This window comes from Lactuca serriola, chromosome 8 (assembly GCF_051521515.1).
Source record: "Lactuca serriola cultivar US96UC23 chromosome 8, Lser_US96UC23_V15, whole genome shotgun sequence".
NCBI classification, from domain to species: domain Eukaryota; kingdom Viridiplantae; phylum Streptophyta; class Magnoliopsida; order Asterales; family Asteraceae; genus Lactuca; species Lactuca serriola.
In genome coordinates, this window is record NC_136415.1 from 8745005 (window position 1) to 8817093 (window position 72089).

The following is a 72089-nucleotide window of genomic DNA, read 5'->3' on the forward strand; positions in this document are numbered from 1 at the left end:
GATATGAATTTTGTCACTAATAAAGTGCAAAATCCAGAAAGTTCAGATGGTGTTATTGAACCAGAAACACAAGAGCTACAGAAAAGAAAAAGAGGAAAATTTCCAAAAAAATTGCTTCCGACTTCCAAATGCACTTGGTGTATGAGGAGAGTCTTCAATACTCTTATTATTACATTATTGAGGATGATCTAAAGACATATTACGAAGCCATGCAGTTTCGAGATGTAATATTTTGAAAGGAAGCAATTGATGATGAAATGTAATCAGTTCTTGAAAATAACACTTGGGTGTTGACTGATTTGCCTCAAGGTTCAAACCACTTGGTTGCAAATGGATTTTCAAAAAGAAAATGAATTTTAATGGGACTATTGACAAGTTGAAATCCGGGTTAGTTACTTAAGGTTTTAGACAAGAAACCCGGTGTTGACTATTTTGATACGTATGCTCCGGTTACGCGTATTGCTACTATTAGATTGTTGATTTCCTTGGAAAGTATCCACAATCCGGTCGTTCATAAAATGTATGTGAAAAAAGCTTTTTTCAATGGTGAACTTATCGAGGAAGTTTACATGAAACAACCAGAAGGTTTCATTATGCCCGGCAAAGAGCATATGGTTTGTACACTTGTCAAATCTTTGTATGGGCTGAAACAAGCACCTAAACAATATCATCAAAAATTGATGTGGTTATTTTTTCCTTTGGGTTCAAGATTAACCAATGTGGAAAATGTGTTTATAGTAGATTTGATGATGCTACTAGTGCTGGAGTGATCATTTTTTTTTATATGTGGATGGCATGTTGATTTTCGGTACCGACCAACATCAAGTTGATGAAACAAAGAAATTGTTATCATTTAAGTTTCCCATGAAAGATTTGGGAGATGCTGATATAATTCTTGGCATAAGATTTAAAAGGATGAACAAAGACCTGGTAATGACTCAAAGTCATTATATTGAGAAAATTCTCAAGCAGTTTAATTTTATCGATTGTTCTCCTGTGAGCACTCTTATGGATCCAAGTGTGAAATTGATGGACAACACAGGAACTGCTATTTCACAATTGGAAATTTGGAATACTCTAAAGCCATTGGTATTTTGATGTATGCAATGACAAGTAACAGGCCTGATATTGCTTTTTTTTGTTGGAAAATTGAGCATGTACACTAAAAATCCTAATGCTCAACATTGGCAAGCAGTGAATAGAGTGTTTAAGTATCTCAAGGGAACCATGGATTATGGATTGAGTTACTTGGGATATGCTTCGGTTCTGGAAGCATATTCAGATGCAAGTTAGATAACCAACCTGGAGAATTATTCCTCAATGACTGGTTGGGTATTCTTGCTTAGGAGAGGTGTCATTTCCTAGGCTTCCAAGAAGCAAACTTGCATTACAAACTCAACAATGGAATCTGATTTTGTTGCATTACATTTTGTTGGTAAAGAAGCTGAATGGTTATGGAACTTAGTCTATGAGATTCCTTTGTGGTCTAAACCGATAGCATCTATTTTTGTCCGTTGTGATAACGTTGCCGCTTTGGGCAAGGCTTACACTCAAGTGTGTAATGACAAGTGTCGACACTAAGGTGTCCGACACAGTATGGTTAAAGAACTAATCATGAATGGTGTAATTTTGATTGAGTTTGTGAATCACAACATAATTTGGCGGATCATTTGACTAAGGGTTTGTCAAGAGACTTAGTACACAAGTCTGTGATTGGGATGGGATTAAAGTCCAGCTAAATTATGTAATGGTGAGACACCCAATTCTCTTCTAATATGACATTAGGAGTTAAATTCAATGTGGAAAGCTCACACTTGTAGATTGGAACACATGAAGTATACATCCCATGTAATGTGTTCGGATCTGTAGTTGAGCAGGTTAAAGTTTAAATTCTTAATAATTCCTTTAATTAAATGTATGCGCAGGTACATGGAAAGGAGTTACTTACATGATTGTGAAATGTAGCCGTATTTCAATAGGTTGTGGACTTGGCCTTGATACGATCATGAGAGGATTAGGACACGCGGCTTAATAACAGTGTCAAGTTGTATTTTGCTAGAAATTTCAATAACTAGTATATATTTTACTTTCTGGTATTCAAATGGGTTGATGAGTTCAATTCTTAGAACACCCTTATTCTCGAATATTTGTAAGAGTATGATACTAAGTGGAAATTCAATTATTGTGACATTTTCATTATGTATTGGTTTGGTTTTGTTTTGATAATGTTATGTTTGTTCAAGGGTTACACTAAAATGGAGGAGGATTGTCGGTGATTTTAGTGTCACCAGGACATTTTGTGTAATTGGAACTATACGTGAGCTAAGGGGCTTATCGTTTGTACTCTATATTATATGTTTGGTGAGTGTGGAGTGTATGCACATATAATATCGAATTATAAGCCGGTACGACAGAAACGCAGGGTTTGGGGGCAGCGCCCCAAAAAAGGTCTTCAGAAATTTGAATTCGTTACATTATGGAAAAAGTTAATTCTAATGTGTTGTTACGGTAAAATTGATAAATTTTATCAGTTTTGGTAACCATTGATTATAACATTAAATTCGTGATTCTCCTAACTAATTTAGAAGATCAGTAATTATGGTAAAATTAATGAATCTCATCAATTTTGTTAATCATTGATTTTCTCATTAATTTCAGATTTGTTTTCTCGTTAATTTGGATTCCCTTAATTTCAGATTTGTTTCCAAAGAAACAGATGACTGCCAACCCTAATATCGAAACCCTACATTTCGTTTACTATATAAACGACTCTTCTATTTGAAGGAGGAGGGGGGGGGGGGGGGGGGGGACTCTTTTAGCTCTCGTTTCTTCATACAAACTCATAATTTTCTAGCAATTTGATTTATGTTTTCTGTGCCTAGATTCGTAAGTGTCATATTGGGATTATCTTAGGCTGAGTTTTTTGTAACCCATACATATGGTAGAAATATCATTTCGAAAAGTGTTTACACGATCCAAGAGATGTCCAGATCTCCACCATAATCCTACCCATTTTCTAACAAATATGATTATTTGAAAACATTGTGTTATTAATTAGTTTGATATGTTGATATTTGCTATTTAGCTGACTTTTTATCAAATGTTATTAATTTCTCAACAGTTTATTAAACAAAAATTAGCAATTTCTTAGCTACTTTATTAAACAAAAATTAGCTTTTCCAACTAGTTTACCGAATATGTCTTAAGCATAAAGTTCAATATTTTATATTATATTTTTTGATACATTTGATTGTTTACAAAATGACAACACTTGCAAAATAGCTTTTTTATTTCTAAAAGAGTTTGCTATCGGACTAAACATGTAAACTACTCCGCATTTAAATGACCACAAAAGAGAAGCATGCATATGCATGTATTAATAGTTTAATACTATATTAAACAAAATAAATTTAAAGGATAAGTATATGCGTATACGCGATTCGTGTGAACTATTTAAAGTGGTGAGGGATAATTTGAATCGACAAAAACAAAATGTGATGGGAAGAAATGCGAAACAAAAAGTTGACAATGTAAGCATTTGCCATGGCTTCTTATATTTGTCTTTGATTCCAAACACATTAATTATAATGTTAAACTTTTTGTGGTTTGTGGTTTTTGTCTACAAACGTCAACCACGACTTGTAGAATTGGGGCCGGATATAGGTCCCCATGATTGCTCGTCCTTGATATTGATTTACGGTCACGAAACATGTGATGGTGTTTTTTTTTCTTTTTTATTTCCAAAAGTAGAACCGCTCTATTAAGAAAGAAAATTGTGGCTCGTATATCATGAAGGAAATATTTGTTGGTGACTATGATTATTAAGAATTTTAAGATTATTTATTTCACCGTTGTAGTAATGTAGTATACGCTTCTATAGCGTTCATGTTAATAGCTTGTAGCCTAAGATGAAATTTTTTTATATGTTCTTTTGTTATTGTGTGATAATAGCAATATTGTTTTAGTATGGATAACATGTAAGTCCAGATATAGATGGCGTATAATTAAACCCATTTTCTATAGCTATTACTTTTCTTTGTAATCTTGTGTTTATATATGCTTAATGAGAGATATCCGTTCATATATGAAATACTTTCTATTATGGTATCAAAGTTTCTTTCTTAAAACCCCACACCTCATTTCCTTCATTTTCTTCCCAATCTAACCCTATGACATCATCAATATGAAAACCTTTATGCTCTCGACACTTGATATTGACCATCTTAACTATAATGTTTGAAAGAAACTTTTTTAAACCCATCACATCATAAGGTTTTTGATTATTATTGATGGTACATCTGGTGCTCAAACCGCAAAGAAGAATGAACCCAAATGAAATTTATTTTATTTTATCGTTAAATTTTGGAATTATCAAAAAATCTCTCGTCATTTACTCGAGGATGATCCTTATTAGAAATGTTGCAACCCGATAAATTTTGATTAATTTAGAAACTAAGTTTTGTGACAACAAGACGCTAAATCCATTCAACTCAATAATGAGTTCAGAAATATCATCATTAGGAACAATTCGATCACCATATCAAAGACATCATAGACCTTTTTGACAAGATTGATTCTCCTATTTCGAAAAAGAATCTTGTAACTTACACAACAATGTCTTAATACCTAAGTCCAACTACACCACAAGTTTGATCCAACATCGATCCCTCATTCTATTTTAAAAGCTCGATCGATAGTTATCGCGAGGTCAACGAATGTCATAAATTCATCAACAATAATCACTCTCTGATAATTTGTCTTCACAAAGAGTTCTTAACAAGAGACCAACTATCAAAATCAAGGATAAATTAAAACAATGGGCAACAGAATGATTAACGACAAAACCGTAACAACCACTACCAGAAACTGCCACACAACGACGACTAGTAGCCACGACAACAATATACAATATCCACCCACACGCTCCATGACAATCGTTTGGTGTGCCTTACTATGAATCAAATAACCTCATGGATGATGCTTCCTTTAGCTACCAACTAAATGCCTTAGTGGGTTGGGCTTCCATCATACACGATCGACATCAGTGGACCCCGACTTCTCCACACCTCTTCAAGAGTTTTCGACAACCCTAAAATTTGTTATACCATGTATGTAGTATTGTGTAGCCCACTGTGGGAGCCTAATTTAGATAAGCCGGTTCTCGGCCCATTGCCCTTCTTTCAATTGTATACATGTAATGTATTTAGCTATTTATGACATAAACAATTATTCAAATAACATGGTATCAAAACAAATATGAGTTGATTTTCTGTCCTCAAAATCCTATGGTTATTTCAACCGAAACTCCCTCTCTCTCATTCTCCCTGTCACCTTAACTTCTCGGCCACGCTTCAGCTTCTTTGACAACCATGGTTGATGCTCCTCCACATATCTTTCTCAACAAGTTTTCAACATCACTAATCAAATCCTACATACATCTTATTAGGGGTAGAAATGGGGCGGGGACGACCATTCATGTCCCTGTCTCCGAGTCCCTAACCTTGTCACCATCCTTATCTTTGACGTATGCGGGGAAGTGAATTCCTTCCACTTTAGATTTTGAGCTTATCCCCGACACATTCCCGATTTGTCAACATAATAAATTCAACTTATGCAAAAACATAATTGAAAGTTTAATAAGCCATCAAAATTATAGGTCATAATCAGATTGTGTTTACATCAATCATGAAGTTTAACAAACATCAAAACGAGAACATAATTACACAAAAGAAGTTTCAAGTCTTAAGTTTTCTTTATTTCTTGTGTTTAATCTGAAATTTTACTCAATACATCATCATATGAAACCGTCTGATCAAAAGCCTTTGGTTCTTCTTGCTTTTTACTTACAAAATATAAAACTTATAGTTATAAAAAATAATATTTATACACATGTATGATATAATAAATGATATATTTATTAAAAGTTTACCTTCAAGTTATTTCCATAACCAACTTTGGATACACATTAATGCCTCGATTATGTCTGATTTGAGTCAGCTATGTTGTTTCGTCACCTTATTCCTGGTCATGCTAAAAGTTGATTCTGACGCAACCATAGAATTTGGAATGACTAATACATTTCTAGCAATCTTCTACAATGTAGGAAACTTAGAACCATTACACTTCCCCCACATCAATATGTTAAAAATTTCCTCATTCAGTAACAACTTCTCAACTAAATAATCATCCAACTCATTTTTCTCAAATCCATCATCCTTAGAAAGCATAGTTTCGAAATCCAACTCCCATGTTGATTTGATAAAAGTACAACTCCATCCCTCTAAGATGTTAGTTGCACATTGTCATTTCCAAGAAGATCGTTGTTTTTCATCATGTTTCTTTTTATACTCTTCAAAAAACACAATAATTATGTTACATATTTGTATAATCTCATTTCTAGTTTCCTCTCTATATAACTTTGAAAAGAAATATTTGATCGACTTTAACTCATATTTGGGATCCAGGATAATTGCTACACTCATAAAATTATGTATTACATTCCAATACTTCTCAGATTTGATTAGCATAGTTGATGACATAGACTAATAACATTTTTATGAAATACTTTTTAACTCAAGAAAGATTGTTTCATCTTATAAATAAGAGGGAAGAAAATGTTTGATGTGTGATACTTGGTACCAGAAAATTTCTCAATCACTTGATAGAACGATTTCAACTTTTCACAAACATATGATGTCATATTCCATTCATTTTCATTAGGCAAGAAAACATAATATTTCTCCTTTTTTCTCAAATGATTAAAAAATTCTATAATCCAAAGCAACACTCAACATTATACAAATTTAATTCTACCTTGTAATCAAGAAGTAACTTCTTTTGGCAGTCAATACCTACTTGTCGAGCAAAAGGTCTAAAATCTTGTGCTCTTTTAGGATAACTTATCCAAAACAAGACACTATTCCTAGCATTCTCAATTGCACTTACAATCACAAAAAATCCATCTTGCACAATAAGATTAATTATATATGCACAAAATCACATATGAAATAACCTCCCCTTCAAAATTAGAGATGAAGTAGTAAGCGTACCTAAAAGCTTGTTGACGATGACATCATTTTTTGAACAATTGTCAAGGTTAATGTTGACAACTTCTTGTCAATGTTCCACTTCAAAAAAATTCCATCATAGCTTCTGACAATGCATCAACACTTTTTTGTACATGCCACATGTATAAAGATGCATTAAACCAAATACAACACATAAAAAAACTTTATCTAAAATTTTATAAATTATAAATAATAACATTAATTAGAGTAAATACTTTGTGATTTGATTTTGTAACTTCTAGTTTCCATCAATATAATGTCTTGTGATTTCTATGTAACCTTTTTTTGGTTACTTGTTGTCCAAATATCAGACGTAAGAGCAGTCTACTATCATTCTCTTCAAAGCAGAAACAATGTAAGCAACTAACGTGAGACTGTAATCAATCTTGATTCTTATGAGCATGATGAACCAAGAATCGAGATGAACATATGATGAATGATAGGTAATAAATCGACGTTGATTGAAAGTCGTCGACACTCGACATTTTGAACAAAACTCATAAGCGAGAGGATGAACCCACATGAAGTAGGTAGTCGATTCAAATCGCCAGTCCCAATCATCAACTTTATGCACGTTAACATGAAAAGAAGTGGTAATGTCGTTTTGCAAACTGAAATTGGGCCAACCTTAATATGGGCCTAATGTAACTTTGTAATGTTTGTGTAATAAACTGATGAAGGGAATTAAATTATAATTGAATGTATTGTGTGGGTATAATATAACTGGGGACATGGTATGTTGGGGAATAGGATACCCGACCTCGACCCTATCCCAAATTTTTGCCACATGGGGATCCCCAACCTCATACCCAGTACTTGGTTTTATGGAGAATACTATTCCCGATCAGGGCGGGTCAAATAGGTTCCTCAAAGGGTTGGGTCAAATTTTTATGCCTAGCTCTTATCCTCAAGAAAGTTGAAGAGTTGCTGAAAGATGTCAAAAAACTAAAGGATGAAATGGTCAAAGTGACCAAAGATCAGGAGGAGAAAACCAAATATCTGATCAATGAGACCCACAACGCTTATGAAGTAGGGTATTCTGAACTCCAATCCATAATCAGAGGTCTACGAAGAGTAGTCACATCAAGGGAAACAGTCGATGCAATCCAAGTAGTCACAAAGGATATTCGATACTACATCAAAAACCCAAATTTGTTGACCACCAATGACTTAATCCTTCAAATGTTGAATAGATTCCACCAGAATTAAAAGCAATACGAAGAAATCAAGGCACTATTTGAGGAAAAGGAGGTGACTTCTTCCTCAAAAAGGGGAAAACCCCATAAGTTGAAGTCAGCTCTGAAACTCCCTCACAACAAGGCCACCAGTCTTCCCTAAAAGAAAAAACTCCACCACAATCTCCTATGAAATCGCCATCAAAAGAAAAGGATCCAAATCCCCCTCAGTCTCCCAAGAATCAAACTCAAACATAGTCTCCAAAGAATACCTCTTCTGTCAAAGAAGTGACTCCAGAGCCTTCTATGTCTTTGGAAAAATCTGATGGCTCTCCCATCACCAAGCAGAAAAAGGATGACTGGAGAGTAGCCAAAATGATTGAATACGTCTATCAAACTCAAGTATTTGATATTCGAATGGATGAAACATTGGTCCAATCATGGGTAAATCCTATGCAAAGATTTCTTGATTCATACTGCATCCCTCATCTGACGTATGTTGAGCCTTCCACTGATGGATTTTGGTGTATTCCTTTATCTCCAAATGCTAAGTACTTCCCATTCTTCAAGCATTTTGATCTTCGCATTCCAGATGAACATACACTTCCCATGGAGTTTGAGAGACTAAATGTTTTTCATCACAAGCATGGAAAGACAATTGAAGAAATCTGGTAAATGATGCTCCTAAAGCCATCAAAACATTCAAGTCTCGATCATTCAAAAACAAAACCTTTATCAGTACTCTCTCTCTCTCTCTATCCCTCCCCCTCTCTTTTTTTTTTCTCTCTCTCTCGCTTCAATAAGGAATACCACCGCACTCAAGCAGACTTCGTCTTCATGAATCCTGAAGAAATCTTTGCTATAGCAAGAGTTTTTAAGAACAATATCGAAAAACATCACAACATGAAACCAACATATTCTAGAGCCTGTGATTTTCTTAAATCCCTAGTATGTGACTTCGTGAAGTTTAATGCAAAATTTATCATGTCCTTATTGAGAAGATGAATTTGCCTCTAATTGAACGTGCCCTATTTATTACCAAAGGAATCCAGGATCTCGGCCTCGGTGCCACAAGATTTCCTGACCAGGGCATCATCTTCAAGCTCTACGAAAACAACAAAAAACACTCCCTTCCTGCCAATGCATTTCATCGTTGCTTGAAGAGTCATCTGGAAGACACCATCACGTATATTGAAAAATCCAAGTTTACCACTATGAAGTAAATTTTGAGATAATCATGAGAAACAAATGAATCTTTCAAGTTGGGAAGTTTTGGTGGATCATCATTAAGTTTGTCGAACTTAATTGATGAAGGTGATAGTTGCGAGGTCACTTAAGGGGAAATTGTTGGTGCATTAAAGTGACCCTTGGCAGCTATGAAGATTATTGGAAGTGAAGAACTGATTGTAGAGTTGCTAAGAGTTCAAAGAGAGAAGTGATAGTGAATAGTTTCTTATTTAAATTCTTGATTGCAGATCTGGATACCAGAGATAAGGAGATGCGATGATTTTAAACCTTTTGTATTTTGTAGATACCGCAATGTTAGTAAAGTAATGATCACCTTTCTGACAATTGCGTGTATAGTTGGTGTTGCCAGTCCAAGCATGGGGGCATGGACATCTTAATCAAATATTACTTTTGCATTATCTTATTTATGTAACATCCTGATTTCCCAGGTATATCATTTTATTTAATTATTTTGGAGTTGAGGAGGAACTCGGCGAGTAGGAGCCAAGACTCGCCGAGTAGGGTCGTAGATGTTCATCCGGGTTCACGTCCGGACTCGGCGAGTCCATTAGTGGAATCGTCGAGTCCATGCTGTTTAATGAAACCCTAATCCCCCGGGTTTGGAGCCTATTTAAGGGCACTTATAGCCTCCTATTGCGGCTACCAGTCCCTTGAGAGAACCCTAAGTGAGCCAAATCGTTGTAAGGGAGAAGAAGTCACTTTTTGATCCTTGAACCTTGGTTTAGTAAGAAGAAGGCGACAAGAGCAAAGAGGAGGTGCGATTCAAGCAGTTCCAGAGTTCAGAGACATCATTTTGAGGTAATGGTTTGAACCTCCTTCAGTTTTGGTGTTGATCATTAGATTAGGGTTTTCTAACCCCTTTGGAGAGTGATTATGTGGAGCAAATGGCCCCTCTTCGAGTTTGTGCCTTGGATCTGGACTCAAAGAGGTCCAGAGACCTTGACTCTTGGAGCTTTATGGACTAGTTTGGGGTTATTGGCCTTAGGTTGCCATTTTTGGGACTAAATCACCTTTTGATGCCTTGTTGTGGTTATACAAGCATCAAGTTTCGAACTTTACGTGACATTCATGCTTGGGGAGGCTAGATCTATGGTTTGGGGAAACAGATCTGACCTCAGGAGGTCAGTAGAGTTTGTGCATGGCATGAACTCGCCGAGTTGTTCTTGAGACTCGGCGAGTAGGGTTAGGGTTTCACGTAAATTGCTCAATGAATAGACTTGCCGAGTTAGGGGATGACTCAGTGAGTCAGGAGGGGGTTAGAGGACTGGAGTTTAAGGCGGTACTCGCCGAGTTGTTCTTGAGACTCGACGAGTTGAGTCGGGGTGGCCCCGCAATTCCTGTCTGGTATGACTCGTCGAGCATAGGGAGGGACTCAACGTACCAAGTGGGACAAAAAGTTAGTGGACATGTGTGTACTCGCCGAGTCATCGGAGTGCACTCGGCGAGTTGGGTCAAAGTTTGACCGTTGACTTTTGTTGACTTTTAGGGTTTGGTCAGCAATGTGGCCTTTGGACCAAGAAGGGGGTAAAACGGTCTTTTACCCTTAAGAGGGTGCCAAGAGAGGATTGAGTCTAGTCTCGAGAGTTATGTTCAAGAGAGCTTTTGCCTTATGTGATAGATGGTGGCGAGTTCGAGATGCAAGCGTGAGGATATCTGGTTCCTGCTTGCCAGGTGAGTCTTCTCACTATACTTTACCTTGAGTAGGTAACTAGAGTTATGTGACAGAGTATTTGTATGCTATGTATGTTATGTGTTGTACTGCATTATTTCTATGTGATTTATGCTGTGCATGTTTACAGACTTAGAACCGGAAGGTTCCCAGAGTTAGAACCGGAGGGTTCACAGAGTTAGAATCGGAAGGTTCACAGAGTAGGGTCCACGGACCCACAGAGTTATAGCCTCGAGTGGCTAATATGTGTTATGTGTGGTATTTTGGGTAACTCACTAAGCTTCGTGCTTACAGTGTTTTGTGTTATGTGTTTCAGGTTTCTCTCAGGATCACGGGACGGCACCGGCTCGATTGTACACACCAGAGAAAGAGTCATGTTTTCAGGATCCTGGTTTATTATGCAAGTGAAAATGGAGTTGTGTTTTGTAATTCGATTATGAATGAGATTTTAAGCAAAGTGCTTTTAAGAATTAAACGATTATTTTTAAACGAAAAATTGTTTTGAAATTTTCGGTGTTACAATTTAGAAGCCTGTACTATTTCTTCCTATAAATATACAGTCTTGTGAAACTTAGAAAGTGACATGTGCATATTTAGTCATATATTTCATGCATTATCTTAATATCTTTTTTTTTACATTTGTGTTGATTTTTAGAACGAAAGTTGCTTAATTTATTTAAAATTTGTTTTGTAGCAACGAAGACATGCTCGAGATTAAAAGGAAGCTATTGCGAAGCTGGAAGCGGGAAAATTGGACCGAGTTAAGTGAAGTCAAAGAAGCTTAGAAACGGGAGTACCACAACGTGGTGATCACCAACCACGCTTTGGTAAATGGAAACTTCCCAATCATTGAGTTACTTGGCAGATACGCAATTTTAATGATAGCCACACCATGGTGCCTATTTGCCATGGCGTGGTAAGCAAATTCCGAATTTTATAAATAGATTGATTCATCTCTCAACCCTAACTTATGATGGAAGCTATTATCCACTTTTAAAGACCAGAGACATCCCTTGGATGATTTGGAGTGCATAATTCAATTGAGTGCTTGATTTTGAAGAGATCTAAAGGCAACATTACTCTTAATCACTTAATTACTTTGTTTTGATCATGCTTAGAAAAGTGGACTTTATTTTTATATGTTGGTTTATAGTAGTTATGGGCTAAAAACCCTAACTTTCGTTTAGAGTTGATGATGTTGCATACTATGTGTTGATTAAGTGGATTTGGATTCTTACTAGTTGCTTATTTATTATGCTTGCTTGTTAAAGAACCTTTTTATGTTAATGACAACGTCTTTCCTGTTTATTGTTGAGTTTAATTGAGATTGTATGATCTATCTATATTAATTGGCTTGAATCTTATCATATTGTGAGTAACTTTTTTATATGACTAGTGTTTTGACCAAAAACCTAGAATCAAATAGAAAAATTGGTAAGTTAATATAGGAGTTAATATATGAAGAACAATCATGTATTGAATTGATGTTTATAACTATTTATGTCAATAAATATTACAAGTTTTTCATAATTTGAATTGAATACTTGTTTGCTTATTTAATTTTCGAATTGATCATTGAATGATTGAACTTGTTTAGCTAAAGGATTAGTCTATTGATCACAATTCTAATCAATCTAGGAATTAGTAAGCAACAAAATAATAATCCATTACACGTTCCACGAAATCAACCACACGAGCAATTGAATCAAATCTAAGCGAAAGTGTAACATCAGGATTTACCAGGTATTAATATTGATTATCTTATTGAGTAATGTTTTTTTTGGGCCAGTACTGTTGGGCTTCAAGAATTGGGCTGAGAAGGACATTAAGCAGGGCGTACCATGCCGGGTATGCTCAACGTACTTAAGAAATTTGGGTGTGGAGTCCATGCACGTACCCTCAACATACCAAAGGGTACGCACAACGTACGCGCGCAGATCCTAAACCCTAAAATTTAGGGTTTGATCCTTATTTAAAGGACCTTATGTCCTTAGACCAGCCTCCCTATCACCCTTAAGCAGCCACCTCGAAAACCCTAACCCACTCTTGTGTATTTTTGCCATTTGAGAGCTTCTTTGTGTGATTTTTGTGTTTTAGAAGAAAAGGAGGTTGAAAAAGAGGCAAGGATTCAAAAGGAGCTTGTAGATCCAGGAGATTGGCACCATTTTTGACTCATTTGAGGTATCAAGCTTCAAACTTGATCATTTCATGCTTAGACTTTGGTCTTTAGGTGTTTTAGGTCACTTTTGGACTCCATTGCTGAGGCTTCTTGCATCTTCATAGTTTCAGACCATAATAGTTGTCTATTTAGGCTCTTAGAGGCATTTGGAGTCATAAAAATCAGACCTTGGTGGTTTAGCCTCAACCATGTAAGTGTTTGATGCCCATGGAGTTGCTTTAAGGACCCAAAATCATGTTTTGGCCCCAATCATGCATGCAAGCTCATAAAGTTCGTGAATTTATGAACTAGGATGGCCTAGAGGACCTGGATCTACATTTTGGACATGGGGACTTAATGGATTAAGTCACAAATGGAACCCTTAGGAAGTTGGTCAGTACGTTAGGTGTACACCCTGGTACGCTGTACGTACTAGGTCAACTTCCCGTTTTCGGTCAAGGCCAGCGTACGTTGGGCGTATGTGCTAGGTACGCCGCATGTACGCATGCAGAATGGCTACATTGGGCTTTTTGGGCCTTAGAGGACTGGGCCTGGACAATTGGGCCCCATTGCCCACTATGGTGTATAGTTCTAGGCTTGGGAATTTGGAATTAGCCTATTGTGCCATGTTGGGCCTTTTGAAATTATTATTTGGGCTAAGGACTTTTGGAATTGTAATGAGCTCATTTAAGGAATACGACCCAATTTAGAAAATTAGGCCATTAGTGGGCCCTTAGGGAGCCTTTGATGGGCCATATGTGGAGTGGGTATAATAAGTTAGAATTGGGCCTTAGGGATGGTTTAAATTAGGTCAAAGGGGGTAAGATGGTCATTTTACCCTAATCAATATTATAGATTTTGATTGAGTGTTGTTATGATCATGATAGCCAGGAGTCAACGGAGCAGTTGTTAGAGATTTCTTTCCGTGAGATTCGACACTCAGCTTTACGAGGTGAGTTACCTTCCAGTAGAAGTGGGTCTAAGGCCACAATGCCGACCCACTAGTAGGAGTATGTAGTAGATGATTGTTTGTGTGATAATTGTATGGTGTGCCACTATCTGTTATGTTTGATGTGTTAGTATGCTATGTGATTATGTGATAGTGGTAGATAGACCGACGGGTAAGTCAAGCACCCGAGAACAACTTGACCTGGGTAAGTCAAGCACCCCAGAACAACTTGACCTGGGTATACTGCCTATCGCGTATTAGTTAGTCTAGATTAGTTGATTTATTACTTAATACATAAAATACATACCAGAAAGCGTGTCTGATCTTCATCTTCCTTGTAATTAGTTCAAGTGAAATATGAATCTCCTTATATCATATATCTTTATGTTCTTCGTTGTTCATACTTTGTTGTTCACCACATAATATCTTGTGTTTGAATGCAAACTAAGTTATGATTCAACAAGTATCGTTCTTAATTGCTTATATTTAGTGATGTGTTTTGTGACTATATTTCCTTCTTAATTTATGCTACTTTTTATTGTTGAGTTTCACAAGATCCTAGAGATTAACTTACATTTCACACCATAATCTCATTTTCATTTAAGTTCTTCTCTGAAAATCCTTCCCATCGAGCAACACCGCTATTCAAACTCTTCTTCATCTCCATCATATCACTCCTTATTATAATTGGCCACCATTAAGCTAACTCACATCCTCTCATCTTTTGAAACTAGAATAAACACCCAGAATAAAATTTTTCATTTTTAAAAATAGAATAAACACCCACTTTATTAAAGTTACATTCAATTCAAACTAATTAGGGATATATACAGTAAAGTCCCAATATTTTCATCGATTTGACAAGAAAGTCCTAAACTTTATTTTTTTGACAGTAAAGTCCAAATTACCGGCAGTTTTTGACACTTTTACCATTTTTTCCCGGTTAGCCGGTAATTAGGACTTTTTTGTCAACAAAATAAAAAGTTTAGGACTTTCTTGTCAAATCGTCAATTAGGACTTTACTGTCAAAAAAATAAAGTTTAGGACTTTTTTGTCAAATCGTTGAAAATATTGGGACTTTAGTGTATATATAATTTTTTTGGTTAGAAATTTAATGGTATGATACTCTTTAAGCATAAGAGTTATTGAAACCTTCTCTAATCAGCTAGATCCTATTGAAATCATTTACGTTTGCTTCTTGATAAATCGTTTTTTTAATCTCAACAAACAAACATTGAAAAAAATTGAGATAATCAAGAAAGAAAGAAAGAACCAGGGTTGTGTTGGCTTTTTGCAGTCTCAAAAATGGAGAAATTAGAAACCTAAAAAAACGAAATTGCCCTGGCTTTATACAAACACAAACAACACATGTCTAGTCAAAAGGGTGTGAATGTGGAGAAAGGAAAGAACGACAATTTCGTTTTTTTTTTGTTTCTTATTTCTCCATTTTTGGAGTTGCAAAAAGTCAACACTACCCTGGTTCTTTCTTTCTTTCTTTCTTGATTATCTCAATTTTTTTCAATGTCGGTTTCTTGAGATTAAAAAAACGATTTAACAAGAAGCAAAACGTTAAGGATTTCAATACGATCTAGCAGATTAGTGAAGGTTTCAATAACTCTTATGCTTAAAGAGTATCATACCATTAAATTTCTAACCAAAAAAAGTTATATATACACTAAAGTCCCAATATTTTCAACGATTTGACAAAAAAGTCCTAAACTTTATTTTTTTGACAGTAAAGTCCTAATTTACGATTTGACAAGAAAGTCCTAAACTTTATTTTTTTGACAAAAAAATCGTAATTACCGGATAACCGAGAAAAAAGGTAAAAGTGTCAAAAACTGCCGGTAATTTGGACTTTACTGTCAAAAAAATAAAGTTTAGGACTTTCTTGTCAAATCGATGAAAATATTGGGACTTTACTGTATATATCCCAACTAATTATTCATAAACCATTATTCAAAAATCGAAGTTATAAGGAAGACAATGTAGAATCTCAAATCAATTGTTGATGTGTATGTGCAATCCCGCCTTCGCAAACCGATAAGTACCTGAAAAACATTTAATTCATTATTGTAAGCACAAAGCTTAATTAGTTCCCCAAAGTATCACATACAACACAACAAAATAATCAGCTAAGGGTTATCAGCAACCCTAGGGACTATTAACGGTCTCAATGGGCTAACAGCACGCCATGTGGGTTATCAGCAACCCTGGGGACTATCAGCAGTCCCAATAGGCTAGCAACACGTCGTGGAGCTATCAACAACTCAATAACAAATAACACCACTCAACAAATAAGACTCAGCTGGTTTGCATGCACACATTATGGAATAGGTAATAAAGTGACAAGACTCACCTGAATCAAGAGCTGAAATCCACTACTCAAAGTCCCAAAAAATCAGTTACACGAACTTCCTAAACCATACACAAGCTAAACCTCAGACAATAGCTTAACACCCCTCAAAGTTTGACCGAAAGTTAAACTGGTCAAAGTCAACGGTCATCGGCTAAAGTCAACCCCTATACGACTCCCACGTTGTGACCACTCGTTCGTCACATCGTGGCAACTTCACAACAAAACATTCGTGATGACACTAACTGCCACATCTTGGCAAGCAGACTGCCACGTCATGAAGGCTGAACTCTCACAGCTTAATGGCTTTAACTCTTAATCCTTCAAGCCACCCATTCATACTTTAAAGAAGTATTTCTTATTTCTATTCCAACATAAAAATTGTAGCTTTACAAACATTTATGCCTAATGTAAGTCTATAACCCAAACTAGGTCAAAATGGAGAAACAAGACCGAAATCTCATGCATGGAGCTCAATAAATAATCAAACTTCGGATCCACAAGATATAGAGACCAAGCAACCAAGATAAGCTATAAAGTTGCAAAATTTATCTCATTTAACCAAACCAAACTTGAAAATGGTCCAAGAAATGCAATAACTCCTAGATCTATGAGGAAATAACCAAAAAGGTGGACGCTATTACTCACCATGGTTTAGAAATGAAGTCCTTTTGCTAGATCTACACTTGATCTCTTCACCAAAACACTCTGCAAGAAACATGGTCTTCAAGCACCACACCAAAATATGAGAAATAAGTCTTCAATGGCCAAGAAAACCAATAACACTTAAAGGGGATAAGGTTTTCGAAATAGGGAGGTTGGAGGCTTAAATATGGGAAAACCCTAAAAATCATGGGCTTGGGCTGTAGATGTTGTTACGTCGTGACCTTCCATTCATTACGTCGTGACAACCAACCATGATACACGTTCTTCATTTGGGATGCCACGTCGTGACACCCTTCATGTCACGTCTGAAAGGCTTTAGGCAAAACAAATAAATTAAAAACCCTTAAGTTCACATGCAACCGAAGGATCTGTGTTTTCACTATTGAACCTATAAATATGAACATTAAATAAGACATCCTAGAAACCCTATGTATATTTCAAAAATCATAAAAGGATTTAGGATTACATACCTTGTTGTTATTATATTAAATAATAATAGTCTTTAACTTTTAGAACCTTTGGAAGGAAGCACCACAATTATCGTGTCTCTAATAGATCACACCCAAACTAGCAAGAAGGAAAACTATAGAGAGAGGAGAGAAGAGGCAAGATTTCATCCAACCCTTATTGGGAATCAAGTGGCCGAAATATAAAGGCCCCAAGCTCCTGTTATAGTGGTACAAGGAAACCCTGGATAACCCTAATTAGAATATAATAATAATATTTCAAATTGGTAATTATCCAGTTCTTTGTTTATCCACATGGGATATTCTAGAAACCCTAAAATATCCCTTAAAAAACCATCCACCGTATACCTGAAAGGTTCTGGAGCCTTTTGTTCAACTATTAAACAATTACACTTTAGACCCTACACTTTTAATTAATTCTATTAATCCCAAAATTAATTCTAATTAATTTAGGATTAACTACTAATTAAATAATATATTTTCTAATTAATATATTATTCTTATAATATATGAATAAACTATTTATGAAAAATGATTTTTGGGGGTGGGTGCCCTCCTATTTTCATATCGAAGTTAGATTTTGATTTTATTTAATCAAAGCGAATTTCACGCCACCGCCAATATTTGATTCCCATATGCCGCAACAACGATGCCCTAAGATCACACAACTTATCAACGTCTTCCCAAACCCTACCTTCTACTTGATCCCTACTCGTTTCTGTAACCTCAAATCTCCCGTCGGCAGCTCGATCTCAAGCTCTTTAATCCTTTCAAATCCATAAAGGATCATTGCCAAAGAGTTTGCGATTGATGTTGATTGCTACTGCTTTGCAGCGTATGATCTTGAGGAGGAGAAATTAGATCGTGGATTGACTTAACAATGGATTTGATAGAGTCGACGATGAAGGAGGCACCGACGTCGTCTAAAAAGTCAACTAAGGTCAATGGTGGGGGTAGGATACCATAACAGATGAAGGTGAGGGTGGTTGAGATGGAGTTGTGTTGTAACACCCAAAGTTTTGAAGACCAAGAAAGGAAAGAAAACCCTAAGTTTAGGGGTCGACTCGGCGAGTCCGAGCGGGATCCGGGTCGGGGAGTAAGTGACCGACTCGGCGAGTCGGCCAAGGAGACTCGGCGAGTCTGGTCTGTGCGAGGAAAACCCTAATTCTGGGAGTTGTATCCTATATAAAGGGTGTTATGTCCCTCCCTCAGCCTCCATATCATCATAGAGAACCTGTAAACCCTTGATTTCGTGGGAGCCTCCATCATTTGAGAGAAATAGCTTTGGAGGAAGGAAATCTTGGAAGGAACTTGAAGATCAAGAAGGTTGCTTCAAAGGAGAGGTGTAGATCCTAGATCTACTTCAGTTTGTGTTCTTCTTGGAGGTATTAAGCTGCCATTTTCCCTTCTTTGCATCTAGATCTATTTTGTTATGAGATTTGGGGGTTTTATGGTTGATTGAGACCCATTTCGAGTTAGAAGCTCAGATCTGAAGTTGCTACTTCAGATCTAAGTGTATCTTGGCCTAGAGAATCATAAAACATCAGTTTTTGGGTTGATTGTTAAGCCCCTTTGTCTTAAACCCTAGTTTATAGTGTTTTGAGCCTAGACCTCCTTAGCCACACGTAAAGTTTGCCACTTTACGTAAGGAATAGACTTTAGAAGAGTGGATCTACAGTTTGGAGTCCATGCATGACTCAAAAGTCCTCTGCATGTATGTAGATCTGAATGGACTCGGTGAGTCCTTCGAGTGGACTCGGCGAGTAGCATGAAGATGAGGAGGAACTCGACGAGTGGGATGAACAACTCGTCGAGTCGGATGAAGTTGGGCATGAACTCGGCGAGTTGGAAGAACAACTCGACGAGTTGGTTGAAGATTGCCTAGGGCTCGGCGAGTCTATTCGTGGACTCGGCGAGTCAGGTCGCGAAACCCCAAACCCTTCGAGTTGAGACTCGAATCAGTGAGTCGGGTGGAGACTTAGCGAGTTGGTCAGGACAGGACTCGGTAATCGTTGGACTCGGTGAGTCATGGACTGGCTCGGTGAGTCGAGTCGCGAATAGAAGGACCCTGAGCATATGAACTCGGCGAGTCAGAAGGTGGACTCGGCGAGTAGGGTTGACCTGGAAGGTTGACTTTGACCAGGATTTTGACCTTGACCAGAGTTGACTTAGTTGACTTTCAGAGGACTGTCAGACTAAGTGTCATATTGATATTGATAGCTCGGAGAGCTAGAGGAGCAGCGGCTCAGGGGATTGTCGAGTAGCAGCCAGAGGATTATCGGCAGAGCTCAGCAGTTCAGGTGAGTTTCCTTCCAGTAGGAACGGGTCTACGGCCACAATGCCGACCCGAGTAGCTAGCAATAGTTTCCGGACTTCGGTCTAATGCAGTAGTCAGTATGTTTGATGCCTTCGTGGCTCAGACAGGATTTATGTGTTACGTGTTCCGGGCTACGGCCCGATGCAGTATGCAGTATATGTGTGTTCATGCTAGTTGATACGTTTATGTTATGCTTTATTCAGTCAGTTTCCGGACTTCGGTCCGATGCAGGGTGCAAGGCCCCAGTTAGTCCGGACTTCGGTCCGATGTAGGGGGCAAGGCCCCAATTAGTCCGGACTTCGGTCCGATGCAGGGGGCAAGGCCCCAGTTAGTCCGGACTTCGGTCCGATGCAGGGGGCAAGGCCCCAGTTAGTCCGGACTTCGGTCCGATGCAAGGGGCAAGGCCCCAGTTAGTCCGGACTTCGGTCTGATGCAGGGGACAAGGTCCCAGTCAGTTTCTGGACTTCGGTCTGATACAGGGGGCAAGGCCCCAGTTAGTCCGGATTTCGGTCCGATGCAGGGGACAAGGTCCCAGTCAGTTTCCGAACTTCGGTCCGATGCAGTGGGCAAGGCCCAGTATGTGCTTATTATGTTATTGTTTGGTATGTGGTAGATTGGGGGAGCTCACTAAGCTTCGTGCTTACGGTTTTTAGTTTTGGTTTCAGGTACTCAGTTTCCAAAAGAGGAGCTCGGAAAGATTGCAGTGCACACACCATAGTCAGTTAGCCTGGGAATGTTTGACTCTGATAATTATATTATGTTTTGAATTAATACTCGAAAATTATGTTATGACTTATGATACAATTTTTATAAATATGATTTTAGTAATGTTTTTAAATAAAGTTTTAATTGTGATTTTTGGGTCGTTACATGTGTGGTGGTGGTGGTGGTGAAATTAGGATGGTAAACCAAAGGGAAGGGGATAGAAGGAAGAGAACCTGACATGAATTTGGAGATTTGGGTGTTTATGTATGAAAAAAATGATCGTTATGGATATATGTTTGTATATATGTCTGTGTGTGTGTGTGAGAGAGAGAGAGAGAGACCATTTTTTTTATTTTTAAATTAACAAAGTGTTAATAAAAACAAAAAAAACAAAAAAGAAATTAAAATGACAAAAATGTAATTTCAAATTTTCTAAAAAACAAAATAATAGAAAATTCCTGATTTTAGACCTTTCACACAAATCATAAACTCTTTGAATTATATCCATATTTTTTTTTTGAAAACCATAATAATCAAATTTGCATTCTAGTTTTCATAATACTACTCTAGTTATATTTAGGCTTATATCTAGATATTTTTTTGACTAATTAATCTTTTTTATTATAGACACTAATATTATGTATTGAACTCATAATGGTTATACAATATTTTATTTTTTAATTTATTCTATGACTAGATACATATAGTAATTCTACCAATTTAAGCCCTTTATTTTCACCATTTTCCATCTACGAGAACCACAATCCCTCTGTCTTGTAATGCAATTAATTTATTAAATATTATATCAAGTAATAGTAACTTTTAAAAATATGATAAATGCTTAAAAAGTAACAAATTAGATGAGTTGTCTTTATAAAATATTTTTCAAAGATGAAGATAAAATAGTTACATTTTTAAATGAAAATTTGAAATCGGCCGATGGTTCGGAAACGTTTATCATAATAGCTTTCTACTAAAAGAAATAGATGAGTAGATTTTATAAAATAGTTAGGATATGACATTTGAATTTTTAAGAAAAGTAAATCCCAAAGTGGTCATGTATCGAAGCCCATCTGCTTGTGTTTATGCCCGTAAGCCCGTAATGTTAATGGTTCAGTATGAGTATCATTTTTTTTTTTTTTTTTTGGGGGGGGGGGGGGGGGGGGGGGGGGGTTATTCGTCAAAGACCAAACCCAAACCCAAGCCCAAGCGGGAGTACTTTACAAAAACGGTTGTACACTTATTCCTAAAAAAAAAATTAATTTCGAGTAACAATATTTACTAATTTACAAACAAAAAAAAATCATACTTTATGTATATCAAAAAAATATATTTAAGATATTACAATTTACAAGTATACAACAACCATATAAACAATCATACAGTTAAATTAAAAGTTAGGTGAATTAGTTAAAATTAATTGAGAAATTTAATATCCTACTATTTATTTTTCATACAGTTTAATATCCTCCTACTTATTTTTCATACATATCCTCCCATCATTTTTAGATGATTGAAAAATGTAATAAAGATTTATTAAATATGACAAGTGCACAAAGTTAAGTATGTAAGAAGATAGTAAAAGAAAAAAAGTAGAAAATATTTTATATGGTCATATGAACAACAATCTTCTTAAACAATAGAAGTAATTATCCGCAATAACTATGTAACAAACGAAAAAAAACAATATATATATATATATATATATATATATATATATATATATATATATATATATATATATATATATATATTTGTGATAATTGTGTAATTATTTGTTTAATTTTAGTAAATCTTTTATTTTAAAATTAATAATATAAAAATTAAAAATAAAAGATTTTTCTTGAAAATAAAGATCAAGCTATGTTAGAGTTATATATGTTTTGGACTGTCTTATTGTTTTATAAAAAGAATCTGTTAAATCTTACTTCTAAACCACATCTTTATATGACCTGCACATCATAATGACAGTATGAAATCCTTTGGAAAATGACGTGGCTCGTGCATTCTTCTTACTTACATACTAAGGTTGTGTTTGACGCACTAGCTGAAAAGCTAATTGATGGTTAAAAATCTAGTTGATGGTTAAAAAGCTAGCCAATAAAAAATAGTGTTTGGTAAAAAGTAGCTGATAACATAGCTGAAAGATATAAAAATAAATAAAAGTGCATATTCCAAAATAAGTTTTCTATAAGTAATTAATGATATATTTTGAAAGTTTGTAAAAAACTGATGGAAAGCTACTCCAAGTAGCTTTTAAAAGCTAGCTTAAAAGCTAACTTATAAGCTACCTTTTTGGCTTACCAAACACGACAACCCAAAAAAACTCAAAAAATAAGCTAACTTTTCAGCTAGTTGTAGCACGCCAAATGCAACCTAAAGAACTTTGTAACTTGATCTTAGGACATCTAAAACATCCCAAAATACGACCCGAAAATTTTTGTTTAATAATTACTAAAAACATCATGTCAATACCATAAAATAAACCCATACGTCATTATCTCAAAATCATAGCAAAGTATCACGAGAAAACTGTATCAAGACTGTTTCAAATCACATTTATGAAAAGCTAAAACAACTCCCAGGACAAACTGAAGTTGTGGTGTGTGCGATGCCATCAACCCGAGCTCTTCCCTTTACTTGTGGAAGTACCTGAAACCAAAACTGAAACTGTAAGCATAAAGCTTAGTGAGCTCCCCCAAACTACCACATACCATACAATAACATAATAAGCACATACTGGGCCTTGCCCACTGCATCGGACCGAGGTCCGAACTAACTGGGGCCATGCCCCCTGCATCGGACCGAAGTCCGGAAACTGAGTGGGACCTTGTCCCCTGCATCGGACCGAAGCCCGGACTAACTAATTGGGACCTTGTCCCCTGCATCAGACCGAATCCCGGACTAACTGGGGCCTTGCCCCCTGCATCTGACCGAAGTCCGGAACTAACTGAACAAATCATATCATAAACATATCAACTACACGAACACACATATACTACATACTGTATCGAGCCGTGGCCCGGAACACATAGCACATAAATCCTGTCTGAGCCACGAAGGCATCAAACATACTAACTACTGCATTGGACCGAAGTCCAGAAACTACTGCTAGCTAAATGGGCCGGCATTGTGGTCTTAGACCCGTTCCTACTGGAAGGAAACTCACCTCGTGATGCTGACTGCTGAACTCCTAAATGAGAAATCCCTGACTGCTGCTCCGGCTACTTCCCAACTATTATGGGAAATAAAATACTAAATCAGAATAGGGATTCCTCTATGGGTAAAATGACCATTTTACCCCTACTACGGTGTGGGTCACAAACATGACCCAAATCCTTAATTCCTTCTAAGTCCATCTATGGCCCCACTATAGGCCCATTAATGGCCCAATTTTCTATTTTGGGCCTAGAACCCTTTTATTGGGCCTTACTCAAGACTAATACTAAATCCTTGGTCCTTAGCAACTGATGTCTGATGGGTCATAAAGGCCCAAGGACCCTAAGCTTGAAACCCGGCCCACACCAAGGCCCAACACTCGAAGCCCAAGCTAGCAGCGTACGCGGGGCGTACACCAAGGTACACTGAGCGTACCGGCTGCTGGCTTGTACGCAACGCGTACATTCTTGTACGCGCAGCGTACAACTCTGTTAAGCCAACATCTCATTAAGTGCTTAATAATCCGATCCAGAAGCTACAAATCCAGATCCTAAGCTTATTCCATGACTTAAGTCATAAAGTTGCTTACTTGATGGCTTACAAGTCTCATAAAGGCTCAAACTTCCACAAATAACATTCTACTTCCATAAAACTAACTAGATCTCATGCATGGTTCCATATAAGCCACAATGATGGAAACTTTACTGCTATGGGGACTCTTGAGCTTCAAGGATAGCAATCCCATGCTCCAAAAACGAAGTTGCAACATAAAGGTCCTTCCTTTGGACCTAAAAGGTCCAAACTTCCAAAAACTCCTAGATCTAAACTTACAAGAGGAAAGTTGGAAGCTTTATACCTATTTTGAATGCCAAATGAAGGAATGATCCCAGATCTATGAGTTCAAGGTGCTCAAGTTCTTCTTCTTCCACTTCTCTTCTTCTTCTTCTTCATAAAAATAAGCTCAAAGATCAAACACACACAAACAAGGAGCAACAGGGACGAACTAGGGTTTCTCTGGAGTGAATGATAAATGAGGAGGCCAAATGGGAGGCTATAATGGGGTTTAAATACGCCTCAACCCATAAAATTAGGTTTTGCCACCTGGTCGCGTACACTGCGCATACGATCAGCCTCCCCGCGCTTCATTTAATCAGTACGCCCAGCGTACAAGGGGGGGGGGGGGGTTACGCCCCGCATACGGCTTATGGGTTGCTTACACTTCGGCCCAAAAAGAGGTCTACTCATAATAACAATTCAATTGTAGCCCACTAAATAAACTGAAGAATTAAATGAATTTATACCTCGGAAACGATCGTTACAAATCTCCCCCACTTGAATTAGACTTCGTCCTCGAAGTCTGCTGCTACTGAATCTGAAAATAGCTCCGGGTAATGCTCCTGCATCTCCTCCTCTGATTCCCATGTCCACTCTGAACCCTTTTGATGTTGCCACTGCACCTTCACTAGTTGAATTACCTTGTTCCTCAAGGTCTTTGTTTTCCGGTCCAGAATCGCGACCGACCTCTCAATATAATTCAGGCTGCTATCAACCTGAAAGTCCTTTAAGGGAACAACTGCTAACTCATCCACCAAACACTTCCTCAACTGAGAAACATGGAAAGTGTTGTGGATCTGGCTAAGTTCTGTCGGAAGATCCAACCGATAAGCAACCTGACCCACCAGGGCCAAGACCCTAAAAGGACCAATGAACCTGGGGCCCAGCTTGCCCCTCTTCCGAAACCGGATAACAGCCTTCCAGGGTGATACCTTCAGGAGGACCATGTCGCCTTCCTGAAACTCCAAGTTTGATCGCCTCCTGTCGGCATAACTTTTCTGCCAACTCTGCGCAGTCTGCAGCCTACTGCGTACCTGCTGGATCAACTCTGTCGTCTTGAGCACCACTTTGGTGCTCCCAATGACACGCTGACCGACCTCCCCCTAACAAATCGGGGTCCTACACTTCCTCCCATAGAGCATCTCGAAGGGAGGGTGGTCAATACTCGCGTGGTAACTGTTGTAATACAAAAATCCCGCTAACGGAAGATACGTATCCCAACTGCCACCGAAATCTAGGACACATGCCCGGAGCATGTCCTTAAGAGTCTGAATCGTCCTCTCGCTCTGTCCGTCCGTCTGAGGGTGGAAAACGATGCTGAAATGGAGACGAGTACCCATCTCGTCATGAAACCGCTTCCAAAACCTGGAAGTAAAACGGACATCTCGGTCTGGCACCACTGAAACAGGAACCCCATGTCGTGCCACCACCTCTCGTACATAAATGTCGGCTAGCTTCTCAGCCGATATGCTCTCCTGGATCGGTATAAAATGAGCACTCTTTTTCAACCGATCCACTATAACCCAAATCGTGTCCACTCCTCGTGCGGTCCTGGGAAGCTTAGTGATGAAATCCATGGTGATATCCTCCCATTTCCATACAGGAATGTCTAACGGTTGCATCTTGCCGTGAGGTCTCTGGTGCTCCGCCTTAAACTTCCTGCAGGTCAGGCATCTTTCCACATACCAGGCTACATCCCGCTTCATGTAGGGCCACCAATAATCGGGTCTAAGATCTCTATACATCTTTGTTGCCCTTGGATGGATGAAGAATCGAGACTTACGAGCCTCGTCCATCAGCACTTGTCGTGCCCCGCCCCGGTATGGCACCCAGACCCTCCCATAAAGGGTCAACAATCCTCGACTATCATAGTCGAAGGAAGCTACTCGGCCCACGATCCTCTCACACTTCTGCCTCTCCTCCTTGAGGCCCTCGGCCTGCGCCTCTTAAATTTGCTCCAGCAATGGATTAATCACAGTCATCCTCAAAAAAATGTCTCTGATCGGGGCTGCTGCTGCCTTGCGACTCAGGGCATCGACCACTACGTTGGCCTTCCCTGGGTGATAAAGGATCTCACAGTCGTAATCCTTTAGCACATCTAACCATCGCCTCTGCCTCATGTTCAGATTCGGTTGGTCCATGAGGTACCTCAAGCTCTTGTGATCCGTATAAATGGTATAACGGATCCCGTAGAGGTAATGTCTACAAATCTTGAGGGCAAACACCACTGCCCCCAACTCTAAATCATGTGTAGGATAATTAGCCTCGTGAGGCTTCAACTGCCTCGAGGCGTAAGCTATCATATCAACACTGCTCCCATACCTGCAATCGAAGCATCACAGTAGACTATAAAATCCTCTACTCCCTCTGGCAGGGTAAGAATTGGTGCCTCACACAATTTCCGCCTGAGGGTCTCGAATGCTGCCTGCTGCTCGGGCCCCCAGCGAAACACCACCGACTTCTTAGTCAGTCGGGTGAGCGGTACAGCTATCTTGGAGAAATCCTGGATGAATCTCCTGTAGTACCCTACTAAACCTAGGAAGCTCCTAATCTCAGATGGAGATCTCGGGACTTCCCACTGCATCACGACCTCTATCTTGGCCGAATCTACCAAAATACCCTTCTGGTTGACGAGATGTCCAAGGAACTGCACCTCGCGCAACCAGAACTCGCACTTGGAGAACTTTGCGAAAAGTCTCTCCCTCCTCAAAATCTCTAGCACCTCTCTCAGGTGCTCCTCATGCTGCTCCTGAGTCTTAGAATACACCAAGATATCATCTATGAATACTATCACAGACCAATCCAGCATCGGCCTGCACACGCGGTTCATGAGATCCATGAACGCGGCTGGAGCGTTGGTGAGCCCTAACGGCATCACCACAAACTCATAATGACCATACCGGGTCCTGAAAGCAGTTTTTTGCACATCCTCGCCTCTGACTCGCATATGATGATACCCGGAGTGTAAATCGATCTTGGAAAACCAAGATGCTCCCTGCAGTTGATCAAACAAATCATCTATCCTCGGAAGTGGGTAACGGTTCTTCACCTTTACCCTATTCAGCTCCCGGTAATCTATACACATACGGTGCGACCCATCCTTTTTCTTCACAAACAAAATCGGTGCACCCTAAGGCGAACTGCTCAGCCTGATAAAACCCTTATCTAGCAGCTCTTGCATCTGCGTAGATAACTCCTGCATCTCTGGGGGAGCCAACCGATATGGTGCTTTGGCTATCGGAGCCGCACCAGGGATCAAGTCAATCCTAAACTCGACCTGCCTCTCGGGAGGTATTCCAGGAAATTCCTCTAGAAATACATCCGGGTAGTCTCGCACTACCGGAACATCATCAACCGTCGCCTTGCCCTTCTCCCGTGCATCTAAAACATAGGCAACATAACCGATGCAACCCTGCTGAAAATAGCGCCTGGCTCTCACCGCTGAACACAGAACTGGTCCGCGTTGTGGCCTCTCGCCCTGAATCACTAACTCTCCCCCACTGGGAGAGCGAACCCTCACTAACTGTAGCTCACAATCTATCACCGCCACATTGGGGCTCAGCCAATCCATGCCTACTATAACCTTATTCCCTCGCAGGGGAATAGGGACCAAGTCCACCGGAAAGTGCTCATCGAATAACTGTAGAGAACATCCTCTGTGTACCCTTGCAACCCTAACGGTCCTATCAACTGCTATCTCAACCTCAAGTGGACAATCTAGCTCCCCTGGAGCTCTGCTAAACCTCTTGCTAAGCGCAAGAGAGACGAATGATCGGGTAGCCCCTGAATCAAACAACACTAAAGCTGATATGCCGTTCACTGAGAACGACCCTATACAAAACATATAACCATAAGAAATAATCAATAAAAAATGCAGAGGTATGGAGAAAAATACATACCCGTCACCACGTCAAAAGTCGCTCGCGCCTCCTCTGCTGTAAGCTGAAAAGCCCTACTCTTTGCCACTGGCGTCTTAGCTTAGCCCTGACGGCCATCTGCAATCCTCAAAGTAGCAGGAGCAGGTGCTGACACCTTCCCTGCAGCAGCTAAACTCGGACACTGGGACTTTTTATGTCCCCTCTGATTGCAATGGAAGCAATGTTGGATTAGTGTCTAAGTCCATAACTATTTTGGTATGTACTTGACCCGATGGTGCATGATCCTTTTGGGTTGCCTTCACCAAAGCAACTTGATTGGAGAAATATATAGAGAGAGGATAATATGATTTATTAATATGTTATAAGAATGATATATTAAAGGAGAAATCATATTTGTTTAATTAATATTGGTCGATAATTGATTAAGAATTAGTTTTGTGATCAAGTGTAATTAATTAAACTAGAGGGGCTGATTTGTAATTATGTGATAGTTACAAAATAAGGTAAGGATTATCTTATATATATGGTGAACGAATTTGAGGTGTAAATCCCTTAGAATTCGAGTATGATAAGGATTCAAGGATTATCTTATTGGTTGCTTAATGGATAATCAACTAGATAAGGATAATGACTGAAACCCTATCTCTACACCTATATAAACAACCCCAAGGTCATGAATTCGTGTATCCCTTCCCAAGAAGTCTTAGAGACGAATTCTAACCTCCCTCCTCTCTCTTTATACCTTCTCCACTTGCTTATGGTGTTTGTAAGCCATTAGAGGAGTGACACTTGTGACTCTCTGCTTTCCAAGGTCAATTCAAGGAGGAATTGGATTGTTATTGCTACATAACAATCAAGGTATGTTCTTAAACCTATTTACATGTGAATTCTGATTTCCATATGCTAGAATTAGGGTTCAAAGTCTTGGATTCAAAGTATGTACAATAGAGAAACCTAGATCCAAGCATTAGGGTTTGTATGAGCACATAGGATGTCTTATGACCAAAACCCATCAAGCAAATCAGATCTGATACCGCAACGGCGGTAGTAGTGGCTGTACAATCTCTGCTCATATGCCCAGTTCGACCGCACTTGTAGAACCCGACACTCCCTTCCTTGCACGCCCCATTGTGCAATCTCCCACACTTGCCACACCGATCGTGGCTCTGCTGACTCCTAGCTCTGTGATCTGAACCCTTGGGATTTTTGCCCGCACTCCCTGTACCTGGAGCTGCCTCCGACTTCCTCTTTCTCTCCATTTCAAGGTAAATCTCTTTCTCTCTCTCTCACGCCCTAGAAATCATGTCATCCAGCGTTTTATTGCTGGACCGGCTCACAAACTAGCGGATATCACTCCGCAACATCTCATGATAACGATCCTTCTTCATTCCCTCATCAGCCGCGTACTAAGGAACAAGAAGAGCCCTTTCCCTGAATTTGGCGGTAATCTCTGCCACTGTCTCTGTGGTCTGGGTAAGATCCTGAAACTCTCTAGCTAACTGTTGCACCTCAATGACCGGTGTGAACTCAGCTCTGAACCTGGTAGTAAAATCAGTCCAGGTCATAGCATCCAAATCTGCTTCATCTCCAATGGCATGACCAACCTCCTCCCACCAATCCCGTGCCCTGTCCTTCAGAAGACAGGACGCCAATCTGACCTTGTCCCCCTCGGGACATCTGCTAGTGCGAAAAGCGTTGGCCACATCTGCCAACCATCTAGAACTCGCTATGGGGTCCCGCGCCCCATGATAATCCGGAGCTCCACATGCCCGAAACTCCCTAAAAGTAAGCGTGCGCGACCTTATCATGGCCGCCACCTCAGCACGGAAGGTGCTCAACCTCTCGTCCATCAACTCTAAGATACCCTTCTTGATCGATCCGAAGATCACATGAGTCTGCTCAAGTATGGTGCGAGTAATCTCTGAAGAGAGAAACTCCCTAGTCTGCTCGTCCAATTGCCCGGCCTCCGGGCCTGGTCCTGATCCCCTCCGACACCTGAACTGTCGACTGCTGGTCTAGGGCGTAGTACCACCATTCTGAAACACATAATAAACTTCAGGAACACTGATATATCTCGAGGAATCACTACTACCACAAGTTCCTGGTCTCATCTTAGCTTTCCTCGATTCGAGTATGGATCCTCTGCTTTTAGTAGTACGGGCCCATACTACCTTCCACATCTATCCGTACTTTCCTCAAGTACTGCCTCGACTCCACCAAGTCACTTCTACTACTCTCATCCTAGGCTTGCCCTAGGGAAATCTCTGACTCCACCAACTCACTCCCCGCCATCAGCTGCATAAAAAGTTCCTGCTTTCTTCCCCTAACTAGCTCGTGAATACTATTACATATTACTCAGACTAGATAATTCTTCGAATGAGAGACCCTACCCTACAACGGTTGGACTCAGACAAGAGCTGCGAAATAGGGCTAGACCTAACCTTCTGAAATTATTTAGTCCTTGCAATATGTAACTTATCATATTCGTTTACTAGTTAGTGAAAGACAACTAAAACTCCTAGGAGCACAAAGCAAGCAGCATTCGGGAGTTGAGTACACATACTAAAGCATATACTACTCTGGCTATCATATTGGCTACTCTGTACTAGCATGCATCTCTCAATAAGCTAGTACACATATAACAGGCACATAAGGCATCCTTCCTAGATCCTTAGCCCTAACTAGCATGCGATTCTCATAAAGATGATACACATATAATAGGCACATAAAGCATCCTTCCTAGATCCGTAGTCCTATTCTAGCATGTTGTTCTACTGAAACTGAAACAGATATTCATAACATAAACTTGTATGGGTAATTTGGGAGTATTTACTTGAACTTGGTTGATCGCATGCACCACACCTTTTTCCCTTTGTAAAAAAAACTCTTCTTCTTTCTAAGTTCTTTTTCGGAAATCTTTTTCAAAAACATTTTTCTTTTGAAAATCTTTACCGTTTCCTTAGTTTAAGCTCAGACACACCCGGAAGTGTATCCGAATCCCTCAAACCAAGGCTCTGATACCAACTTGAAACATCCCAAAATACGACCCGAAAATTTTTGTTTAATAATTACTAAAAACATCATGTCAATATCATAAAATAAACCCATACGTCATTATCTCAAAATCATAGCAAAGTATCACGAGAAAACTGTATCAAGACTGTGTCAAATCACATCTATGAAAAGCTAAAACAACTCCCAGGACAAACTGAAGCTGTGGTGTGTGCGATACCATCAACCCGAGCTCTTCCCTTTACTTGCGGAAGTACCTAAAACCAAAACTGAAACTGTAAGCATAACGCTTAGTGATCTCCCCCAAACTACCACATACCATACAATAACATAATAAGCACATACTGGGCCTTGCCCACTGCATCGGACCGAGGTCCGAACTAACTGGGGCCTTGCCCCTTACATCGGACCGAAGTCCGGAAACTGAGTGGGACCTTGTCCCCTGCATCGGACCGAAGCCCGGACTAACTAACTGGGACCTTGTCCCCTGCATCAGACCGAATCCCGGACTAACTAGGGCCTTGCCCCCTGCATCAGACCGAAGTCCAGAACTAACTGAACAAATCATATCATAAACATATCAACTACACGAACACACATATACTACATACTGTATCGGGCCGTGGCCCGGAACACATAGCACATAAATCCTGTCTGAGCCACGAAGGCATCAAACATACTAACTATTGCATCGGACCGAAGTCCGGAAACTACTGCTAGCTAAATGGGTTGACATTGTGGTCTTAGACCCGTTCCTACTGTAAGGAAACTCACCTCGTGATGCTGACTGCTGAACTCCTGAATGAGAAATCCCTGACTGCTGCTCCGGCTGCTTCCCAGCTATTATGGGAAATAAAATACTAAATCAGAATAGGGATTCCTCTATGGGTAAAATAACCATTTTACCCCTACTATGGTGTGGGTCACAAACATGGCCCAAATCCTTAATTCCTTCTAAGTCCATCTATGGCCCCACTATAGGCCCATTAATGGCCCAATTTGCTATTTTGGGCCTAGAACCCTTTTATTGGGCCTTACTCAAGACCACTACTAAATCCTTGGTCCTTAGCAACTGATGTCTGATGGGCCATAAAGGCCCAAGGACCCTAAGCCTGAAACCCGGCCCACACCAAGGCCCAACACTCGAAGCCCAAACTAGCAGCGTACGCGGGGCGTACACCAAGGTACACTGAGCGTACCGGCTGCTGGCTTGTATGCAACGCGTACATTCTTGTACGCGCAGCGTACAACTCTGTTAAGCCAACATCTCATTAAGTGCTTAATAATCCGATCCAGAAGCTACAAATCCAGATCCTAAGCTTATTCCATGACTTAAGTCATAAAGTTGCTTACTTGATGGCTTACAAGTCTCATAAAGGCTCAAACTTCCACAAATAACATTCTACTTCCATAAAACTAACTAGATCTCATGCATGTTTCCATATAAGCCACAAAGATTGAAACTTTACTGCTATGGGGACTCTTGAGCTTCAAGGATAGCAATCCCATGCTCCAAAAACGAAGTTGCAACATAAAGGTCCTTCCTTTGGACCTAAAAGGTCCAAACTTCCAAAAACTCCTAGATCTAAACTTACAAGAGGAAAGTTGGAAGCTTTATACCTATTTTGAATGCCAAATGAAGGAATGATCCCAGATCTATGAGTTCAAGGTGCTCAAGTTCTTCTTCTTCCACTTCTCTTCTTCTTCTTCTTCATAAAAATAAGCTCAAAGATCAAACACACACAAACAAGGAGCAAAGGGGACGAACTAGGGTTTCTCTAGAGTGAATGATAAGTGAGGAGGCCAAATGGGAGGCTATAATGGGGTTTAAATACGCCTCAACCCCTAAAATTAGGGTTTGCCACCTGGTCGCGTACGCTGCGCGTACGATCAGCCTCTCCGCCCTTCATTTAATCAGTACGCCCAACGTACAAGGGGGGGGGGGGGGGTTTACGCCCCGCGTACGGCTTATGGGTTGCTTACACTTCGGCCCAAAAAGAGGTCTACTCACAATAACAATTCAATTGTAGCCCACTAAATAAACTGAAGAATTAAATGAATTTATACCTCGGAAACGATCGTTATAACATCGGGATTCGGAAAGGTATCCGATCACATTCATTGTTGCCTTAGGGATAAGAAATACATGTTTATGTTTGAATTAAGTTAAATAAGTTGAAATTACATTTAGAATTATATTAGTGATTATAACTAAAAGGTGATTTTTGACTCTCCAATAATTATTAGAAGTGAAGTTGAGTAAATATCAATAGTAAATGTCTTTATTACTAGTTTTTTGGTAAATATTTTGGCATAATTCAATATTATAGTATTCTTGATTGCTATGTGACTTTATATGTTATTGTTGCATACGTGAAACATACTTTAAAGTGTTTATTTGAGGAACGGTATATTGTATTTTAAAACATGTTTACATATTTTATATATACATATCACTTAGGACATGTTGACTTGAGTGTTTCTCGTACACTTTTGAGTTTAACTCCATTTTCATTTTTCATGAACGGTTAAACTATAACTCTTAGTGATGAACTTTTGTAATCAATGTTTTAAAACTCGGGTTTTTAGTTGACCCGGTGTGATGACCGGTTCAACCGGGTCAACAGGAAAATTCGTTGTTTTGCAGGGAAAAGAAGAAACATGAAAACTCACCTGGAGAAGAGAAGAGTCGAGTTTCTTTCTTCAGCTCGCTGCTGATGTCGCTGCTTGCGTTCTTCTTCAGCTCATTGCTTTCGTTGCTTTCGTTTCCTAGAGAAGAGAAGAGCCGACTTTGTTTTGCCTGGAGCGATCTCACTTAATTATCCAAGCCCTAATAAATGGGCCAATCCAGGTTTTACCGGTTCGAAATACCCGGTTCAACTGCGGTTTAAGTTAAACCCGGCCGGTTCGATCCGGTCGGTAATTTTACAAAAAAGCGTTCTAATTTGACCCGCTTTCTATCCCGGGTCACGGTCCAACCGGTTGAACTGGCCGGGTCGACCCGAGTTTTAAAACATTGTTTGTAATCCATTTCTTGGTTATACATGTCTCCAATATGTTGGTATTCATTGTTAGGCCTTTAAAAAAGCTTTGGATGTGATGCTACTAACTTGTTTTGAGTGTAGAAACTTGGTTTGAGAATTTGAAAATGTTACTTGGGTTTGATTTTGAATTGGTAATTAGTTATTACCATTTCTTCTTATCCTAATATACCTAGTAAATATAAAATGTATTTGAAAATATTTTGAGAGTTTGTCTTTGTCATTATCGAATTGCATTCAGAAGTCAAACTTCGAGTTTACTTATTAGACTCCCCAAGTCTATCGGTACTATTTTGAAATGGTTGAAGGATTAATGAACATTAGTGAAAGGTTAACATTTGAATATTTAGAGGACCTTGTAATTTTATTATTAATATTATGTAAATCATTTATTTAGGTATAGCTTTTGATTCATTTGTTGCATCATCATATGACTTGACCAACTTTCAAACATCATGATTTTGACCATTTATGATCAAATTCCCAACTTGATTTTCTTATAAAGAGTATTGTTTTTTCTGAAACAAATGAGATATTCATCATTTAATGACAAATTCTACTAGCCATACTCATTTGTTAGGATAAAGTTGGAGGGAGTGATGTCACTGAAACTACACTCTCTCCTATGCCACGTAGATGCCAACTCATATTTTTTTCTCATTTTATCAATTTGAAATGACAAGGTAGGAGTGGGAAAACGGTTAGAAGAGAGAAAAGAAAAAAAAAGATGATTGGTTGAGAGAGGAGAGAGAGCAAGTAAAAGAGGAAAGAGAGAAAGGGAAGTGCACCCTGGAAGGCCGCAGTTCGGCGTAGACCGCACCCAGGGGCGGTGTGCGTGATGATGTGGCGGGTAGTGCGGCCTAGACCGCACCCACTCCCTTTAGTCTAATATGTAACTGTATAGTTGTACTTGCCGTGAAATACGGCAAATAGTTGTAATTGCTTGAGAATGGGTCTGGTCACGTGGTTCAAATATCACACACACAAATGATGGCTTGGAAGCCGAGTAGTTGTCAAGATTAATATGGATTCCGGTCACGGTTTGGATTCCACGGCAGGGTCCACCATTATTTTAAAAAACATTGAGAGGTTGGGATACGCTTTATAATTGTGGATGGATAACGAAACACAACGTGGTAATTTGAGTTCATATCAACAATGATGCAAAGTTAGGGACTTAATTTCTTTCTTAACGTTCTTTCAAAAACACGAGTAGCGTGAGTAGTACCAAAACCTATGAGACCAATCCTCAATACTAATAACATTTTGAGATGATAAAAACAAATAATTCAAGAACAAAATTCACCTAAAAATATATGATAGGATCAACCAAAAACCAAAGCAATCAAGTAGGTACAATGAATTAAGTGATGCTCAATCATTGAATAGAATGGAAACATACAACTACTAATAATATCGTAACATTATTACACCAAATTTACAACTCATCAACATTCGTAATCTACTATTCCTTTCGCACACAACTCTTTCACTCTTGACATCCAACATCATCGAAACTTGGAAGCCCAAGTTCCTCCATTGTCTTATCAGCGAATCCTCCATCTATTTCATGGCAATGGAACTTGGCTTTCAACGTCTTTGGTGCAGTTTTCCTCTGTGGATGTGGGTTCCACAGAACCCTCGACATCGGAAGTCACAAATTTAAGGTAATGTTCAATATCTTTCTCAGTGCTGCCGGTCCTCCGGTGGAACCATTTCCGAACAGTTTTTGGCTTCCGATCACTGATGGCAATGGCGATGTCATTCGGGAAGAGATCTCTCATCACAAAAGCATGCAGAATTGTGGTTATCAGTAGGCCGAAGACTGTTAGGGTTGCAATTACTGTGAGAGTAGTCGATAAAGATTTAGTGACTATGTTTGAGACTTCGTTTGTGTATGTAATCGTTGCAATTGCAGCTCCGGTCATCGGAAAAGTATATGCCCACCATGCCAACGAGAACTTGAATCCTCTGAAAAAGTTCACTCGAACTGCCTGTAAATTATATAAAAAAAAAGTTGTTTAATTTTCACTCAAAAATCAAATTAATCAACTTGCAGATTTAATTTCAAATCTTTAACGAACCAGTGAGAAATAAAGAAACATGGCGATGAAGTAAGCGAGACGAGACCCATAATCGAAGGATCCATTGATTTTCGCCCACGCCATTGAAGCAACACTTGGAGCAGCAACAAACAGAAAGAAAACAGGATGAAGCTCTTTTGGTAAAGTTTCATTGGTCGGAAGTCTCTGATACAGAGTCACAAACAACACCGTGTAGTGAGCCAATCCGACGGCGAAGAAGAAGATCGGACCTTCTTTTAAACCCATCGACGCACCCAACAACGCCCCGACGAAGTTTCCGACCACCGATAAATGATTAGACGGATTCGCCACCTTGGATAGCCTCCGCTGCCCTCCGGACATCCATTGCCCATAAATCTTGAGCTCCAGGATGAAAATGGGTGTCATAAGAATATACCATAGAAAATGTGGTAGATTTGTGGTCACCGAAGGTGGAACTCCGGAGGCCAAAAACAGTAATGCGATCCATGGAGCGAAGAAGAAATTGACTCGAATGGGATGGTAGTATTCCCGACGAACAGCTTCGAAGTAAAGAACCATTTTCAGAAGGTAAGTCGAAGCCACAACCACGAAAAGAACGACTGATATGCACCATAGAATTAAGTTCACATGCGGGCTTATATGAAGGAAATGTGTGGAAGGCGTTGACGCCAAATTCTTCCACATGATCGCTTGACTGCTGACACCGAGGCATATACCGAATGATGAGATCGGATACCGGAGAAGAAACGGCCATTGTTTGTCGTCGGGAAGAATTATTTCCTCCGATGGCTGTTAAAGAAGACAGCACAAACTGTTAAAAACTGAAATAATTTGATAAACTTTCAACCGGAGGAGGGGAGAATCAAACATATTACGTACCCTGAGAGTATCCAACTCTGGTCCTTCCAATGCATCGAAATACCGATCAACGGGCAAATTTTCGCGGGGGGTGTTCACCGGCGGCTGATCAGTCGGTGGTTTTCCTCGTAAAGTGGAGAGATTTCTCTCGAGTTTACCTGACCAAGTTTTGAACGAGTTGTATCTTTCGTCTTTTAGTTTTTCGATTCTGGGGTTTCTCACAGGCAGGTTGGGGGATTTTCCGGCGGCTACAGCTGCTTCAAAACCGACGCCGGTGGGTATGGGTTGAGAATGGAATCTGGTGGCGTGATTAGTGGTTGGTAGCTGACTCTTTCTGTCGAGTTCAACGTCGGGACTGAATGCAACTCTTTTGGGGGTTTGCAGGTGGGTTTTCATCGGAGATGGTGGCATGCTGATTGAAATCGACGGTGTTATATGGTGGTTCAAGTGAAGATTCGAGCATTCCCCTTCGTTATTATTTCCCCCAGAATCCTAACAAAATCAAACAACAAATTCAGTAAATTTTCAAGAACATTAATGAACACATCTCTCAAACGATTCAAATAAAAAACAAACATACCATAAGTGCAAAATCAAATCCAGCAATTTCGTTAGCATCAATGGATCTGATTAGCGATGGGATTGCTTCCTCTTTCTTCATTCCAATATCTTGAGCGACTTCCATGGCAGAAAAATCTCCTGCTACAAAACAAAACTTCATTCGTCATGATTCATCAAGAATCAACTCGAAACTAAAAGTTAAATTAAAGATTTCTTATTTTATTAACCGGTACAGGACTCCGATTTCATGTTCCTGTTTCTTTACTCATAAAACACGATAACTTTGACAGATCAGTGTTCTGATGCAATCTATGGAGCTAGATTTGAAACTTAATTAGGATTGTACATTTGTGACAAAATGTGTATAAGAGTTGTACCTTTAGCTTTCACCAAGAACAATTAGATGGGGTTGATTTCAAAATCAAAATCAAATTGTCTAATATGGTTGCAGGTCAAAGAGACAAGAAGGTCAAAGAAATTGGGAGAAGGAAAGAAGAAGAAGAAGCACACATCTCATGTGGTTGTATGTGAAGCTTTATATATACTACGCTCACTCCCTTCTTTCTCATAAACTTCCAAAATGCAATATATATATATATATATATATATATATATATATATATATATATATATATATATATATATATATATATATATATATATATATATATATATATATATTTTTAATATAATTTGGAACAATGAATAAACAAAGTGAGAAGTGGGACCATTCCAAGTAACTATTTTCCCCAAACACTCGAAATGATATCTTTAGGCCATCTTGGATGTTGTTTCTTTTTCCTCCACCAGCAGTAGTGTCATTTATTTCAAAAACAACCGTAAATTTGGAATAAAAAATAAAAATAGATAAACAAATTTGTAGAAAACAAATAACCTCCATAATTTATGGTTAAATGAGGTAAAATGTTTAGTTGACTTAGAAGGAATTAAATCCAATCATATTGGCTATTGCGATGCCAATCAATATACTCTAGATTTGAAGTTTGCTACCCATTGAAACCAATGTTATCAAAATCTTGATCTTACATAAGAGCGTTTTCATTTTGCAACATAAAACATAATGTTTGTTTGAATGGCTATTAAAGCTAGCTAGGTGTTAGCTACACTGGAACAAAAACATTACATCATAGGGTTATACATTACAAATGATGCGCTCATATCATTTTCCCTTTATGTAGTACAATTATTTTTTGGGAATTTGACTTTTTAAGGTAATTATAATTTCAAATGTTAACATATGGGTAATATTGTTTTTTTTTGTACTTATTTACCCAATTAACTTTTTTCATCCGTTCAAAAATAACCAACATTACCGGCTATTACCTGTTTTAGCCGGTAACATTGATTTAGTTGGGTTGAAAACATTATGTGGAATCTTACGTGGCCATTACACCCCTTTCTCATTTAATTAGGGTTCGTCATTGTCAGCTAACACACCTCGATTACCTTCTTCTTTGAGAAATTAATCGATACATCAAATCGACGATTATGGCTTGGAATTGAAGTTGGAATTGAATTCGACTGCTAGCATGGCATCCTCATCTACATGTATGTATGTATCTATAGATTTTCATTACAATGGATTCTTTTCGCCAAACTCATTGGTGTACTTAGACCCTGTAAAAACAAATGTACATGATGTGGATTTTGGGGGATTTACGTATAAAGAGTTTCTTTAGTGGCCTACGAAATTAACCAATGGAGCCTGTGATAATGTCTACTACTGTATGAGAAAGGAAAGCTTGTGTGAGGGTATTAGAAGAATCGACAGTGATGCTGATTATTGGGAGTTTGTGGAAACTGTTTATAGTCTGGAGAGTGATAGTCTTGATTGAGAGTGAGTTAGATGTGTACATTGACCACCGAAATGAACCAATTCTTGATTGGGCTGATAACGAGTTCTTAGCAGATGGTAAAGGGTATGAGTCAGATTATATGGATGAAGAGGATGACAAGGATTCTGAAGTTTCAATGACAATGGAATATGAACATGAATGGGATGATGAAGAGGAACATACTTTTGATAAAACTGTTGGAGACCCATTCTTGGACAAACTTTCAGGGCATATTAGTGATGATGATGAAGAGGAATCAAACAATGGGAAGCTTAAGGATGTTGTGTTCCCTGTCCATAATGAGAATCAAGAATGGGAGCAAATGGTGCTAGTTTTGGGTATAAAGTTTTCTAATCCATTGGAATTGAAGTTGTGTATCACCAACTATGCAGTCAAAAATGGATATGATTTATGGTATGAGAAAAGTGATCATGAAAGGTTATTGGTAAAATGTTGTAAAGGTAAGACAAATAAACAGGGTAAAGGTTGTCCCTTTAGGTTGTGGGCAACCTGGATGAGCAGTGAAAAATCATTCCAGATTAAATCTCTAAATGATATGCATAATTGTGCAAGAGTGTTCAAATTTGGGTCCATTGTTACCTATAAATGGATAGCAAAGCATTTCATGAATCATATACTTCAGAAACCAAAGATGAGTATAAGGAAGTTGAAAGCTAAAGTCAGCAAGAAATTTAATTTGATTGCAAGTGTTGGTCAATACAGAAATGCAAGGAAGTATGCATTTCAGGAGATAGAGGGTACTTTGAAAGAGCATTATGCAAAAACATGGAGCTATGGAGAAGAGATAAGAAGGACTGACCCTGGATCAACAGTGAAGATGGATGTAGATGTCATGCCTGATGGAACCACATATTTCTCAAAGTTTTATGTATGTTTCAAGGGATTGAAGGATGGATGGATTGAAGGTTATAGGAGGGTAATTGGACTAGATGGTTGCTTCCTAAAGGGCATATGCAGAGGTCAGTTTCTCTCTGCTATAGGTAGAGATGCAAATAACCATATATATCCCATTGCTTGGGCTGTTGTATCAGTGGAAAGTAAAGAAACATGGAAGTGGTTTATTGACCTTCTAATTGAGGACCTTGGAATGGGAGTTGGGCATGGACTAACCTTGATATCAGACCAACACAAAGTAATCAATTTCTATTATTTCCATCTTTATTTTAGCTTATGTTATGTTTTTGTTGTTTAAGTTTTGTGTCTATTGCTAACAGGGATTACTTGAGGCTGTGAAGGAAAGGGTCCCAGCAGCAGAGCATAGGCAATGTGCTAGGCACATATGTGCTAACTTCATGAAAAGGTTTAAGGGCCAAATGTTTAGAAAGCTTTTCTGGTATGCTGCTGCAGCTACTACCCCTGCAAAATTTGAACAACACATGAATGAAATCAAGAAATTAGAGCCACTAGCTTATGACCATTTGATGGAAAGGGACCCTAAAACTTGGAGTAAAGCATTTTTTCAGACTGATAGGGCTTGTGATGCATATGAAAATGGTATATCTGAGAGTTTCAACTTTGTGATTGAAGTTGCCACGAAGAGACCACTAATCACCATGTCAGAAGAAATTCGAATTTATGTGATGGAGAGGCTTTATAGACAAAAGATTAAGGGGCAATCTTGGGATTTAACCATATGTCCTACCATTAGGCTGAAGTTGTCCAAGCTTAAGGATCTTCAAAGGTAAGTGCTTAAAAATGTTTGTCCTTATATATGTTTCTCTTTTAACATGTTTGTCCTTATATATGTTTGTTTTTTAACATGTGCATATGGACAGATTTTGGAAAGTAATACCATCTGGTTATCAACAATATGAAGTCAGACTTGGGTATGATGCATATATTGTGGATATTGGTAGTAGGACATGTGCCTGCAGAACTTGGCAGTTAACATGTGACAACCCAAATTATCCCGTTACATTTCCCCGTTACTGTTAACGGAATATTTCACTGTATAAAAGTTCCGTTAATTAGAGGGCGTCAATTTAATAAACATTCCATTGGCTTACATTAACATGCCGTTAAGTCGTGATAAAAAGGAAATAAAAACACATCACACATTTCCATTTATTTGGAAAGTGTTAAGTTTTATTATTACGACCCCTAAATCGGGTGCGACCAAAAGCCCCGTTTAACGGTAGTATCGGGTAAAATTCCACTGAGCCCCGACTCGGAACCCTATATAAAGGTGAGTGGAGTCCATTGGAGACTTTTTACACTCCCTAAACACTCTCTCTCTATACTCTCTCTCTAGACTCGTTTTCGCCCCGAATCCGCAACCAAACGCTTCCAAATTGTAAGTCCGCTTATCCTAACTTATTCTAAACATATTGATTCATGTTTATAGCCCAAAAATCAGACTTAGAAGAAATGGAAAAGGAGTTCACGGCCTAAGATCCTCCTTAGGCCGTAAACACCCTATTTAAGGCCAAAATGACCCAAACTTGTCCCTAATGGACATTTAAAACAATCATTTTGGGGCATAAAAGAGAGTTTACGGCCCAAGCACTTGCTTAGGCCGTAAACACCTCTAAACCATGTCAAAAGCCCCAAACACACTCCTAAAAACACCCTTAGGCTTCATACACAAATTAGGGACTTAGTATTAGGGGTTTGGATCAATTAAACACATCAAAATGAAGGATAAAAAGGAGTTTACGGCCCAGGTTTATACCAAGGCCGTAAACACCCCAAATCATACCCAAAGTGTGGTTTTTGTTCCCCAAATGGCCTTAGACATTTACCATAAAATACTAGGATTGAAACAAGGGCTTAAACACAAGAAATGGAGGGATAAAAAGGAGTTTACGGCCCAAGCAAGTGTCTAGGCCGTAAACTCCCCAAAACACATCCAAATGATAGTTTTAATCCCCCAAAATAGCATCACACTTCATTAGAAATTGCTAGCAAGGTATTAGGGGCTTTAAACTTCACAAAACTCTAAGGATGAGAGTTTACGGCCATAAACTCCCTTAGGAGTTGTCCCTTGGCCGTAAACTCCAATACAATGCCCTTAGAAGCCTTAAACCCACTCATGCCTTTTTGGAAAAGTACTTAGAATAATTCCATGAGCAAGTAGAAGCCTTAAACCACCCTAGAACCCATCACCATGAGTTTACGGTCGTAAACTCATGGTGAGTAGTCCCTGGGCCGTAAACTATGTGATAAGGGTTTACTCTTGGAGAGTAAACTCCATTCCTTAGCCATACACACCCTTAAACGCTACCCGAGACACCCAAACACTTAACCAAAGTGTTTTCCGCTCCTGTGAGCGCGTATATATGTTTAATTAGTATTAAATATGCTAATTGTATGTGAACATATGTTATCATATGTTAAATAGGTCATTGTGTGTGTTCAAGTCCTTGCGTGACACCGAACCCCCAAACGACACCTTCGTCGGACCTACTTACACCAGGTGAGTTCATACCCTTGAATGAACCTTTTAAATATTTTTACATGTTTTATAGGGGGGAATACAAGTTAAACATGCCAGTTATCATATCAATCACATGTGATTGATAACCCGCATGCACCAGATTTTACGACACTGTACACTGTTTTACCGAGTAGGACACTATAAATGGCTTTCTAAAAGGTTTTCACTTGTTCAAGTTCTTACTTTTACTGCTTTATCAAAGTTCCATTTTCAAACTGATTTATGAAAGGTTCCAAAGATTTCTAAAGGTTTTCACACTTATTTTACCAAAGAATACAAAATGCGATTTTCCTGAGTATAAAGGTTTTTCCAAGGTTTTCATATATACTTTTACTTGTTAGTTACTGTTGCTTCACTTTTACTTATTTTAAACTCCTACTCGATAACGCTTTCACTTCGCGATACGCTTATACCGGATTTTGTCTCTATATCGCTTATACTTGTAGCCTCTTATACTTGATAGACACTCTTACTTCACTTATTGTCGTCTCTACTTCGTGATACACTTATACTTGGTACACTTATACTTCACGATTCGATTATCCCACTGTACGCTTATACTTCACGACTCGGATATTTCACTGTACGCTTATACTTCACGACTCTGATATTTCACTGTACACTTATACTTCACAAGTCGGTTATTCCACACTGTACACTTATACTTCACTGTATGATTCCACTTGATACACACTCAAGCGTAGTTAGATGTATGTATGTGCTTGTATAGATGCATATAAATAATGATTGAAGGACTTAGGAAGGTTTGTCCGCCCTATTTCCTTTTCTTCGTTGAGATGTGGTCTGGTGGGATCGGATGTCCATCCGAAGGTCGTTTGATTCATTAGTTATATATTATGTACACAAGCATAGACATATGGGTTACTTCAGTCAGTTCAGTTATGAGTCTCTACCTCTAGTTCAACACTTACATTAGAAACCCACTAGTTGGAAGTCTCTACCCACTATTTGGGATGCATCTTTAGGACACGGCCTTCTCCATCGTCTAGTTGGTAACCAGAGTCTCCTGTAGGGAGAGCGGACATTGTGTGTATAGATCTATACGGGATTGACAACCCCGCACCCAGACTGCTAGCTACAGTCCTGGCCTACCAAGCCAATGGGTGGAAAATGTCACATTTTAGACGCTTGTAGGGTGTCTAGTACTCTAGTAAGTATGGTTACGAGTATCCCGGGTTACCTTATAATTCATGGCTTTAAGGTAACGGTATCTCGCCAACAATTTGCACTGTCTGCTAGTAATTCATTTGCAGAGTCACACTGTTTTGACCTTACAAGACGTATCTTTCATTTGATACTGTCTGGGGTCTGTCTCCTCTGTTTTGACCTTACAAGACGTATCTTTCATTTGATGCTGTCTGGGGTCTGTATCCACTGTAATAACAGAATCCACTGTATTCACTGTGTTCATTGTTTTAGACCTTGCTAGACGTACCTTTCATTTGATATTGTCTGCGGTCTGTATTCACTGTTTTAGACCTTACTAGTTGTACCGTTCATTTGGTACCTTCTGGGGTCTGTGTCTCTACTTGTTAGACTGAACCAGGTGTGTCGTTCGTTTGATACTTTCCTGGAGTCTATGGTTCCTTGCCTTAGTCAACAGTCCTCACTGCTGAGGCATATGATATTCCCTGATGTCTTTTGCTTTCCTCAATAATCAAATTCAGTATTTTGATAATGATAGCAACTTAGGGAAAACTACTTTTTACCACACATCACTGACCAGTCTTGGTAGAAGGCTGCTTTTATTAAAGAAAACATAGGATTTTCTGGAAAGAACTCTAATACACTGTAAACACTTAAACTATTACTTTATAAAGTTATTTGAATGAAATGCCACTAAATACTTATGAACTCACCAGCATTGTAAAAATGTTGATACTCGCTTTTCAAATAACTTGTATTCTCAGGTTAGCATTAGACAGGTACACCTCGGAGCTGTTAATGAAGATAGCTTAGTGTCAGGCCGTACTTACTTATATTTACTTGTATTACTTTGATACCTTGTAATGTAACCATGTAAAATTATTACTATTAATGCAATGTTTTGTTGTACTTTGATTACTATAATGCATGTGTTGTGATACTTTCAAAAGTGACTTAATTTTACTCCTCCTCATTACCTACCTCATTTGCTTCCCAACTCTAACTCTTTTCATTTTGCTTTCTAAAGTTATAACTACCTCCGTCCCATATTTATTGTCCAATTTTGACTTTCAAAGTCTTTATTCTCCAAATTTGACCTTAAATATTTTTGTTTTTGATATATAACACTCAAGGTTGTAAAAATCGTTTGACGGTAGCCCGACAGTCGACTGGTGTTAAGGGATTAATCGATCTTGGCGGGGATTAATCAAGGATTAATCAGGGATCATAGATTATTAATAAAATATTAAAATTAATTAAATATTAATATATCTTAAGAAAAACAAGTACTTCAAAATTAGAAAATAAGAAAAATTGTAATTAGGAAATACGAAAATATGAACATTTTGGTATAATATTTGAAAATTTGAAAACTTGAAAATTTTGGAGTAAAAAAGAATTTGGTTTTTTGAATTTTCTAAAATTTTTTTGACCTTTTTTTGACTTTTTTTTTACTTTTTTCAATTTTTTTGACTTTCGTTGACCGATTAATCCCGCCAAACCCGATTAATCCTAAATTTCCAATTAATGCCCTAATCCTCGACGGTTGGAGAACGTCACGCGATTAATCAATGATTAATCGCCGATTAATCCCGATTTCTGCAACCATGATAACACTAAATGCAAAATGTATGAATAGATTGTGTTTTAAATATCTTTTCATTGTTATGAGTTTTATCAATTAATTTATTACACAAATAAAAATGTTTAAGGACAAAGTTGAAAAATAAAAACTTTAAAAGTCAAAAATAGATAATAAATATGAGATGGAGAGAGTATACTTTTTTTTGCTTTCCACCTCCCAACTTTCATTATTTCATTTTTTTTCCTCCATGACTCTTACTTTTTTTTTAACCTTTAAAATATTTCAACCCGACATGACACAACATATTTATAAGGTTTAAAGCATAACCCGAAACCCAACACGAAATCGACACAAAAATAAATGGGTTGACACGACACGACACGATAATTAAATGGGTCGGATTAGGGTCAAGCACTCTCAACCCGTTTAATGTCTTGACACGACACGAACCCGACACAACACGACACGTTTGCCAGGTCTACTTTTGTGCATGGGTATGCTTGCATTGCAAGCCTCAACAGGGATGTAGAGGAGTATGTGTCACCATGGTTTACCACATCAATGTACCTAAACTGTTACAGGTATACCATTAACCCACTAAATGGTAGTGACATGTGGCCTCATGTAGACTACATCAGCCCATTGCCCCCCAAAAGGAGAAGGCTACCAGGAAGACCATCAACAAAAAGGAAAAGGGATCAGATTGAAAGGGAAAACCAAGGAAAAAAGCATTCAATCACAACAAGAGGAAGTGTGATGAAATGCAGCATATGTAGGGAAAGTGGGCATAATAGAACAACCTATCCTCAGAAACCAATTGGGGAATCATCAAATGCAAGTTCAAAGAAAAAGAAATCCAAGAAAGCTGGTATGTTTGATATATTTATTTATATATAACTTGTATAACTTAATATATTTGGCATAACTTAACTTTTCAAGTAATGCAAAACAGGTAAAGTGAAGGTTGCATTGGCACATGAAGTTGATATTGATAGTGACAGTGAAGTTGAAATAGAACCTGAAAGTGATGTTGACTCTTTTGATTTTGAATTTGAAGATGAGGTTGTGATATTGACAGTGACAGTGAAGTTGAAATAGAACCTGAAAGTGATGTTGACTCTTTTGATCTTGAATTTGAAGATGATGTGCAACCTGAAGTTGAAGATGGAGTAGAACCTGAAGTCCAAGATGGAGTGCAACATGAAGTTCAAGATGAAGTGCAAGCTGAAGTTGAACCTGAAATTCATCCTGAAGTTAATGATGCTAACCAAGTTGAAGTTCACCCTGCAGTTCAAGCTGAAGTTGAACCTGAAATTCATCCTGAAGTTCATGATGCTAACCAAGTTGAAGTTCACCCTGCAGTTCAAGCTGAAGTTGAACCTGAAGTGCAAGTTCAAGTTGAAGATGCTAACCAAATTGTAGTTCAAGATCAAGTGGAAATACCAGCTTTTCAAGTTGTAGTGGGAAAGAGGGCAAGGAAACCTTCAGAAATAATTACAAAACTAAAGATAAGAAAGATGTGGGAGGGAAAACAGGGAAGCAATGATGACAATCCGTATGAGTTGGGTTAACTTTTGGCTTATTGCATTGTTGTTAATGTTTTTGGCATCTTTGACTGACATCTTTTAACTTTGGAATCTTTTGGCACATCTTTTGAAAACTAGTTGGAATAGCTTAAATGCATGTTTAAGTGTGTAGTGTTTAACTTTTTGCACATCTTTTGGGTGTAATGAATGTTTAACTATGTTATGTAAAACTTTTAACACATCTTTTGAAGTCAATGTTCCCTGGAATGTTTATAATGTATTACCATCTTTTGCACATGTTTCTAATACCATTTGTATTGTTTATAATTTATTACCATCTTTTAGAATATCCATTGTAATCACAATTCCATTACAGTGCAATCACAATAACATTACAAGTTTTGTACACTACCATTCCAATGATTCAACTCCATTAACATGTTTATTACTATCTTTTATACTACCAAGTTTAATAATAATTCCATTACAATGTACAATTCCATTACAATATGCAATTCCATTCCAATGATGGAATATAACCTTTTTCATTGAAAACATCACAAAAACATACATAATTTAGTCATACTACATCATAATACATAATTTAGTCATACTACATCATAATACATAATTTAAAACAACATTTTGACATACAAGAGAAACAAGAAAATTAATGCAAGTCTATGGGTAAACAATTTCCAATTGATTTTGTCAAGTTCTTGTTTATTCTTGTTCTTCTCTTCTTCAATCTTCATCATGCATATGCTGATTTTATTCTCCAAGGTACAAATTTTCAAGATAAGATTGCAGCTTTCTTCTGCTTTCATCCTGTAGTGCCCTCTTCCATCTTTCCTCCCTTCATCCTCATCCAACCATTGCCAAAATTTACAGCTTGGACTTTTTCCATTCTTCAAGAAATTTATAAAAACATGTTAAATTGAAGGATGAAGAAGAAGTAAAAAATATGAATTACCAGTGAGTTTTGACAAACTCTGAATTTCCTTTCAGGATTGTCTGGGGTTCTTGATGTCTTCACACGAGATGGCAAGTCGCAATCACATGGATGATCCGGTTGCAATTCGTCTTGTCGTTTGGAAGAAAAGGATGAGGAAGAAGATGTCATCGATCAATCGATCTAGGGTTTTAATTAATAAGCAGTCGTATCTCACCTTTCTTATAATGTAAACACTTCTCAATGTCACGTAGGTGATGAGTATTGCAGCGTACAAGCCACGTAGATGCCACATCACCCAAAACCTACAATAGCCGGTAAAGTTGGTTATTTGTGAACGAGTGAAACAAGTTAGTTGGGTAAATGAGTACAAAAAAACAATATTACCATATGTGAACATTTGAAATACTTAAGTACCTTAATAAGTCAAATTCCTTTATTTTTTCTCATAAAACTTTTTTATCAAGTGCAACGAAATCAAAATGTGATACATAAAAAATGTATATTTGTAAACAATCATAAAATCATAGAATAAATAAATAACTCGCGAAGTTATGAGGCTCTAACTGGCTTTATGTGATATGTAATGTCCAATTTTCGACTTTGAGGACAAAATTTAAGGCTTAATTTTGAGTCAAAAGGACAATATTTATGGCTAAATGTTGGTTTATTGATATAATATGTGAAATTAATTTTCTAGTGTTAGTGAAGACTTTTCGACTTTACATTTTTATACACTAAAAAAAACACACATACACAAAAAGTGGGATCGGGTCATTATACAATCTTACAATCATAGAATTTTGTTATTCATTTTAGTGTCACTGATCATTTAGTGTAATTGGAATAAACATGAGTGTCAATGGGAATATAAATTGTTGTTAAATACAAGTTAGATGGTGAAGCATGCACTTGAATATAAGACAAGTTTAATATCAGACACAACAAAATATGAGGTTAAGGAGACTGACTCCTTATGGGAGGTCAATGTGAAGCGCCTATTGTGTTATCCAAGGTGTGGAGGTCCTTGTTGTGGCCCCTTGAACCCACAAGGGAGCGCAACCCCCTGGGTTTGAGTTAATGCCCCATAATCACTATATAATTTTAGACTTAAGATGTAGTGGAAAAAAACATGATCAAAATGAAGGATCATTAAAGAAACATGTATAATTTAGGTCAGCTCAGAGGAATTTTAAGTTGCTTAACAACCGAAACTATTGACATTCAATATGGTAGTCGAAGTTATATTTAGATCATTTTTTACTTTTAGGATGTACAATCCAACAACCAAGATTTCGCTCTTAATAACAATGGTTGAAATATGTATATTTTAAAAAATATACTACATTAATCTTTGTAGAGTAATAGATTGTATGAATTAAAAGATAAAGTTATATGAAAGATAAAAAGACCTATTTTTCTAGTTTTCTCTATTAAATGGTTGGAATGCATTAAATAAAGAAAATATTACATATAACTTATAATAAATTTAATCATATCACCGTTGGATCATTATATTGAAAGTAAACAACACTTGCTTTAGCACTTACGTTGGGGTTCAATAGAAATGCTCCTCTCTCAAATTAGACACTTTTCTTATATTGGAAACACTGATTTAACGTTGAATGTCATCATGACACACAAAAGTATAAGTGTCAATTTCGTTTAAATATATGATTAATTAGATGTAATGTCAGGTTTCTTTCCAATATTCTAAGGAATTTTCAATCTTATTGTCAAATTATTATTTGCCCAGCCCAGCGATATAAAAAAGTTTCATTGTTGGTATTGTATTTTAGTCGTTCCATTCTTACCTCCCGAGTAGTCCATACCTTATGATAAAATAATGTTTATGACAACTACCCTAGTCTTTTTAATCTTATCAATTTTCTTAAAACAATATTTTTTTAGTAAGTTTGATTTGACATAGATATTTTAATTATTAATCACGTATTTCAATACTATTTAACAAAGAAAATAATAATTAAACCTTAATAAACTAAAATCAATCTTACTTTATATTATGATTAAATATTTATCAAAGAAAAAAATAATTAAACCTTAACAAACCAAAATCAATCTTACTTTATATTATGATTAACTTATCTCTAAATTTAATTTTTATATTATGATTATCTTATCTCTAAATTTAATTTTATAAGGTAGAAAATAATTCTAAATTAATCTAACAAATAGCAATCGGTTTGGTGATAAAGTAATAATAAAACTAAATCATTGAAAAAAAAACCATTAATGCATATAAATGCATATAAATATATACAAGTCATTGACAAGAGTTACGGCTCTTGGAATTTAAATGCAAGAAAGCCACAGCTGCTTTATGTGAAAATGACTCCCAATTGTCCCATTAGACGTCAGCTAATTAGATAGATCACTTATGTTGCATTTTTTTTACTTCGTTTTAAAAAGAGTGGAATCACTTCTTTTATTTTTTATTTTATTTGTTTATTTATTTATTTTTTTGCATCAACTTAATAAAAAATATGAAATATAATTATATCAACTTACTTTGCAAACCTAAAAAAAATATATTGATTTATAACTTATTTATATTGGATCTCAAATATGTGAAATATAAGTATAATGGAAAACTAAAAATAATATATGTAAAGAAAGAATATGTTATATAACTTTTTCTATATGAACCTTTTTCTTATTTATATTTATATTTTGTAGTTCAAAAAATAGCATTAACATAGATAGAGAATTTTGAGACCTAAAATATAGGTCTGTTGAAAAAACCCGAAACTCGTTGTACCCATCCGACCTGTTCCGAATTCGGGTAGAATGGGTCGGGTAGAACGGGTAACGGGTATAAACATTCGGGTAATAGATTAACCCGATAATAATATAGACCGGATTTTAGGTATGAATATTTATTTTCGGGTATACCGAATACCCGAATTCTTTTTTTAAATAATACCAAATATACAATGCAGTCACGTACGCACACTTCAAATAAAACTAAACCCTTCATTTCCTTTTTATGAACGACGGCTCAACAGTCGACGCAAACTTGCAAAGGGAATACGACGCTGAAGCTGAAGTTCTGAACCGTCATCACAATTCTCAGTTTCTCACTATCGCACGGAATGGAATTAAAAAAGTACATAACATATTATAATGATTTGTATTGTTATTATATATGTACTTGTTAATTGTATGAAGTATTTTCCTACCAAATTCTTTATTAAACCAACCAACATGTAAAAATAAAAAAAATAAAAAATTATCAATAAGTGTCATTTAAGAAATTTTCGGGTATACCCGATAATTACCGGACCCGACCTCAAACCCGAATACCCAAAAACCGAAAACCCGAATTACAATATAGGTCAGGTATCGGGTATTATTTTCTTAAGGAAATACCCGTTCTACCCGAAACCTGAAAATTTTACCCGTTCGACACCCCTACTAAAATATGTTACAAGGGGTGGACGGAGTGGTTATTAAAGAATAGTGTTCCCTTTTCAACATCTTCCTCCCAAAATGTGTTCCTCTTTTTATAATTTGCTTGAAGCAGCAATGGTAAAAAAACATATTAAACTGACAACATCAACATATCTTTTATTACGAACAACAAGATCCAGTTGGTTTTCAGATACTTACAACAGAAACCTCATCTACAAGAAATCACTCTCACTCAAACAAAAAATAGAAACAAAAATAAGTACAGAACTATGAACAAGATTCACAGAACAAATAGAGAAACCCTAATCTGGACTGAAACTCTAAAAATGGAGAAGACGAGACAGGTGAGACTAAAGAGTGTGTGAGTGTAAGTTGATCTAAATAACGAGCTCTCAAGACTTGAATCAAACAATATATACATTGGGTCAAGAACCATGGATCAAAGTCGGACTTTACCCGACTCAAACCCATCTAGACAGATCCACGTGCTTTCTACATTTAACGAAAACGAGTCCCATTCCCTGCAAAATAACAATAATACAAAACACGCCCAATACAACAAAAATCTTACACTATACTCAGAAATTAGCTTTTCCACATTTATAGATTATACCCAAGATTCAGAATTACTCTCAAGGTCAATCTTGCAATAAATATTTTATATTTTTAACACCCCCTCTCAAGATGAACATTGAGAGAGGAAACAAACTTACTTAACCTTAAATGGATCATATAAACCCAATTCAGAACATAAGAAATCATGTTGCTTTGAAGTTAAAGATTTTGTAAAAATATATGCCCTTTGCTTTTCTGATGCAATTTTAACAATCCTCAAAATTCCTTTTGAAACTCTATCTCTCACAAAATGAACATCCACTTCAAAGTGTTTGGTTTTCTCGTGAAAAACATGATTAAGTGCAAGCTTAACTGCATAATCATAGGAAATAGACCTTTAAAACCCAAATCAAAGTAAAGTTTAAGAATCCACGTGATCTCACATGTAACAGTACCCAATGCACTGTATTCAGACTCAGTAGATGATCTGGATACATTGTCTTGTTTTTTAATTTTCCAAGAGATTAATGAGTTACCAAAATAAACACAATAGTCTGTAACATACCTCCTAGAGGAAACACATTTCTCCCGATCAACATCCACATAAGCACATAACAAAGGAATTTGAATTTTAGAAATACTAATAGCTTTACCAGGATTTTATTTTAAATACCTCAAACCCCGCATAACACTATTCAAATGAGACTTTCTTGGAGAATGCATAAATTGACTAAGTGTTTGAACAGTAACGGAAATATCAGGTCTAGTTATAATTAAGTAACAAAATTCAAATACAAAGGAGTTTTTACAGGTTTGCATCCTAAGTTCCCGAACTCATGAATCAATTCCAAACAATACTTGCATTGAGTTAAAAAAATTCCATTATATTTATCAATAACCTCGACTCCTAAAAAGAATTTTAACTTCCCCAAATCTTTAATCAAATATTTATATTTTAGAAAATCCTTTACTTTATTTACTTCAATTTCACAATTACTAGTTATAACTATATCATCAACATAAAAAAGTAAAAAAAAAAAAAAAAAAAAAAAAAAAAACAACAGCAACAACAATACCATTCGTATTCCTAATTTTAAATGTGACTTGAGCATTTGGAGCATTCTTATTGAGCATTTGGAGTACTTGGGACTTAATGGAGAACTTGGGGTTCATGGAGCATGTAGCACATGGGTCTTGGTACGTATTTCTTTCTAAGTATTGTGCATTTTTGGCCTTGCATTCGGCGAGTTGAAGGACCCACTCGTCGAGTAGAAGCAGGACGGGACACGGGATTTAAGTTATGGACTCGACGAGTCGGGTCCCGGACTTGACGAGTAGACTTTGTCTAGACAAAAACCCTAATAATGTTATGTCGAGCACAACGTCCCTTATGCTCCCAAGACACCTCTCATTGAAACCCTAGCCGTTATTGAAGCAATCTAAGCCTTGTTGGTGAATTTTAGTGCTTGTGGTCTTAAGAAGGAAGGAAAAAAGCTTGAGGAAGCAAGTAAAGACCAAGGGAACCCGAGTTTGTGCACCTTCTACAGTTCATTGAAGGTAAAAAGTTGTAACCTTTCTCTTTCATTTGTTAGATCCTTTTTTTGGGAGATTTAGGGCTTTTATAAGCCATTTTTGATGGCCAACCATGATTGCAAACATGGTTGGGGGTTAGAGCTTCTGAATCACGTCATTAAGGGAGTCACAAGGCAGTTGGGGACTGCTTTTGCACCCATGAAAGGTCCCATGCGTCATAAGAGCTTGTTTTATGCCTTTTTGAGCTCAAAGTCCCATGCAAGCACGTAAAGTTTGTAACTTTACGTGCTAGATCGATTGTAGCAGCTTGGATCTATCTTTTGATCAAAGGTTATACATTAGAAATCGAGGATTTAGAGTGTGGACGTGATCGACTCGACGGGTCCGTTCCTGGGACTCGACGAGTCCAAGGTTTTGAGTCCCATATCTATTGAAGGTCAAAAGAACTCAGTTGAGTGTTAGAAGGGTTGTAACCGGACAGAAAGAGTGACCCAACGCATTGGACGTAATTTTAGACCTGGAGTTCATGGGACTCGACGAGTACTAGAACAAACTCGGCGAGTCCAAGGCAATCTTCTTAAGATTGAAGATGAACTCGACAAGTTGTTCATGCAACTCGACGAGTCGATGACAGGACTTGTTCATTAGATGAAGGTGGACTCGATGAGTGTTCATATAACTCGGCGAGTCAGATGAGTTTCATGCGATGTTCATACAAGAAAGGAAATCGTTGAGTCAATGCCAAACTCGAAGAGTCGAGACGTGGATAAGGACGAGTAAAGGGTTAGGGACTCGACGAGTTGACGGCCCTGATGGGTTTTGGTCATAAGACATCTTATGTGCTCATACAAACCCTAATGCTTAGATCTAGGTTTCTCTATTGTACATGCTTTGAATCCAAGACTATAAACCCTAATTCTAGCATATGGAAATCAATATTAACATATAATTAGGTTTATGATATTACCTTGATCGTTATGTAGCAATAACAATCCCAATTCCTCCTTGAATTGACTTTGGAAGGCTTAGAGTCACAAGTGTCACTCCTCTAATGGTTCACAAACACCATAAGCAAGAGGATGAAGAGGAGAGAGGATGAAGGCTGCCCAAAACGTGTTCTAACCCTAGCAAGAAGCTTGTCCACGTTTTTGGTCCTTAAGGGATCTATATATAGTGAGGCAATTAGGGTTATCTAACAAGGAAACCCTAATTTGGATGCTTAAGCCCTAAGCAACCCATGGAGCCCTTTCCACAAGGCCTTGGACGATCTCATATGGGCTTCCCCCATATAATTCGTCCACCTTATAATAAAAGGCAATCCATGGCCCAAATTGCAATTATCTTATAATTACAATTTCAGTCCCATAAGTTTAATTAATCTCTTTTAGTCACAAAACTAATTACCAATTAATTATTGACTAATATTAATTAAACAATATGATTTCTCCTTTAATATATTATTCCCATAATATATTAATAAATCATATTTAATCCTTTCTCCCCATAATTCTAATGGGTTTTATGCATAAGAAACAATCCTATGTGCTCATACAAACCCTAATGCTTGGATCTAGGTTTCTCTATTGTACATGCTTTGAATCCAAGACTAATAAACTTAGATCTAACATATTATGAACTGAATTAGGGTTTAGAGAATTACCTTTGATTGTTATATAGCAATAAGAATCAATTCCTTACTTGGATTGGCCTTAGAAAGTTTCGTGCCTCAAGTGTTGCACCTCTAATGGAGTCACAAACACCATATACAACTTGGATGAAGAGGAGAAGAAAGGAGGCTGCCCAAAAAACGACTAGAAACCCTAGAGAATCAGTTGTCCACGTTTTTGGAGCCTAAGGGGTCCTTTATATACTTGTGTAGGCTGCTAGGGTTTCAGTAAAAACCCTAATGGACAGCTTAAACTCTAAGCAACCCATGGAACCTTCTGGATAAGGCCATGGACGAAAATATGATGGACTTCCATCATAATTTCGTTCACCCCTTGATCCTTTAGCATTCCTTAGCCCAATAACTCAATTATCAAATAATTGTAGTCCAATCCCCTAAATTTAATTAATCTCTTTTAGCCACAAAATTAATTATCAATTAATTCTTGACTAATATTAATTAAACAATATGATTTCTCCTTTAATATATTATTCTCATAATATATTAATAAATCATATTTAAACCTTTTTCTCCTTAAATCATCCTACATATTGCTATGGTGAAGGCAACCCAAAAGGACCATGCTCATAATCGGGTCAAGTACATACCAAAATAGTTATGGACTTAGACACTAATCCAATAGTCTCCCACTTGGATAAGTCTAATAACTATTTTCTGTATGACTTCAGAACCTGATCAGCAATCGTAGCTTTCAAAAGCCACTGTCAACTCTGATCTTATCAGATAGCGTGTCCTCTAGATAAGGGATTATATATTCCTCCATTCTCAAGATATCTTATAGACATAAGACATGAATTTCAATCATTCTCTCTATACTGTTTTCCGACTTCCGATTTATGATGACTGACAACAGACTACAATTGAACACATCAACTTAGTCCCGGCTTGGCCAAGCGCTTAGGTGTCATCACTAAATCATCGAGAGGCCCACAAATATCGCTTTTATCCCACTTTGGATAAAAGGAATGGATAAACTTCGACTCAAATGCTCGCTTGCATTTACTAATCGAATCACACACAACAATAAGTTTTATAACACCAAGTTACTGGTGCGTTTACTTATTATCAATGTGCAACCGACCAACAAATAACAACTCACACGTCTCGGTTTCAAGAATATACAATATTATCGTCTCACTAATCACTCGTGATAAAACCATGAAGTGATCCAAGTGAGCATGGGTTTAGTCCAATACTCTAATCTTATCAAAGCACTCATGAACTCTGCAGCAAACTTGTTCTATGTCTAAACCTTTTAGACAATCTACAGACTCTTCATGACAGTCTTCCTTCATACTTACTTCCAACGTATGACCGACTGTGGATGTTTGAATAACCTAGTTATTCTGGAAGTCAAAACATGCAAATTGAAACATAATAATAATACTTAATCCTATATGGCCTCAAACTTGTGAGAGTAAATAAAAAACTTCTATTTAACCACCATATTGATTACTCATTATTATCGTTTACTGTTTTAGAAAATCAACTTATTACTCAAATTACAACAATAGCTGTCCCATGCATAAAGCATGCACACTATGTTTCCTATGGTCCTTACTTTGTGAAATAGATCAATTGAAAAACCTTTTCAATGATGCTCATTTCACAATTCTCAATCCTTATCGTTAGTGTAAGAACACAAGGTTCTTTGCTACTATTAGAATATGCTAGATTCTAACATCTTATGCAACGATCCTTTCGTAAAGTCATAGCACAAAAGTCACCAAGACTTGGCTAATGAAATTATGAAGTACTATATCGGACATTGTTACAAGACAATTCCATAGACGAGAAGTTTCACATTCAAAGTACATTCCTTTGAACATCCTTCTTGCATAAAAGTTTCTAATCTAGACATAGATTCTTAATATCCAACTCCCAATATGGAAACATTTCCACATTTTCCATATGACAACTCATTCGTAATAGAATCTTATCTATTCATAATAATGTCGATATGGTCCATCCAATACCATACTTCCAACTTCTTACAAGCGATCAATCCTCAGCGAACTTTGGATCGTCCTTTGATGGTTGTTTAAATATTTTAGCCAAAACCAATTCTAGTCCTTTTTCCCTCTTAATGCGCTAGACATTTGAAAAAATTTTAGAATGGTAAAATATTATAGCATTTGTAATCGATCCTATACCCGAAGCGTATGGGACACGATGCATAATGTCTTACATAAAGATATGATACTTTACCAATCTTTTGCCATAATATTTTATGTGTCATGTTCTCACAATTCAAACTATGAAAAGGGATGCCGTAATCATAATCGAATTTTAAGAACACACAATGTATCCTTTGACTGAAAATGTTAAAATTTCTCAATCTAAGCTTTAGATTTTGAAATGAAGTATAATATTCTCTCCCTTAATTATATTAAAACAACTTTTCAACCCATGCAACTTTGCAAATTGAATCTTTGTTTTTCTATAATTAATATTGCTAACTTGCAATACTCGCCATAATAATCATACAAGCATAACACTTATGCTCCCACTATCATGATGATTATTATCATATAAGCATAACACTTATGCTCCCACTAGCTTTGACATGTATTCAGAAAACAAATGAACTTTCAGAAAACAATACCTATTGAATTTCTGAAATTCATATTTCTAATACCAGATGCTTCGATAAGCCTTTATCTAGGCTTCTTAACCTTATACACCTTTGTCTTAGATAGCTCATATGTGTGTTTAAACAATTCAGAACTTATGTTACTAAGTTCCAAATATTGAAACTAATTGCCAAATCCCATAATTCGAACTATGGAAAGGGATGCCGTAACCATAATCGAATTTTGAGAATACAATTTTCACAATCGCTATCTTCTTAAAATCTCTTTTAGTGAAAGCATTTCCTCACAGTCATTTCATGAAGGAGAAAATCTTATGACACTTAGATTTTATGGTGTATGAGTTCCTATCCATGTGAATTTGCCAAAACCAAGTTTTGCGACAAATCCAAACTCATATGGACTGAACTTTCTTAATCTTGATTTCTTGCCTTATGGTAACACGAGTGCCCACCATGTCTTCCAAGTAGTTTAGTAACTTGTCCTTACATATCAATGTACTGTCCATCGACTAAGGCTCTAGTATGCATTCAAATGAGAACTCATAGAACTCACATACACAATTAACTCAATTGGAATGGCACAAAAACAAAATAATGTCAGCACGATAGGTTGCAAACCTCAAGTCGTGTGCTAGTGATGATTTATAAGGTTTATTCTTGATTTGTTCTTGAAACCCTTCAAGACCATTAAGACTCCCACTGACTCCTTGATATATAAGATTCTCTTGTCAAGAAACATTTCTTGACAAATCAAATATTCAATAGTTAGTGTAGTTCTTATCAAGACAAAACACTTCACATAATTGGTCCTAGTTGGTCTTTGTTTTATCCAAGACAGCACAACTTACCAATTTCAAATGTGCAAGAATAAGAAAACTTTTCCAAGTTCCACATTTGATGAGTGTTATAAACCTGCTTAAGACTTTTCACTCAATGTCACAATCTTGACTCTAAGACTTGATATTGGAACGAAGTATGATTGACTTATTGATTTAACCATTTCTACAATTCTCGATTCCTCTTCTTAGACATGAAAATGCACTAAGACTCACTTAGAGGATCAGTTGAGATATGGTTCTTAATCATTAAGACTTCATCATAAAACACAATAAAAGGTACTCTCCATTCTTCTTAGAATGGAGAAACTTTTATCTTTCTGTCTTCTTGATTCTTCTTTATTCGTTCTACTATTCATTGAAACTCTTTCAATCAACTCAGAATTACACTTAATCTTATAAGTATAATCATATTTACTAAACTTTAGTAAATCATGACGAATATCTTTGTCACTCTTGTGGTGGACTTGATCAACGCACAACCTAGTGTACTTGATCTCCTAGTCCTTCAATTGACACTTTGTCAAAGAATTAGTCTAAGTTTCCCAAATGTGAAAGTTTTTCATTCATCATACAATACACATTTCATGATTCCAAGTTTCTGTCCAATTGAAACTTGGGAGATGAGAAACTCTCCCTATTTGGTAAACTTTTGACATTTCCACAAATAACATAATTAAGAATCAAATCCATTATTGCTAATAATAGAAACTTCAAACATCAATTTTTCATACATGCCATTGCAAGGATAAATAAATAAGATAAAATCAAAATTCATTTTATTGCGGAAAAATTTTGTCCTTACAATGCAATTCAATTGAAAAACTATGTTATTACATATTTCTTAACAATCTATTCTCACTCCAAGTAGTAGCTCAAGAATCCATTCTTCAAGTAATGCGATCGAAATCCATTTCTTCATGATTAGATTCAACTCACTTCTTCCCTCAAGCTTCCTCTCTTTTCTTCGATCCTACAAAACATCAAAATGTAATCTTATCACATCATGTATTAAGAATCTAGAATAGGAACTCAAAAGAGTTAGATAATGGATTTTACCTAAAGCAGAGCCATACGTCTTGACTCTCCCATCTCTTAGATCTCTCAGGTAGTTAGGGCAGCTTCGTCTCCAATGCCCCTTCTCATGGCAATAAAAGCAAATGGACTCCTTTGGCACAGCACATCGGACAATCACATACTTTGTTCTTTCTGCACTTCCAATGTTGCCAGTGTCCATTGAAGTTTGGGAGTTTGATTCACCAGACAAGTTTGCTTGACCAGCACGCCAAATCATTGCTGATTCAACAACTATAAGCAAATAGGTGAGATTAATAAGGGTCACGTCGTGATCCATCATATAGTACTCTCTAACGAACTCACTATATGATTCAGGAAGTGACTGAAGAACCCAGTCAGCAGCCAACTCGCTTGAAATCTCGACACCCAACATGCTTAACCTATCAATGTGTGACTTCATCTCTAAGACGTGTGCACACACAGGTTTCCCATCTTCGTGTTTACTTGCCAAAAGGGCTTGAGTGAGCTTGAACTTTTCAAGCCTTTGAACTTGTGGGTCAGGGAGAACGATTGGAGGAGGTGGAGGAAGTGAAGCATGACTCTCATTTCCTTGATCGTATCTCGGAACGTCATCTTCATTTGGAAAGCTTGTTCCAAAGGATTTGGGAAGACCATTGTAAGATTCAGTCATCTACAAAACGGGAGAAAATTCAAGTTATGTTGATTAGAATTCTTGATGTAACACCCAAATGAAACATCAAGCTAGGATCCAACACAATACTCTACAACGTATAAGAGGGATGCCGTAATCTAGTTGCAGAATATTTGAAGGTAGGTAAATGACGATTTACCAATTTCCACCATGAAAAACGAAAAGGAAGATTAAGTTTTAAATGAATTGAACCTCCTAGATCTTTTGAGATTCATTGAACTTTTCAATGGCATGTTTAATCTCGATTATGCCCTACTATTTGTGACTGGGATGCCGAGGATCACAAACAAGGTGTGAATAACCATACGAATCACGTGGTGCACCCAATGCTACTATCACCTAATCAATGTGCCGGTTAGCCACACACGCTCCATTGATCTATGACAAACATCGAGTCACCCTTCGCTACCAATGTCATCCCCAAATTAGTGTGCCGGTTAACCACACACGCTCCACTAACATTTGACAGGGGTACGAAGTGTAATTCTATGGATTAGCATATAATTTCACATTTTTCCTAAAGTAACTATGATTTGGGAATTTGAAAAAGTATTTAGTTACTTTGTACTTCATTATACTTATAATGGAAGGTTTCTGTCCTATCCTACCCGTTCGGCTAACGACCATCCACTAGTCAAGAGTGCGGTGGGTAAGAGTGGATACCCATTCAATCGCCATTTTATAGGCAATTTCCTTAAACACCCCTTATAGACCAGCTTGGTGAATGAGGCCTACTAACGGTAAGACTGACTGATTACTCATACATATATAATATTAGACTTTTAATGTTATATATAGTATAGGGTGTATTTTACACTTTTAAAATACTAGGTGGTTTAATTTAGTAAATTATACTTTTAATTTAATTAAATGTAAACCAAAACTTTATGGGTTTATTAAATCACTTTTAATTATACACTTTAATTAATTAACAAAACCATAAGGGTGTGATTTGAACTTTTTCAAATTACTAGGGTTTTAGAATTTAACATTTCAAAATTAAACTTATAATCAACTTTTAAATTCCAAAACTTGAGGGCAAGTTTTGAAACATTTCAAAACATTAGGGATCAAATAACAAATAATTCAAATTAAACAATTAATTTCATAATTATCTACATTTGACCTAATCTTATTTTAGTCATTAGATAATTACCAAATAACTTTAAATAATCCATATTTATCACATAAACAACCAATATTTAAAAGATTTGAAATTATCTATTGTTTTGGCAAGGATAAACATTTAATTAAGATAAAATTCGGATTTTAACTTCATAAAACAAATTAAGCATCAAGTCCAAGTCAAAACAGCATCCAAAACCTGAAAATCCCTCTGTCTGACCCCTGGACTCGCCGAGTCAGACAGACTCGCCGAGTTCATCCACTGACTCGCCGAGTCAGGTCGGGCAGAGGCCAAAAAATTCGTTTTTCAGTAAATAAAACATATAAGCATCAAATACAACTGAAACCAATCAAAGCTCTGATACCACTGATGGGTTTTATGCATAAGAAACAATCCTATGTGCTCATACAAACCCTAATGTTTGGATCTAGGTTTCTCTATTGTACATGCTTTGAATCCAAGACTAATAAACTTAGATCTAACATATTATGAACTGAATTAGGGTTTAGAGAATTACCCTATGATTGTTATATAGCAATAACAATCAATTCCTTACTTGGATTGGCCTTAGAAAGCTTAGTGCCTCAAGTGCTGCACCTCTAATGGAGTCACAAACACCATATACAACTTGGATGAAGAGGAGAAGAAAGGAGGCTGCCCAAAAAACGACTAGAAACCCTAGAGAATCAGTTGTCCACGTTTTTGGAGCCTAAGGGGTCCTTTATATACTTGTGTAGGCTGCTAGGGTTTCAGTAAAAACCCTAATGGACAGCTTAAACTCTAAGCAGCCCATGGAACCTTCTGGATAAGGCCATGGACGAAAATATGATGGGCTTCCATCATAATTTCGTTCACCCCTTGATCCTTTAGCATTCCTTAGCCCAATAACTCAATTATCCAATAATTGCAGTCAAGTCCCCTAAATTTAATTAATCTCTTTTAGCCACAAAATTAATTATCAATTAATTCTTGACTAATATTAATTAAACAATATGATTTCTCCTTTAATATATTATTCTCATAATATATTAATAAATCATATTTAAACCTTTTTCTCCTTAAATCATCCTACATATTGCTATGGTGAAGGCAACCTAAAAGGACCATGCTCATAATCGGGTCAAGTACATACCAAAATAGTTATGGACTTAGACACTAATCCAACAAATTCATCTTATCAAGTTGCTTTGGTGAAGGCAACCCAAAAGGACCATGCTCATAATCGGGTCAAGTACATACCAAAATAGTTATGGACTTAGACACTAATCCAACAAATTCATCCAATCAAGTTGCTTTGGTGAAGGCAACCCAAAAGGACCATGCACCATCGGGTCAAGTACATACCAAACTAGTTATGGACTTAGACACTAATCCAACAGTCTCCCACTTGGATAAGTCTAACAACTATTCTGCGTATGACTTCAGATCCTGATCTGCAATCGTAGCTTTCCAAAGCCGTTGTCAACTCTAATCCTATCAGATACGCGTGTCCTTAGATAAGGGATCATATATTCCTCCATTCTAGATATCATATGAGATATGATTTCAAATCATTCTCTTTGTACTACATCTCGATTCCCGATTTATGATGACTGACTAATTGAACAAATCAAATTAGCCCTAGCCCGGCCGAGCATTTTCGTTTGTCATCACTAAATCATCGAGGGGCCCAAAGATATCGACTTTATCCTACTTTGAATAAAAGGAATGGATAAACTTTGATACAATGCTCGCTTGCACTCACGCACCGAATCACACACAATAATATGTTTTATAACACCAAGTTACTAGTGCGTTTACATATTATCAATGTGCAACTGATTCGCAAGATACAACTCACACATCTCGGTTTCAAGAATATAAGATGTTATCGTCTCACCAATCACTCGTGATACAACTCATGGAGTGATCCAAGTGAGCGTGGGTTTAATCCAATGCTCAAATCATATTCATAAGCACTCATGAACGTTGTAGCAAACATTTGCTTATGTCTAATGCTCTTTAGACAATCCACACACCAATTCATGACAGTCTTCATTCATATCTACTTCCAACATATGAACAACTGTGGCCCGTTTGAATAATTCGATTATTCTTAATAAACTCAATTATTCTGGAAGTCAAAACATGCAAATGTGAAACACAAGAATAATACTAATCCCATATGGCCTCAACCCTTTGAGCATAAATAAAACACCTTTTATTTATCACCATATTGATTACTCATTATTTGTCGTTTCAGGTAATCAACTTCTTACTTGAATTATTACACTTGTCCCATGCTCCTAGCATGCACACAATGTTTACCTATGGTTCTTACCTTTTGAAATAGATCACATTGAACACAGTTCCAATCATTCTCATTTCACAACTCCAAATCCTTTTTCCATAAGTGAAAGAATATCAAATTCTTGCTACTTGTAGAATATGCTAGATTCTAACATTCTATGCAAATATCCTTTCGTAATGTCACTGCACCAAAGTCACAAAGACTATTGCCAATGATATTACAAAGTCCTCTATCGGAAATTGTTACAAGACAATTCCTTAGATATTATGTTTCTCACTCAAAGTACATTCCTTCGAACATCCTTTTGCATAAAGGTTTCTAATCTAGTCATAGATTTTTCAATATTCAATTCCCAATATGGACACGCTTCCATATTTTCCATATGACAACTCATTCTTAATAGAATCTTATCTATTCGTAATGATGTCGATATGGTCCATCCAATATCGAAACATTTCCATATTTTCCAATACTATACTTCCAACTACTCACAAGCGACCAATCCTCGTCGAACTTTGGATTGTCCTTTGATAGTTGTTTAATTATTTTAGTCAAAACCAATTCTAGTCCCTTTTCCCTCTAAATACGCTCGACATTTGGAAAATTTCAGAATGGTCAAATATCAAAGCATTTGCAATCGATCCTATACCCGAAGCGTATGGGACACGACGCATAATGTTTTATTTGCTATGTTCTCAAAATTCGAATTGTGAAGAGGAATGCCGTAATCATAATCGAAATTTTAAGAACACACTATGTACCTTAGACTAAATTTATTAACATTTCTCAACCTAAACCTTTAGATTTGAAATGAAGCATAATATTCTCTCCCTTAATTATAGCAAAATAACTCTTCAACTATTGCGACTTTGCAAAGTATGACTCTTGTTTTCTATAATAAATATTGCTAACCTTGCAATACTTTCCTTAATAATCATACAATCATAACTTTTATGCTCCCACTATCATGATGATTATTATAAAACATAACATTTATGCTCCCACTAGCTTCGACATGTATTCATAAACATCTTAACTTTCAGAAAAACAATGCTTATTGAATTTCTTAAGTCCATGTTTCTAATACTTAATGCTTTGATAATCTTTTATCAAGGCTTCTTGAACTTATACACATTTGCCTTAGATAGTTCATATGTGTGTGTAAACAATTGCCAAACCTCACAATTCAAATTGTGGAAAGGAATACCGTAACCATAATCGAATTCGAGAATGCAATTTTACAATCACTATCTTCTTAAAATCTCTCTTAGTGAAAGCATTTCCTCACAATCATTTTCATGAAGGAGGAAATCTTATGACACTTAGATTTAAACGGTGTATGTGTTCCTATCTATGTGAATTTGTTAAAACCAAAGTTTACGGCAAATTCAAACTCATATGGATCGAACTTTCTTAATCTTGATTTCTTGCCTTATGGTAGCACAGCTGCCCACCATGTCTTCCAAGTAGTTAAGCAGCTCACCCTTTCCTATCAATGTACCTTTCATTGATTAAGGTGCTTTGCCTTTTATGCGTTCAAAATGAGAACTCATAGAACTCACATGCATAATTAACTCGATTGGATTGGCACAGAAACAAAATAATGTCAACACGATAGGTTGTAAACCTCAACTCGTGTGCTAGTGATGATCGATAAGGTTTATTTGATTTGTTCTTGAAACCTTTCAAGACCATTAAAACTCCCACTTACTCCTTGACATATAAGATTCTCTTGTCAAAACATTTCTTGACAAACAAATATTCAAGAGTTAGTGTAGTTTTTATCAAAACACTTCATAAATTGGTCTTAGTTGGTCTTTGTCTTATCCAAGACATCACAACTTTCCTCATTTGATGAATGTTATAAACCTTTAATACTTTTCACTCAATGTCACAATCTTAAATTTAAGACTTGTTTTGGAACGAAGTATGATTGACTTTTTGATTTAACCATTTCTTCAATTCTTGATTCCCCTTCTTAGACATACAATTGTACTAAGACTCACTTAGAGGATCAATTGAGATATAGTTCTTAATCATTAAGACCTATCATAAAGCATAAAAGCTACTCTCCCTTCTTCTTAGAATGGAGAAACTTTTATCTTTCTTCCTACTTGATTCTTCTTATTCGTTCTGCTATTGATTTAAACTTTTTCAATCAATTCAGAATTATACTTAATCTTGTAAGTATAATCATATTTACTAAACCTTTAGTAAATCATGACAAATATCTTTGTTACTCTTATGGTGGACTTGATCAACACGCAACTTTGTGTATTCGATCTCCAAGTCCTTCACTTGACACTTTGTCAATGAATTAGTCTAATTTCCAAATATGAAATTTCTCATTCATCGTGCAACCAAGTTGCATGATTCCAAATTTCTGTCCAATTGAAACTTGGGTGATGAGAAACTCTCCCTATTTGGTAAATTCTCGACTTTCCATAAATAAAATAATAAGAACCAAATCCATTATTGCTAATAATAGAAACATTCAAACATCAATTTTCATATATGCTATTGCAAGGATAAATAAATAATATAAAATCAAAATTTATTTTATTGCGGAAAAAATTTGTCCTTACAATGCAATTCATTGAAAAACTATGCTAATACATCTTTCTTAGCAATCTAATTCTAACTCTAAGTAGTAGCTCAAGAATCTAATCTTCAAGAAATGCGATCGAAATCCATTCCTTCACGGTTAGATTCTGCTCACTTCTTCCCTTAAGCTTCCTTTCTTTTCTTTGATCCTACAAAACATCAATTGCAATTTTATCACATTATGTATTAAGAATCTAGAATGAAGCTTAAAAGAGTTAGTTAATGGATTTTACCTAAATTAGAGCCATACGTTTCGACTCTCCCATCTCTTAGATCTCTTAGGTAAATGGGACAGCTTTGTCTCCAATGCCCTTTCTCTTGGCAATAAAAGCAAATTGACTATTTTGGAACATGACATGGAACTACTTTAGACATTGCCTTTTCTCTTATGATCAAACTTTTCTATCATAGCATGTCTTTCGTTGCCATTGTCTATATCCATAGAGGTCTTGAAGGCAGATTCACCGATCAACTTTGCTTTTCTATTGCGCCAAATCATTGCTGATTCAGCAGCAATAAGCATATAGGTGAGATCTATAAGGGTCACGTCGCGGTTCATCATATAGTACTCTCTTACGAACTCACTATATGAGTTAGGAAGTGACTGAAGAACCCAATCAACAACCATTTCCTCATAGACAACGGATCCCAACATTCTTAACCCATCAATGTGTGACTTCATCCCTAGGACGTGTGCACACATCGGCTTTCCTTCTTTATGTTTACTTGCCAAAAGGGCTTGAGTGATCTTGAACTTTTCAAGCCTTTGAACTTGTGGGTTAGGGAGAATAACTGGAGGAGGTGGAGGAAGTGAAGCATGATTTCTTGTTCCTCGATCGAATCGTGGAATATCATCTTCATGTGGAATGCTCGTTCCACGGGGTTTGGGAAGACCATAGTTGTCGAACTTTGACATCTACAAAATGGGAGAAAACGAATTCAAGTTAGTTGATAGATTGAGTCCTTAGTAAATCACCCAAATGAAATACTAAGGCTAGGACCCAACACAATATTCTACAACTCGGGAGAGGGATGCCGTAACCCTAATTGCAGAATATTTGAAGGTAAGTGAATGACGATTCACTAATTTCCACCATGAAAAACGAAAAAGAAATTTAAGTTTTAAATCTATAAAAACTCCTAGATCCTTTGAGATTCATTGAACTTTCAATGGCATGTTTAAATCTCGATATGCCCCTCTAGTTTGTGACTGGGATGCCGAGGATCACAAAGCGGGTGTGAATAACCATGCAAACTTACATGGTGCCCTCACATGTTACAGTCACCTATTTGATGTGCCGGTAAACCACACACGCTCCACCGAACTATGACAAACATTGAGTCACCCTTTGCTACCTTTGCTTAGAACCATTTAGTGTGCCGGTAAACCACACACGCTCCACTAACATCTTCGCAAGGGCACAAAGTGTAATTTCATGGAATTGCATCAATTCACTTTTGCCTAAGTAACTAAGATTGGGAATTTTATTTTTTATGAAAACATTTAGTTACTTTTATACTTCATTATACTTATAATGGAAGGTTTTGTCATATCCTACCCGTTCGGCTAACGACCCTCCACTAGTCAAGAGTGCGGTGGGTAAGAGTGGATATCCATTCAATCGCCATTTTATAGGCAATTTCCTTAAACACCCCTTATAGACCAGCTTCGTGAATGAGGCCTACTAATGGTAAGACTGACTTTTACTCATACATATATATATATATATATATATATATAATGTTAGACTTTTAATGTTATATATAGTATAGGGTGTATTTTATACTTTCAAAATACTAGGTGGTCTAATTTAACAATTATACTTTTAGTTCAATTAAATTGCAAACCTAAACTTTTATGGATTTATTAAATCTCTTTTAATTATACACCTTAATTAATTAATAAAACCATAAGGGTGTGATTTGAACTTTTTCAAAACAATACTAGAGTTTTAGAATTTAACATTCCTAATTAAACTTTTAATCAACTTTTAAATTCCAAAACTTGAGGGCAAGTTTTGAAACATTTCAACACATTGGGGTTTAGAATTTAAATATACATCAAAATTAAACTATTAATCAAAATTTAAATTCCAAAACTTGAGGGCAAGTTTTGAAACCTTTTTCAAAACATTAGGGTTTTAACTATTTAAATTTCAAAACAACAAAACCTTTGGGTTCAAATTTAAACTATAAAACCTAAAGGGCAAAATATGAAACTTTTCATCATAACAAGGATCAAATAACAAATAATTCAAATTAACATTTAATCACATAATTATCCATATTTGATTTATTTAATGATTTCTTGCAAAACAATTTATCAATTTAGTCAAAATAATTAATCAATTATCACATAAGGAAACAATGATCTTATTAATTGATAAATATCTTCAATTAGATCAAAAATATAGTCATATATATCAAAAAATCGGATTTATATTGATCTACTATGATAAGGTAACTACCCATAAGCAAAAACAACAAGAAATCGCGAAATACCCTCCATCTGACGAGTTGACTCGTCGAGTCAGCCTTGGACTCGTCGAGTCTGCATGGACTCGGCGAGTTCAGCCATGGACTCGGCGAGTCCAGCCTCCAGAATCCAAAAAATCGAATTTTCCAGTTATACAATGCATCAATACAATTGAAATCAAGCTAGTCTCTGATACCACTGATGGGTTTTGGTCATAAGACATCCTATGTGCTCATACAAACCCTAATGCTTGGATCTAGGTTTCTCTATTGTACATGCTTTGAATCCAAGACTATAAACCCTAATTCTAGCATATGGAAATCAATATTAACATATAATTAGGTTTATGATATTACCTTGATTGTTATGTAGCAATAACAATCCCAATTCCTCCTTGAATTGACTTTGGAAGGCTTAGAGTCACAAGTGTCACTCCTCTAATGGTTCACAAACACCATAAGCAAGAGGATGAAGAGGAGAGAGGATGGAGGCTGCCCAAAACGTGTTCTAACCCTAGCAAGAAGCTTGTCCACGTTTTTGGTCCTTAAGGGATCTATATATAGTGAGGTAATTAGGGTTATCTAACAAGGAAACCCTAATTTGGATGCTTAAGCCCTAAGCAACCCATGGAGCCCTTTCCACAAGGCCTTGGACGATCTCATATGGGCTTCCTCCATATAATTCGTCCACCTTATAATAAAAGGCAATCCATGGCCCAAAGTGCAATTATCTTATAATTACAATTTCAGTCCCTTAAGTTTAATTAATCTCTTTTAGTCACAAAACAAATTACCAATTAATTAGTGACTAATATTAATTAAACAATATGATTTCTCCTTTAATATATTATTCCCATAATATATTAATAAATCATATTTAATCCTTTCTCTCCATAATTCATCCTATCAAGTTGCTTTGGTGAAAGCAACCCAAAAGGACCATGCACCATCGGTTCAAGTACATACCAAATTAGTTATGGACTTAGACACTAATCCAACAGGCCCAACTCGGCGGGTCGGGTCAACTTGAAATTGACTTTGACTGGACTTGGACTAACTCTGTTTAGGGTTGCACGTGTTGTGTGTTGACTTCAAGGATATCGTGTAGGAATCGAGGAGTCGAAGGGAGTCGACTTGTGCACCGAGGATAATTCAAACATTGCACGACGTTGAGGTGAGTTACCTTCCAGTAGGTGTGGGTCTAAGGTCATAATGTCGACCCACCAAAAAGGGGTATTTAGAAGATGATTGTCTTTATGATAATTATCTTGGTCTGGTTATGTGTTTTGATGATGAGATTTAACTGTATGACATGTTATGTGTGTAGTAGGGATTAGCTTCCCTGACAGTGGTCCTTAGGACCTTGGGGTAGGTCAATACCCAGATATGTCTGACTGTATGCTTATATCTGTTGTTGCATGCTAGTGGTAGGGGTGAAATAGTCCCCAGTTACCGGTTGAAAGATACCGATGATAGTTACTGGTTGAAAGATATTGATGGCAGTTACCGGTTGAAAGATACCGATGATGGTTACCGGTTGAAAGATACTGATGAAAGGTTACCGGTTGAAAGATACCAATGATATTGTATGGTATGTGGTATGATGGGAGAACTCACTAAGCTTTGTGCTTACAGTTTTGGTTTTGGTTTCAGGTACCTCTTCTTGAAGGGGAAGGAGCCGACGGTGTAGCAGCGCATCACACACACATGGTTTCCGCATTGAGTTTCTGGGATTGTACTCTGATTTTCATTAATTTTGATGTCATGGTTTGAGACACAACATTGTGATTTTGTAAGGTGTTGTTTTATCGACAATGTTTTAGTAAAATGTTTATTAAACATATTAATTCAAAAATGAAATTTTCGGGCTTAAATTTTGGGATGTTACAGAGCATGTGACAAAAGAACGGATCATCTGAGAAGGGAATGAAGTGTCTAACAAAGGAACAAATCAAGTTCCAAAGGAATGGGTCATGTAGAAGGGGGTTTAGAGCACCTGAAAGGGGTTTGGAGCACTTGGGAGTGATATGGAGCAACAAAGGAACTTGTTGCACCAAATGATGAAGTGTTGGGCCAAGAAGGATATTGTTGCGCCAAAGGCATTCCTTTTTGCGCCAAGCATATCCCTCATACGTTATGGAGAGTCCCTCTTGTGCCATGAAGAAGCCTTGTTGCGCCAACTAGTTTCTTGTTGCGGCAAGCATGTCCTTGTTGTGCCAAGGTGATAATGTTGCTCCAACCTAGAAGTTCTTGCGCCACACTTGAAGATTGATGTGTCATCCTTGCACATGTTGCGTCATCATGGTGCAAGATAGGCCATTTTGGTTCCTTGATGAGCCATGGTATCCCTGATAATCCAAGTATGCTATAAAGTCCTAGTCCGAGTTTTTTTAATGAAATATGGATTTTTGTTCGAGAAGTTTTTAGTCCAAGATATTTAGATATAATTGTGGGGATCTTCAACACCTTTCCATGGATATAAAGATCATTGAAATCAAAG

The 72089-nt window shown here is 37.1% G+C and overlaps 1 protein-coding gene across 2 annotated transcripts; it reads right to left on the reverse strand.

Moving 5' to 3' along the window:
- Window positions 1-36055: 36055 nt before the first annotated feature.
- LOC145066267 (S-type anion channel SLAH2-like) lies at window positions 36056-38712 on the reverse strand. Of its 2 annotated transcripts, none has more exons than XM_079013475.1 (5): window positions 38564-38712; window positions 38206-38324; window positions 37647-38117; window positions 36786-37556; window positions 36056-36695 (listed from the first exon to the last, which is right to left on the reverse strand). In XM_079013475.1, exons 2-5 carry the CDS (start codon window positions 38308-38310, stop codon window positions 36270-36272), a joined length of 1773 nt encoding a protein of 590 aa, XP_078869601.1. In that variant the 5' UTR covers window positions 38311-38324; window positions 38564-38712; the 3' UTR covers window positions 36056-36269. The 2 variants fall into 2 exon arrangements, with proteins under 2 accessions (XP_078869601.1, XP_078869600.1); XM_079013474.1 differs by having other exon boundaries at window positions 38206-38327; window positions 38564-38705.
- Window positions 38713-72089: the final 33377 nt, after the last annotated feature.

Bases quoted from the DNA above. Each gene is read 5' to 3' on its own strand.
- LOC145066267 (XM_079013475.1), bottom strand. From the start codon at position 38,310: ATGGAAGTCGCTCAAGATATTGGAATGAAGAAAGAGGAAGCAATCCCA. The intron at 38,118-38,205 runs GTATGTTTGTTT...TGATTTTGTTAG, and splicing joins GATTTGATTTTGCACTTATG to GATTCTGGGGGAAATAATAA. The intron at 36,696-36,785 runs GTTCGTTAAAGA...TATAATTTACAG, and splicing joins TGTTTCTTTATTTCTCACTG to GCAGTTCGAGTGAACTTTTT.